This window comes from Chrysemys picta, chromosome 13 (genome assembly GCF_011386835.1).
Source record: "Chrysemys picta bellii isolate R12L10 chromosome 13, ASM1138683v2, whole genome shotgun sequence".
Lineage (NCBI taxonomy): Eukaryota > Metazoa > Chordata > Testudines > Emydidae > Chrysemys > Chrysemys picta.
The window spans coordinates 10085766-10157670 of NC_088803.1; the positions used below are offsets into that span (position 1 = coordinate 10085766).

Below are 71905 nucleotides of genomic sequence, written 5' to 3' on the forward strand. Positions count from 1 at the left end.
AAGGAAGCTTACAAGAAGTGGAAACTTGGACAGATGATTGGGGAGGAGTATAAAGATATTGCTCGAGCATGCAGGGATGTAATCGGGAAGGCCAAAGCAGAACTGGAGTTGTCTCTTGCAAGGGATGTGAAGGGTAACAAGAAGGGTTTCTACAGGCATGTTAGCAAGGAGAAGAAGGTCAGGAAAAGTGTGTGACCCTTACTGAATGGGGGAGGCAACCTAGTGACAGATGATTTAGAAATAGCTGAAGTACTCAATGCTTTTTTGCCTCGGTCTTCACAGACAAAGTCAGCCCCCAGACTGCTGCACTGGGTAGCACAGTATGGGGAGGAGGTGAGCAGCCCTCAGTGCTGAGAGAACAGGTTAAGGACTATTTAGAAAAGTTGAACAGGTACAAGTCCATGGGGCCAGATGCAATGCATCCGAGGGTGGTGAGGGAGTTGGCTGATGTGATTGCAGAGACATTGGCCATTATCTTTGAAACCTCGCGGCAATCGGTGGATGTCCTGGACGACTGGAAAAACGCAAATATAGTACCCATCTTTTAAAAAGGGAAGAAGGAGTGGTACCGGAAAGGTGCAGCCTTATCTCAGTGCCTGGAAAAATCATGACGCAGGTCTCAAGGAATCCATGTTGAAGCACTTGGAGGAGAGAAAGGTGATCAGGAACAGTCAACATGGATTTGCAAAGGCCAAGTCATGCCTGACCAACATGATTGCCTTCTATGATGAGACAACTTGCTTTGTGGATATTGAGAAAGCAGTGGACATGATATATCTTGACTTTAGCAAAGATTTTGATACAGTCTTCAACATTATTCTTGCAAGCAAGTTAAAGAAGGATGGATTGGATAAACGGACTATAAGGTGGCTAGATCATTGGGCTCAACAGGTAGTGATCAACAGCTCAGTCTCTAGTTGGCAGCCGGCATCAAGTGGAGTGTCCCAGGGCTTGGTCCTGGAGCTGGTTTCGTTCAACATCTTCATTAATGATCTGGAGGATGGCATGGATTGCACCCTCAGCAAGTTCGTGGAAGACACTAAACTTGGGGGAGAGGTACATATGCTGGAAGGTAGGGATAGGGTCCACAGTGACCTAGACAAATTGAAGGATTGGGCCAAAAGAAATCTGATGAGGTTCAACAAGGACAAGTGCAGAGTCCTGCACTTAGGATGGAAGAATCCCATTCACCGTTACAGGCTGGGGACCATCTGACTAAGCGGCAGTTGTGCAGAAAAGGACCTGGGGATTACTGTGGATGAAAAGCTGGATATGAGTCAACAGTGTGCCCTTGTTGCCAAGAAGGCTAATGGAATATTGGACTGCATTAGAAGGAGCATTGCCAGCAGATCGAGGGAAGTGATTATTCCCCTCTCTTTGGCATTAGTGAGGCCATATCTGGAATATTGTGTCCAGTTTTGTGCCGCACACTACAGAAAGGATGTGGACAAATTGGAGAGAGTCCAGCCGAGGGTAAAAAAATTATTAGGAGGCTGGGGCACTTATGAGGGGAGACTGATGGAACTGGGCTTATTGAGTCTGCAGAAGAGAAGAGTGAGGGTGGTTTTGATAGCAGCCTTCAACTCCCTGAAGGGGGATTCCAAAGAGGAAGGCGATTTGCTGTTCTCAGTGGCGGCAGATGCCAGAAGAAGAAGAAAGACTCTCAAATTGATGAGGGGGAAGTATAGGTTGGATATTAGGAAAAACTATTTCACTAGGAGGGTGGTGAAGCACTGCAATGCGTTACCTAGGAAGGTGGTGGAATCTCCATCCTTAGAGGTTTTTAAGGCCTGGCTTGACAAAGCCCTGGCTGGGATGATTTAGTTGGTGTTGATTCTTCTTTGAGCAGGGAGTTGGACAAGATGACCTCCTGAGGTCTCTTCCAACCCTAATCTTCTATGATTCTATGATTCTTCTGTGTCCAGTTCTGGGTGCCACGCTTTATGAGAGAGGCAGAAAAACTGGAGAGCGTCCTGAGGAAAGCCACAAAAATAGTCAAAGGTTTAGAAAACCTGATCTAGGAGGAAAGGTGAAAAAAACAGGGTATGGTTAGTCTAAAGAAGAGGAGGCTAAGGGGGAACCTGAGAACAGTCTTCCCGTATACTAAGAGCTGTTCTAAAAAGTATGAGGGTCAACTGTTCTCCATGTCCGCTGACGCTAGGACAACAAGTAATGGGCTTCATCTGCAGCAAGGGAGATTGTGGTTAGTCATAGGAAAAAACTTTCTAACCCTAAATGAAGTTAATCTCTGGAATAGGATCCCAAGGGAGGCTGTGGAATCCCGGTCACTGAAGGTTTTTAAACCCAGATAAGACAAAAACGTCAGAGCTTCATTTGTGCTCCCCAATGTCTGACTCTGAGAATTGTTTCCGTTCGTGACACGGCCGTGTGTGGGGATGCACTTTCACTGCCAGGGGGGATGGGGAGATGTCCCTGCTCAGATGTTCAGCTTGACAGTCAGGCCTCAGGGATGATAGCCTGCTACAGATGGGAGGGTTTTACCGTCCAGGCCCTGCACACTGGTGGTTCATCAACACCACAAAAAAAACCCCACTGCAGCCAGTTTCAGAGGCTGAGTCAATTGATCCCTGGGTGCGGTCCAGACTTGACACAGCCCCAGCTGTGCAGAGCCCAAGATGCTGAGTGTCTGCACATGTTGGGGGCCCATCCTTTCTCCCTGCCATGTGGCTGGGTGTACCTGCCCCAGGAAAGTCTAGCACCCACCTACGCACTGGGAACCTGACCCTGAGGTTTCCTGTCCCCACCCAGTTGGGGCTGTAGCCCCTGTGGGCCCAGGCAGAAGGGCTGCCCGCTCCTCAGACAGGCCATGAAGATGCCGCTCATGGGGGATGGGAAGACGTCAGCTGGGAATGAATACGGGGTTCTTATGCTCTGTGGGTGCTGTCTCAGTCGTATTAGGGCACCTTGAGGGAGTGGCACAGATGAGGAGAAGACCAGGGAGCTTTATGCATTTATGATTCATGTCTTCAAGCTCTTCTCCAGAACTTCATGGGCTGAAAACATCCAATTTACCACAAGAGAAGCCAAAATTTGCAGGTGATCCCATGACTCCTGATGCTGGGGCTTTACGCAATACACCAAGGCATTTCAGGAGAGTTCGGAGCTTAATGGAGAAATGAGACTGGGACCTCAGTGCAATTTTAAGCCACTTTCTGGGGCCCAGAATTTTGGGCGCATGAGATGTTCAAGTGGCTGGACAGCCAGGGTCACATTTCCAAGTGGTCACCCCTATTGTGTGGGGACGTTTGCTCTTTACTCAACCATGCCAGCCATGGGGCAGGCCCAGAGGAACACGGCTCCAGCACCGTCTGTTTAGGGCCTTCCCCATCACCCATCACCATGGTATCAGTGATCCCCCACGTCCAACGTGGTCTATGTGCTCCCCATCTTCTGGGAGAATTTCTGCCATGGGCTCTGTGGCTGTGCTACAGGAAGTCACAGCAGGGCCCCCATACCCTTCTTACTGCTCTGAGACGCACACTGGGGAGGAAGCAGGGAGCTGAGCCAAGCCAGCCGGTGACTCAGCGTCGGCCGCACTCCCCGCCAGATGAGCTGCTGCAGCAGAGGAGACAGGCAAGCTCCAGATGAGCCCGGTACCAGGTGTGCTGGGCTCCAGGCCGGCCCCAAGGGGCCCTGCTCCCAGATGATCTGGGGGGAGGGGAGGAGAGATGCCCTGTCCCAGAGGGACTTTCCCCTGAGCTCCTTCCTCCAGAGAGAGGTTGTTTTCCAGCAACCAGCTCCCTCCCTCGTGCCCCCCACGTGTCAGTGGAGTAATGCTGAGGTTTCTGAGGGCGCCTGTGTGGTCCCAGCTCCCCACGAGGGCAGAGCGAACGTGATCTGCGGTTTCCTGCTGACTCTATAAATCCCCCAGTACTGAGGCATGAGCACTGTCACTTTCCCCAGACGGTGACGATGCTGATCCTGATCCTGCTGCCCGTGGCCTTTCTCCTGCCCCGCGGGGCTGGGGCTGGTGAGTGTTGGGGGGTCAGGGATCCTGGGGAGTGGAGCCAGGAGCTCGCTGGGCTGTTTGTAAATCCTGGATCCTCCCCAGAGTCAGATGCGTTTCCCAGGGTGATTTCTGGCTCCCAGTACGCAGCTAGGGAAGAGTTTGGAGGTGGGGGTGAAGGAGTTGGGTGGTGGAGCTGGTGTTGAAATAAAGCCCCCGAGAGATACATAGAGAGCTTGAGAGCAGGAGAGAGACAGAGCGTATCTTAACTAGGAGCTAGAAGCCAAGACTCCTGGGTTCTATTCCCTGCTTGGGAGTGGTGTCTAGTGATTAGAGTGGAGCTCGGGGATGGTAGTCAGGACTCCTGCGTTCTAGCTACTTCTTCCTTTGTGTGTGATGTCATTTTAAATTGAAGCTCTTTAGGGAAGGGGCTGACTTTCCCTGAGGGTCTGTGCAGCACCCGGCACAACGGGGCTCTCATCTGAGTTGGTGGCACCATATGCAAATAACAGCACCAGACTGTTAAAAAAGCCTCGTTCATATGGATATCAAACTAACAGCCATGAGTCGTCTGTTAAAACATTCAGATGTGAGCTGCGCACAAACTTGTATTGGTTTAATTATCCTGATTTTAAACCACATCTGTAGTTCAACTGGTTCAGCTCTGCCTGTGGCTGCCCTGATATTGATTTAAACCTGGCCAAAGCCAGGGGCCAGTTAACTTCAGAGAACCAGCCTTCAACCCATACAAGTGCCTGAAATGTGCATTTGCACAGGCTTAAAACAAACCTGCAGTCTGGCAATTCCTAAGTCCTACATCTCTCTGATGGTTAGAGACCTTTTCACTTCCACCTCCATCTATCCCTGCCCAGTTTATCCTCATTTGTTCTTTTGCCTACATTGTCCTTCAGCTTCACCAGCTCTTCCCCATCCTGTCCCCTCCACCCTGATGTCTTTACACTGATTGTCTGGCTTTGACTTCATCCACCTGGGCTGAGACGTGTTCAGAGTTGGTTTGAAAAGTTTTTCCCTGGGAAATTTCGACTTTTCATTGAAAACCCTCAAAGTAATTTGTTTTTCTAATAACGTTTTATTAATTTTTAAAAGATACATAGAGAGTGAGAAAACAAACAGCAAAATATACATAAACGTCTCATAATGCATAAACACCTCATAAGATATTAAGTATTTGCGACCTCACCGTAGCTAGGCTTGAAACATTTAGTTATCTGTAGTGTGAATGGTTAGAATACCAATCCCGTATTGTATTCCACAATTTACAAACAAAATATGCTTTATAAAAATCCAGTTAGTTAAATAAAAATTATTAAAGTAAGATAAAGTCTAGAAGCAAAATTCAAATGAGAGGGATAGATACAGGGAGCGGAAGGAAGTGGCTAGGGAAGAGGGGGGTTAAGGTGGACTCATGCATTTGATAGGATCATCAGATACTTCCAGGAGAGCATCTCATATCTCTAACAACTTTTCTTGGGAAGCTCTTTCCTGGTAGCCAAGCTTGGGATGTCTATGCTCTAATCTTCGATTGTTGGTTGCTTTTTGGATTTCCGTTTTGGTGGTACTTGTCTTTCCACTGCTGTTAGTGCTCTGCTTAGCCAAAGTCTTTCTGATTTATTCTGCTTCCAGTTAACACCCACTAGGTTGAAAATTACATGGTTAATTTTATTTGATATTGGAAAAAAACCACTGTCCCCTTCAATTCCGCCCAAAGCCGACTGGTCTATGAGCATATGGGTTAAGTCAGCACATGCTAGTCACAGCTGACTTAGCAGCACCTGCATTGTACATTGTAGAGGGTCCAATGCATCTTCCATATGATTCCTGTGGAATTAATCTGAAATGTAGCTCCAAGGAGCAGTTCAGAGAACTGGCTACAATTTGCTTCCATTTGGTTAGCAGAAAATTATTGGCCTAGTTTCTCCTCCCAATGCTTTTTTAGGGCATCAGTGTTTAGTTCAAATTTGCTGGCCAGCTGTGCATAATGTTGCCATCGATCCTGGCAATCTGGGTAACATTTGCAGAAACAAAAGCAGTAATGAGTGAAGGGCAGCGAAGAAAATCTGATTTTCTGTACAAATACAGTTTGGAGGGGCAGCTTTGAAGCAGCCCTGGCTTGTCACTGGGGGTTGATGGAAAAGGTGAAACTTCAGCAGGGGACGTGTCAGTGGCGTTCTGGGTGAGACTGACCCCCAAAGTTTTTAACTCCAGGCAGTGCAGTTACTGACCTACTCGTGGTGCATTTGGCACCAATTCTCCACACAGCGAGGACAGAGCTTTAGATTTACCCTCCGGCCCCATGGGGTGTCCAGTCTGGGGGAGAGATGAGGAGGTGGCAGAGTTCCAGGAACAGGGATCCCCCACAGAGAGCATCAGAGTGGGTGGGATGAGGTTGTGAGGATTCCCCTTTGGGATGCGGAGCTCGGTCCCAGCCCGTCCCAGGGAGATGATGGGGCTCTTTCTGTGACTCTGGACTCTCCCCAGGTGAGATCATCGGGGGCTGGGAAGCCAAGCCCCACTCCAGACCCTACATGGCCTATCTGGAAATACAACGCGAAGGGGACACCTATATCTGCGGAGGGTTCCTGGTGTCAGAGAACTTCGTGCTGACGGCCGCTCACTGCAATGGAGAGTAAGCGCCTCTGTGCTGGGGATGTTGGGGCAGGTCGGGGTTATTGGGTGATGGGGGAGCCGGGAGCTCTGGTGCCGTCATAGGCTCCAGAGAAGGAGCTACAGGCTGAGAGAGCAGAGCCCAGGGATATGATCTGGTCGGGGGTGTCAGTGTGTCTTTAGGGGCCTCTGCAAACCATGGTCCAGATCAAGCGCTGGGTAAATCAATGGAGCTACAGCCATCAACACCAGCTGGGGTCTGGCCCTTTGACCTGATCGGGGCAGGGAGATAGTCACAGCCCCAGGACAGCTCTGCTGGGCTCTGGGCTGGGAGGAGCTGGCATAGACCCCTGTCTGGATCTAGCCAGGGGTGGGGAGGAGCTGAGACCCAGAGGGCAGGAGAACTGCGGGGCGTGAAGGAGCTCAGAGGAACAACACAAAGGGCTGGTAGAGACACAGGCTGGGACCCCAATGCCACTGGGCAAGTCTCTGTGCTGCAGCCAGTGCCTCCTAGAGGGGAAAAGTCCCCTGTGCTATTTCCCGGCCCAGAAGAGCCCTGTCCTCTCCATATCACTGCTCATAAGTCAAACCCCCATGTGCCCCTCCCCCATCTCACATATGCTCCTGCCCCTAATGCCCCATGTATTGCTCTTGGCTTTCACAGTGAGATATCTGTCCAGCTGGGAGCCCATAACATTAGAGAACGGGAACAGAGCCAACAGAAACTCTCCGTGCGCCACCGGATCCCCTACCCGCAGTACAACGAGACAACCATCAACAATGACATCATGCTGCTGCAGGTACCCTCCCATTCCATCACCCCACCCCCAGTGACTTCACACAGCTTCAAGTACCGCCCCTATCCCATCCTCCGATCCCCAGTGACCTCTCAGGCATGGGTTTGAGTGTTTCTGGGTATTGGGGTGTGTCTCTGTGTCCTTGAGTGCGACCCTCACATTGATCTTCATCGTTCTTGTGTCTCAGCTGGCAGAGAGAGCGAAGCTGAACAGATGGGTGGATACCATCGCCCTGCCCCGCGCCAGCGAGAGAGTAAAGCGAGGGACCGTGTGCAGTGTCGCCGGCTGGGGCGGCACTAGCACAGAGAATGAATCAAGCCCGGACACGCTCCAGGAGGTGGACGTGGTGGTGATGCCGCATGCCGCATGTCCGAGGAAGCCTAATGGGCCATACAGAGATTATAAATCGTGCACCATGATGTGTGTGGGGGATCCAAAGACGGGGAAAGACTCTTGGGAGGTGATTCTCCTTCTGGCTTCAAGCATCCTTGATAAATCGTTATTATTAATGAGGCTGTTGGTGTTGCAGTCCGGCATACGAGTGGTGGACAGCGATCTGGCCCCACTGTGCTTGGTGCTGTACAAATGAGTGGGAAAATATCTGGTTTTCTCCCAGGGGAGGCAGAGGCCAGCTCTAGGGGTAGGGGTGGGGGTGAGGGGACTGATACCAGCTGGGCCTCGGGAGGAGCGAAGCAGAGACCAGGTGGACATAGGGAGCTGTCACTGAGCTGTGCATCAGCGGGAATGACTCACTGAGCTGTTCTCCATCTGTGGCTTGTTTTATTTCACAGGGCGATTCTGGGGGCCCCCTAGTGTGCGGAAAAACAGCCCAGGGCATCGTCTCCTGGGGGCCACCAACCCCTCCCGGGGTGTACACGAAAGTCTCCACCTTCATCCCCTGGATACGGGCGACGATGAAGAGGCTGCAGCCCTGACCCAAGCCAGGAATAGCTGCAGGGTCCAGAGCTGCATCGCTTTTGTCCTTTGCTGATGCCCAGATGTAGGACCCGCTTTGCAGATTGGCTGAGCCCCCTCTCCTCAGGATATCCCCCGCCCATTGCTCCACTCAGGCAACACCCAACCAATGAGCATCAAGGCACTGGGCCTAGGGGAGTTAGGAACAAGGTTCAAAACCAGCTCCCATCGGCTCCCTTGTCAATCCCAACGCAGATTCTCAGGCTGCCTCTTAGCTAGGGAAACAGCTGGTTTATTTCCCCTGGGGTAACGGACATGAGCCAAACCTTGAGGCAGACCCGGCGGTTTGTAGCTCTCCCCCATGTCAGCTGGTCCAGTGACCATGTATTGGGGATCTTCATTGCTACCTGACCTGCTAACTCCTGTGAAAACTGCAGCCTGCCCTGTCCTCACTGGACCTATCCCATGGGGTAGTTCATTGGGCTGCCACCGCCATTCCAAACACACCTGTTCCCAATGACAGTGAGGCCAGTGGGAAGGGAATGCAGAGAAGGCTGCACTGAACTGATTGCAGATCAATCCCCGGTGCTGATCCCTCCTTCCCACCTCCCCTGCCCCACCCTGCCACGCGGCCTGCTGCATTTCGCTCACTGCTCCATTGCCAGCAATGAATAAAAATGAAGTTACAAAAAAAAAGTGTTTCAGGTACTGAGCGATCAACCCGAGCTGTGACATCCAGAGCAGCGGCTGCATCTGCCAGGGCCAGGAGGGAATTAACCCCTACAGGGGAAGGCTGGGCTTGTGGTCAATGCGCTAGGCCGGGGCCTAGGACACTTCACATTTTTGACACTGAGTGCACGTCCCCTCCCCATTTTGACTCCCTTGATCCTTCCTGACCAGCTGGTAACCAGGGATTTTAACCGTCCAGTCGTGGGAATCATCCCAGCAGGTTCCAGTCACACCTGCTACACCAAACTGATGCTCCTAGAGGAGCAATTACAATTCCTCGTGTTTGTTCCCCAGACTCCTCGCACTGGTGCAGGGGCAAGTCAAGAATTTCTTCTCTTCATTTAATTGGGGTTCCTGGATTAATTTTGTTCTTGATTTTTGCTGAGAGATCATTTCTTCTCCTTTTTACCCTTCCCTTTGCTTATTAGTTTATCCCTCCCTTGACTCCTCTAGCTGGCCGGTCCCCATGGAGATTGGTCCCCTTCTCCTGAGGTGGAGGCCATCCAAACTCTACAGCCCCCTCTCCCCACAATCTGTCCACCCTCCACCCCAGCAACATAGAGACTAATCAGACCCCTTCTCAGGCTGCTCTTTTAGGCTAATCCAGCCCAGCTCTTTCACTCTCCTCTCATTAGACCTGCTGGTCCCTTGAGCGCCCTCACAGCCCTTCTCTGCATCTGCTCTGGTCTCAATTCCTCTGTCCTGCACACAGGTGACCTGAATTGGTTCCAGATGGGAGGCTGGGTTCATGGCAGCTCCTGGCACACCCTGAACAGTGATGGGAGGTGTTTGCTGAGCTCACAGCACTGATCCAGGGCATCTGGAGTGCAGCATCCCATGACCCTGGGAAAGGTGCCCAGCGGCAGGCTTGGTCCCGGAGCCTGCCTTGGGAGCCCCAGAGCTAGGGGCAGTGGCTTGGCTTGGCCCAGATGTGTCTTGCTCAGAATCATGTGAGGCCCGGCTTTTGGGTCTGCTTGTCACAGATTAGCTCCTGCACAGTGGGGCTGAATCAGGTCCATCTGGGGTGATGCCTCCCCCTCTCTAGGCAGAAGCTTGAGCATTGGCCTGTTAAACCCAGGATTGTGAGTTCAATCCTTGAGTGGGCCATTTAGGGATCTGGGGCAAGAATCTGTCTTGGGATTGGTCCTGCTTTGAGTAGCAGGTTTGACTAGATGACCTCCTGAGGTCCTTTCCAACCCGGATATTCTATGATATGAGGTTGCACCCCTCAGAAAGCCCAGATGACATGCACAGGCCTGTGGGAGACAGATGTGGCTTCTGCATGAGATACTTAGAAACCTCAGGTTCACCATGGAAGCGCTGTGGCCCCTTATCTCTCAAGTTCAAGATGCCGGGATAAGGCCACTTGGTGAGGAATGGCCCAGATCCTGGAGTGCTGCACAGCTGGAGCCATGCACAGCTGGAGCCCAGCCTACATAGATCTGAGCCCAGGCAGCTCTGCAGCCCATGGGAGGTCCCTCCACCCCCACGCTGGTCTGTTGGTGAATGTGGCAAATGTTCTCCAGTTCATGTGACACATCAGCCCCCTCATTCACACGAGGGGGAGCGGACACAGCTCAGGATGGTGTTTCAGATGGGGACTTACAAAGAGCGACTTAGTGCAGGCCTGGGCCTATGGATTCCAGGCCCCAGGTGAGATGCAGTAGCATTCCCTGCCCCCCTGAGCCAGTCAGTCCCACAGACCTGGGTCCTCATCAGAACCGGTGTCCCCCAGAGGGGAAAGGAACCATCTCGCATTCCCCATCACCACTGACAGTAGAGGCAGATACAGCAGGAGTGGCTGAATTCTAGTGATAGAGGTATAAAAGAAAGAATCAAATTCACCATCTGCTGGTGTAATGGCCTTCTCTCACTGTGACTGTCTGAGGCCCTGTTTCGTCATATTGAAATAAGGCAATCTGGGGCTGTTAGGAAGGTGATCCAATCTATCATCTCCAGAGAAAGGAAAGAGCCCAGAACATGTAAAAGGAGATTTAGTTTGATAGTTTTCTGCCTGGTAAGAACTCACTTATCAATAGACACATCTGGAAAACCCTTATGTCTATATAGATGTGGTTGTGAAATCCTCACTTCTGTATAGTATTGTATGTTTATTTGCCTGGTCTCTGGCTGGTTCTTTGATTATTTCTGTCTGTTGTATAATTAATTTTGCTGGGTGTAAACTAATTAAGGTGGTGGGATATAATTGGTTAGCTAATCATGTTACAATATGTTAGGATCGGTTAGGTAAATGTTAGTAGAATGATTGGTTAAGGTATAGCTGTGAATATTATTATATTACTATATAAATTAGGGGCAAACAGGAAGTAAATTGGGATTCGAAAGTAAGGAAAAAGGAACTTGGATTTAAGCTTCCTGGAAGTTCACCCCAATAAACATCGAATTGTTTGCACCTTCAGACCCCCATCCCCCGCCACCCGTGAACCAGTGGGAGGGACAGAGGTGGGTGCTGTGACTTAGGGGTACCCTGGGAGGCATCCTGCACATGTTCTCAGTTGAGGACGGGATGTATCTGGTCGCCCCATGCTCCAGGGGGTGATCAATGGAAGTCCCATGAGGGATTTTTTGAAAGACACTGGAGCAGTCATCAGCTTAACGACATGGCGGCAGGGGAGGCGCTCAGAAATAACTGTGAGCTTCCCCCACAAAAACAGCATTCTATTCCTCGGTATGCATTGGCAGAGGTGGGGGTAACTATTGGGGAACTGTAACAGCGGGGACTGATTAGAGCGGTTGCCTCCCCTTGTAATGCTGCTATGTGGCCATTGAGAAAGCCAAATGCTACCTGGCGCCTCACTGTGGATTACAGGGCACTAAATGCTCTGGCCAATTCACCAGCGTCAGTAGTGGCAGCATACTCTGAAATGCTAACCCGTATTGGACCCCAATTCCGAATGTTCACTGTTTTGGACATAGCAAATGGGTTTTGGTCTCTGCCACTAGCTACCTCATGTCAGTATAAAACTGCATTCACATGGGAGAGCAGACAATTCTGCTAGACAGTCCTACTCCAGGGATATCGGGACTCCCCTGTAATTTTTCACAGATACATGAGACAGGCTCTGGAGGGGTGGATTCAGCAAGGTGTGTACAATATGTAGACGACCTGTTGCTAATGTCACAGACAGAGGAGGAAGACAGGGAACTAACTGAGCAGGTCCTGCAAGGTTTGGCAAGAGCAGGGTTGAAGGTCAGTGGGAAAAAGGCTCAGATGGGGCAGACAAGAATGACCTACTTAGGAGTGGAAGTGTCATAGATGGGAAGGGAAATCGATAGGGAATGGGTGCAACTGATCCAGTCCCTGCCACTGCCTACGGATGTTAAAAGCCTGCAAAGTTTTCTGGGTCTAACTGGATTTTGCAGGGATTTTGTGGCCAATTATGCAGAAATAGCCCAGCCTCTATTTGACCTAACCTGAGCCTCAACTTGGGAATGGTCAGAAGAGTGTACTGAGGCAGTGAGAGTACTAAAGGAAAACCTGGCCAGTGCTCCAGCGCTGGCCTCCCCGGATGGGGAGAAACTCTTCTATCTGTACCCTTTGGTATCTGACACCACCATAGGTGGTGCATTAACACAGGAGTATGAAGCAAAGGACTGACCTGTGGCCTTTGCCATTCGACTTTTGAGTGCTGTGGAACTGATGTCTGGATGGTGTGAAAAGGTGCTGTTGTGCACCTACTGGGGGTAGGGAAATTCAAATATCTCATGGGGATGCAGAAACTAATAGTCCAATCTCATCATGACCCCTTGTGGCTATTAAATATGAATATATGGAGATATACCTATCTCATAGAACTGGAAGGGACCCCAAAAGGTCATTGAGTCCAGCCCCTTGACTAGCAGGACTAAGTACTGATTTTGCCCCAGATTCCTAAGTGGCCTCCTCAAAGATGGAATTCACAACCCTGGCGTCAGCAAGCCAATGCTCAAACCACTGAGCTATCCCTCCTCCTTGTTAGTATAAACATACATTCTTACAGGGACAAGTGAGTGGGCAGCATATTGCCAAATGGATGCTGGCTATACAGGCAGAAAACATGAAAGCAGGAAGTGTTAAAGGAACCCATAGTCTGGGTAGCCGGATTACATCTGGCTGGCACCACATACCAATGTGAAGCCAGCCCAGGTAAAACCCAACATCAGGTCTTTCGGACGGCTAACACCAATCCGGTGAAGGAGGGGACGCTGGTATGGTTTTTGGATGGAAGTTGTAGGTATCGGGGGGACAGAAAACTGCAGGCTTAGCTGTTGTGGGAGTCAGAGGAAATGAGACAGTCTGCACCACTGGTTTCTCACTAGAAGCAAGGTCAGCTCCGGAGACAGAACTGGCAGCCTTAAATGAAGTGGATCCCAAATTTGAGCCAGAATGTTGTGTGGTGGTAGATTCAGATTATGTATTTCATGGGGCCACATTAATGCGGAGATGGGGGGCAGATAATCGTTTCAGGGCAACAGACGGCTTCACAATCAAGCGTGCTAACTGGTGGAAGCAAGTGGAGGAGCTCAGTCACCGGTTTACATGGATCAATGTGGTAAAGGTGAAGACACACAAGAAAACAGGACCCCTAAGGAAAGGGAATAATCTGGCCGATGCAGAGGCCAAGGGGGCTGCAACAGCCCTGGGAGCCAGAAGAGAGTGAGCCTGTAGCCGCGTGCCAAAGGATGCTGATCCCTGGTCTAGGTTGACATGTTCCTGCCTCGGAACAGGGGCCTGAAACAGGTGACCTCATGAGGTCCCTTCCAGCCTGATATTTCGATGATTCTACTCTATGAAATGTCTTCTGAGATTAAATCCTCTGAGCTTCCTTCCCCTCCCTTGCCTGTTATCTGGAGCCCCGCTGGGCGGGGGGGGGGGGGGGGGGGGCAGGCAGATATGAAATATCACACAGAGAAAACAAAGCTGGTCTTGAAAAGTTTCTGAGAACCAGGAGTAAAAGGAAATGATTCAGCAGATGAGGACTGGAGACATGACAAATTTGCACTCAAAGATGTAGACTTTTAATAGTCTTTCCAGTGTGGGCCAGAGGCAGTGGGGCAGTGACTCTCAATCCTGACCTGCAGCGCCCCCCTTCCCATTCCTGGACTCACAGCCTCAGACAACTCCGCTTGTTCTCCCCAATGTCTGGCTCTGAGAACTGTTTCCAGTCGTGAGACGGCCATGTGTGGGGATGCACCTTTCAGTGCCAGGGGGATGGGGAGATGTCCCTGCTCAGACGCTCAGCTTGTCAGTCAGGCCTCAGGGCTGACAGCCTGCTAGAGATGGGAGGGTTTTACCTTCCAGGCCATGGTCACTCGGGGGACTTAACACCACCAAAAAATCCCCATGGCAGCAAGTTTCAGAGGCTAAGTCAATTGATCCCAGGGCACAGCTCGGACACAGCCCCAACTGTGCAGGGCCCAAGATGCTGGGCAAGCCGAGATGTTTGGGGCCCGTCCATACCCACTGCCATGTGGCTGGGTGTACATGCCGCAGGTCTGCCTGGCACCCACCTACGCACTGGGACCCTGACCCTGAGGTTTCCTGTCCCCACCCAGCTGGGGCTGCAACCCCTCTAGGCCCAGGCAGAAGTGCTGCCCCCTCCTCAGATGAGCCATAAAGAAGCTGCTCGTGGGGGATTGGAGGACGTCCTCTGGGAGAGAAGAGAGGGTTCTCATGCTCTGTGGGTGCTGTCTCTGTTGTATTAGGGCATCCTGAGGGAGTGGAACGCATGAGAAGGCCAGGGGGCTTTATGCATTTAGGGTCCCATTTTACCTAAGCTGGTAGAAATAAGCGTAGCGGGTCTTTAATGCGGGTCCCCACATCTGTACCCCAGAGTTCAGAGTGGGGAGGGAACCCTGACAGATGTGATTCATTTAACTATTGGTTTCATTTCACAGGGGAATTCTGGGGGGCTCCTGGTGTGTGGGAGGGTGGCCCAGGATATTGTCTCCTTTGGTCCTATTGATTCTTCACCCCCTCAAATGTACACACAGATCTCTGAGCTCATCCCCTGGAAAAAGGCAACAATGTGAAATCTACAAGCCTTGGACCCGCTGGAATTCTCCTCATGTCCTGGAATCGCCCCTGTGACGCTGTACCCCATAATGCTTTATGGGAATATGACATAACTGGAATATGTTTTGTTCTGCCTGTGCCATGTAACATATCTCTGTAAAGGTTACGGTCTACTATGTCTAGTCATCCCATTTGTACACATATATCATTTTGTACTTGAGGTTAAGAATATTGCCTGTATACTTGCTTGATTTCTAAGTAAGCTTTGTGAGGCATTTGGTCAGCTTCTTTAGGAAGGAATTTGCAAGGTTAAATACCCGATCAGGAAGCACTTGGGGAACAATGCATCTTGGAATGCTCCAATCCATATAAGAAGTCTTCCTGGAAACATACAAGATACCATGTGGACAATGGCTTCTGCCTGTAAAGACTGTGAGTCATGCATGGATATGTGACTTGCCCAGATGACTCCAGAACTCCATCTTGGAGTTGGACTTTGCATAGGAGTGAGGAGCGGGGTCTCTACCCACAAGAGAAAGTCTATTTAAACCCGTGGGAGACCCCTCCATTTTGTCTTCAGCTGACGAAAGAGAGAGCCTCCCCACCACACAGGATACTTGGAAGAAACTAGAACAAGGGAGTGTGAATGATTGCTGGACCCAGGCTAAAAGGAGATTAGTCTGTAAAAGGGAGCATTCCGGAGCTGGTGAGGATCTTATCTATATTCAGTTTGATTAGACATAGATTTGCGTATTTTATTTTATTTTACTTGGTGACTTACTTTATTCTGTCTGTTACTACTTGGAACCACTTAAATCCTACTTTCTGTCTTTAATAAAATCACTTTTAACTTATTAATTAACTCAGAGTATGTATTAATACCTGGGGGAGCAAACAACTGTGCATATGTCTCTCTCAGTGTTATAGTGGGTGAACAATTTATGAGTTTACGCTGTATAAGCTTTATACAGGGTAAAACGGATTTATTTCGGTTTCGACCCCATTGGGAATTGGACATTCAGGTGTTAAAGACAAGCACACTTCTGGTAGCTGCTTTCAGGTAAACCTGCAGCTTTGGGGCAAGTAATTCAGACCCTGGGTCTTTGTTGGAGTAGACGGGAGTGTCTGGCTCAGCATACACAGGGTGCTGGGGTCCCGAGCTGGCAGGGAAAGCAGGGGGCAGAAGTAGTCTTGGCACATTGGGTGGAAGCTCCCAAGGGGGTTTCTGTGATCTAACATGTCATAGCCCCCTTCTTGACACTTGGAGTCCAACTCTTCTTCATCCTACACCTTTACATTAGAAACATGGAAATTCCCATAAGAAACTGAAGAAAACTTGCAATGAGAATTCAAAGTGGTACTTCATTTAGAAAGGAAATGACTTTTAAGTTAGAAAACACTCAACATTTCAATACAAAACTAAACAAATATTTCATACAATATAGAATCATACAACATCATCCAATCCAGGCCATGCAACCATGTATTATAATCCCCATCTTCAAACCAGCTAGGTTTCTTACCCCGTCACGTACTGTTTCAATTACAGTCCAAATGGGAATTTCATTGAGAAAGGAAACAATATTGCAATAAGAAATGAAATGAGAATTTGACCTAAATTACATTTTCAAATCCAAGTCTACCAAAATTTCAGTCAGATAGAACATGAACAATTACATTGGCTACAAATTGAAAATTTCAGTTTGAAATGAAAGAAAATAAAATTGAATTTCAAAGGAAAATTGGAATTCCAGAAGGAAAAGAAACAAAGCTTTCACTGTGAGACAAAAGGGGAGTTTTAATTAGAAGCGAAGTGAAAATCTCAAGTTGGTACAAAATGAAAACTTTAGGTCGAAACATAAACAAAAGCATCACCTCGATATGAAATGGCCAATTTAATTTGAAATGCAACAAAACAAAATTTTCAATTAGAAACTAAATGAAAATTTCATGTTGAAATCAAACACAAATTTTCACTTCCTTTCATTTTGCTAGATGTTTTCCAGCCCCATTTTTGATTCAGCCCTATTTTCGAAATGACAGCTTGTCAGAAAAGGACAAGCAGGCCTGCTCTGTACATAATCCACCCCTAGATAGGGACAGAGAGGCTCCCATAGCTGGTGTCCTGCCGAGCTGCCAGCTTGCTTGGGCACTGAGCTATTAACCAGCGAGGCACTGGAACCAAATGCTGGGCATTCAGATGCTCAGTCATTTCTCCTCCACCCCAATCCCCCTGCTCCAGCTCATTTATTTGGCTTTCTGCTGTCTAGACTTGCAATGAATAAAAAGGAAGTTACAAAACCAAAAACCAAAAGAGAATGTGTCGCTTTGGGGGAATGTAATGAACTCCCTGAGCCTCAAAATGTGGAGCAGTTGCTGCATCTAGTAGGCTGAGCAGGTTCAGGGTAGAGCATGGGACGGGAGGGGCTGATTAACCCTTTCAAGGTGTAACTATTGTCACCTGGATGAGGTGTAATTGCATGGAGACTGGCAATGGAAATAAGCAACTCTATGGCCTATGGAGCTCACCGTGACCCCAGCTGGGACTGGTGGTGCATGGAGATGGAGGGCGGGATAGAAGAAGGGTGTGTGTTTGTGGCTACAGGGGTGGGTATGTGGATGGAGGAATGGAGGGATAAAGGGGTGGGGATATAAGGGGTGTGTATGGGGATGGATTGTATGAAGGAGTTTGTATGGGGTTGGATGGAGGTCCAGATTGCTAGGATGGATGGACAGTTGGATGCATGGATGGTTGCATGGATATATTGCTAGAAGAATGTCTATGGAGGTGGATGAACGTACAGTTGGTGAGATGGCTGGATGCATACTTGGATGGATGCCTGGATATATGGTGTCACTCTGTCTGAAAAGGCTCCCGACCATGAGTGTTTACCTCAGGGCAGACTGTCAAAAGCAGGGCAGCCACCCCAGACTGGTGGTATGTTCTATAATTAGATTTCACCAACTCAGTAACAAATGTTAACTCCCAAAATACTGCAGTCGTCTTGTAACGGAGTCACAGGTAGTTCCTTTAGACGCTCCCGTCTATCTTGCCACCCAGAACAATACTAACACACAAGTGAGCTGGTCTGGCTTCCAGCTGTGAGTTTGTCAGTTCTCAGCTGACACCTAGGCATTGGCCAGAGCTGGCACTTGGCTTACCACCGTCCCTCTCCCAATGCAAAACTGGTGCAGGAAGGGCTGTTGTCAGTGCTCCGGAACATGCCTGAGGGTCACCCTGTTCTTGATAAGGCCCCAGTCACTACCTTTTCCTCCCCCTTGACATGAATTATTTCCATGTGAAATTCTTGTGGAGTAAGACCCCAAGACAATAATTTAAAACTTGTCCCCTTACCTCAGTGCAGCTGTCTAAGGGGAGAATGATCTGTCAAATACTGAATTGTTTTATTACACAGATAAGGTTTAAGTTGCTTTACAGCACAGATGGTGGCATAGAATTCACACTGGATGGCCGCTTGGTTCAGGTCAGTCGAGGTTCATTTTTATCATATCTGTTGCCATCTTCCTTTCATGGTAAGCTTTTAAACTATTGACATGCACTGTCTGCCCAGCTCCCCAGCCCTGGGGTTTTCCTTACATCATATGTGGCTTCATTCACTCTTTCTATCCCCTCAAAAGGACCTTCCCAATAATCCTGAATACTGTCTTTCCTCACTCGGATCAGCACTAACACCATATCACCAATATCAAATACTCTATGCCAGAAGCACCAACCCTTCAGGGTTTCTTGACGTCTTTTAAGGTTCTTTTGCACTAAATCCATCATACACTGTAAATCCTCCTTAAAATGAGTGGAGACAGACCTTGGAGGAGAATTCCGGGGAGTCCTGTATGCAGTGTACCCTGAGAAGAGAGAGGACCCTTGGACTACAGAACCCCCTCTCCAGACTGTGGTTGGAAATAGTCAAGGGAAGCCAGACTTTAGTCCGGTTTGGTTGCCAGAGAAGGGCTCAGCATGTTGTGGTTGGATTCCCCACAAATGCAGTGGTGAAACACTCTGCCATTGTTAGGGCCTTGGGCTAGAACCCAATGTAGACAGTTGGGCCCAAGTCCCCCTATCGGCAACCCCAACCTTGGGGTGGTGGCCTTTGCACCCCTAGGCCAGAAGGCCTGTGCTTGGCTTGTGGCTTCCCCCATCAGGAGACAGAGAGCCCTAGACTGAGTGTTTGCTGGCTGGCTTAGACTAAAGCCTGCTCCCTGCTCTGCCCTGCTCAAAGGGCCAGAGCCTTGGACTTAATTACTGCCAGCCCCAGGCAGGAGGCTGTGGGCAAAAGACTGGTCACTGCTCTGCCCTGCCTGAGGGGACTACAGCATCAGACTGTCACTGCTGGTTTGCATCTGCTAGGTGGCTACAGAACTATAGACTCCTCATGGCTTGGCCCCACCATTGGGACCCAAACCCCACTGCTATTGCCTGACACAGAGAGGCAGAGTGGCCTCCCTCAACACTTGAGAGTGAGGGACCACTACAGCTTTACTATAATTCACATAACTTTTAAAAGACTACAGCCATGAAATTTGCACTATGTTGCATCAAGATTTCTCCTACCTACTCTGCTGTAAACAGTGAATAAAGCTGTAGCCACTGTTCAGTATTAGATAATGCTGTGGCTTCAGGGTCCCTGTGGCAGAATCCAACACAACAAGAATGTCTCTTTCCCTTCCCGGAAGGTTTAGTGTGAGGTCCCAGAGTATCCACAGACACTCTGGCAAACACCTCTTTAATAATGGGGACAGGATGCAATGGTTCTTTACAGGGTCCCTTTAATCCTTACGCTTCTGACTTAAATCACAACTCTTACAGGAATCTGTTAGGTTTCAGAGTAGCACTGTGACGGGTTAGATCACAGAAACCCCCTTGGGAGCTGCCACCCAATGTGCAAAGACTACCCCTGCTTCTGTTTGCCCTGCCAGCTCAGGACTCCAGCACCCTGTCTTGCTGAGCCAGACACTCCCGTCTGGCTCCAGACACAGATCCAGGGTCTGAATCTCGTGTCCTACAGCTGCAAGTTACCTGAAAACAGCTTACAGAAGTGCGCTTGTCTTTAGCACTCAGATGCTCAACTCCCAATGGAGTCTAAACCCAAATAAATCCGTTTTACCCTGCATAAAGCTTATGCAGGGCAAACTCATAAATTGTTCGCCCTCTATAACACTGATAGAGAGATATGCACAGTTGTTTGCTCCCCCAGGAATTAATACATACTCTGAGTGAATTACTAAATAGAAAGTGATTTTATTAAATACAGACAGAAGGATTTAAGTGGTTCAAAATAGTAACAGACAGAACAAAGTAAGTCACCAAGCAAAATAAAATAAAATGCGCAAATCTATGCCTAATCAAACTGAATACAGATAATCTCACCCTCCGAGATGTTTCAGTAAGTTTTTTCTCAGACTGGACACCTTCCAGGCCTGGGCACAATTCTTTCCCCTGGTACAGCTCTTGTTGCAGCTCAGGTGATAGCTAGGGGATTCTTCATGATGGCTCCTCTCTCTCTCTGTTCTCTTCCCCCCTTTATATATCTTTTGCATAAGGCGGGAACTCTTTGTCTCTCTGGGTTTCCACCCCCCCTCACTGGAAAAGCACCAGGTTAAAGATGGATTCCAGTTCAGGTGACATGATCACATGTCACTGCAAGACTTCATTACTCACTTGCCAGCACACACATATACAGGAAGACTCACAGGTAAATACAGCCATCTGCAGACAATGGGAGTCATCAAGATTCCAAACCATCATTAATGGTCCACACTTTACACAATTACAATAGGCCCTCAGAGTTATATTTTATATTTCTAGTTTTAGATACAAGAGTGGTACATTTATACAAATCAGATGATCATACTCAGTAGATTATAAGCTTTGTAATGAAACCTTACAAGAGACCTTTTGCATGAAGCATATCCCAGTTACGTTACATTCACTTATTACCGTATTTTCTCTAAAACTATCTCAGTTACATTATATTGACTTATTATCAAGTTTTTATAAAACCATATAGACTGCACAACGTCACACCCTCCTCCTGAACTTACTGCCAGAGACTTGGACACTGAGCATGGCGGAGGCAGTATACCTAAAATTCGTTTTTGGGCTCCCTGGGCTGTAGTCCACGAAAGCTTATGCTCTAATAAATTTGTTAGTCTCTAAGGTGCCACAAGTACTCCTGTTCTTCTTTTTGAGGAATCTGTTACTGCATCGAACATGTGAGGCCAATAGAAAATCCGATGCCTGTCACAGGGTCTTTCCGCTCAAAAAACTCCTGTGAATGGACAATCATGAGTTATTTGGAGCAATTCTCTCCTGTATTTCTCAGCCACCTGCTTGCAAACCTCGCCTCCCCAAAGTTTTATTAACTAGGAAAAAGAAATGACAGTTAATTACAGGTTGAAGCAAGCAAACCTATACACACCAGTGAGTTACCATTGCCCCTCCTGGGTTTGAAATCTATGGGTCTGGGAATCTAGGTGCAGAATAGTCCAGGGGGGTCCTTTCACTGGTAGCTGGAGGGGGAGCAGTGTTAGCCACATCCTCAGCCAGGGGTATGGGGGGGCATCATTAGCCACTGCCCCCAACCAGTTTATTTAGGCAACGGAGCAGAGAGGAAACCCTCCGCCCACATTGTGGGTGTGGCTGTGACCTCAAAATTTCCCAATGGGTGTCTCTGCTCCTGGCTCAACTGGGATGGGAGTTTCCAGGCAGCAGGCTATGTGCCCCTGTAGTTGGCAAGACTTCCCTCCCTTCCCCCAGCCTGGTCCATATAACCCCAGGGCTGATGGAGAGTCTCCGTTCATATCCCTGGATGGTTCAGACAATGCAGCTCTTGATCCTGGTCCTGCTTCCCACGGCCTTTCTCCTGTCCCCCGGCTGCCCATAGTGAAAAGAGAGTTGTTTAGAGCAGGGAGCCTTAGGAGCAAACCGTGCCTCTTGGATCAACCACTCATAGAATCCTAGAATATCAGGGTTGGAAGAGACCTCAGGAGGTATCTAGTCCAACCCCCTGCTCAAAGCAGGACCAACCCCAACTAAATCATCCCAGCCAGGGCTTTGTCAAGCCTGACCTTTGAAAACCTCCAAGGAAGGAGATTCCTCCACCTCCGTAGGCAACCCATTCCAGTGCTTCACCACGCTCCCAGTGAAAAAGTTTTCCCTAATATCCAACCTAAACCTTCCCCACTGCAACTTGAGACCATTACTCCTTGTTCTGTCATCTGGTACCACTGAGAACAGTCTAGATCCATCCTCTTTGGAACCCCCTTTCAGGTAGTTGAAAGCAGCTATCAAATCCCCCCTCATTCTTCTCTTCTGCAGACTAAATAATTCCAGTTCCCTCAGCCTTTCCTTGTAAATCATATGCCCCAGCCCCCTAATCATTTTTTTTGCCCTCCGCTGGACTCTTTCCATTTTTTCCACATCCTTCTTGTAGTGTGGTGCCCAAGACCGGACACAATACTCCAGATGAGGCCTCACCAATGTTGAATAGAGGGGAATGATCACGCCCCTCGATCTGCTGGCAATGCTCCTACTTATACAGACCAAAATGCTGTTAGTCTTCTTGGCAACAAGGGCACACTGTTGACACATATCCAGCTTTTCATCCACTGTGACCCCTATGTCCTTTTCTGCAGAACTGCTGCCTAGCCACTCGGTCCCTAATTGGTAGCAGTGCATGGGATTCTTCCATCCTCAGTGCAGGACTCTGCCTTTGTCCTTATTGAACTTCATCAGATTCATTTTGGCCCAATCCTGTAATTTGTCTAGGTCCTTATGTGCCCTATCCCTACCCTGCAGCATATCTAGCACTCCTCCCAGTTTAGTGTCATCTGCAAACTTGCTTAGGGAGCAATCCACGACATCCTCCAGATCATTAATGAAGATATTGAACAAAACAGGCCCCAGGACCAACCCTTGTGGCACTCCGCTTAATACCGGCTGCCAACTAGCTGCCAATCACAAGCTGTTCTACAGCTACATCATAGCATGAATTCTTCCTGAACCAATCATATCCTAACAAGATTTTAAAACAAGAGCTCTCCCCCTCCCTCCATCCATCCATCCTCCCCCGGCTGTTAAACTTTATAAAGGGAGGATGTCATATCCAAGAAGATTTCAAAAGAAATGTGTAACTGCGTAAAGGAGTACGCTAAGTACCTCCACAGTCTCCCTTGATATTTGAAGCTGTTAACTACATGAAGCTCGGAGATAGTCTATCTGAAGCACCCCAGGCCCCTTCCTCCATTTAACACTTTTGTGAAGTCCAGGAATTCTTTTCCTGTTTAACTTCCCTCAAGAAATACACCAACTTCTTTTAGATTTATACAAAACAGTGAAAGGTTTCAGAGTAGCAGCCGTGTTAGTCTGTATCCGCAAAAAGAAGAACAGGAGGACTTGTGGCACCTTAGAGACTAACAAATTTATTAGAGCATAAGCTTTCGTGGACTACAGCCCACTTCTTCGGATGCATATAGAATGGAAAATATATTGAGGAGATATATATACACACATACAGAGAGCATAAACAGGTGGGAGTTGTCTTACCACCTCTGAGAGGCCAATTAATTAAGAGAAAAAAAAAACTTTTGAAGTGATAATCAAGCTAGCCTAGTACAGACAGACAGTTAGATAACAAGTGTGAGAATACTAACAAGGGGAGACAGATTCAATGTCTGTAATGGCTCAGCCATTCCCAGTCCTTATTCAAACCGGAGTTGATTGTGTCTAGTTTGCATATCAATTCTAGCTCAGCAGTTTCTCGTTGGAGTCTGTTTTTGAAGTTTTTCTGTTGTAATATAGCCACCCGCAGGTCTGTCACTGAATGACCAGACAGGTTAAAGTGTTCTCCCACTGGTTTTTGAGTATTTTGATTCCTGATGTCAGATTTGTGTCCATTAATTCTTTTGCGTAGAGACTGTCCGGTTTGGCCAATGTACATGGCAGAGGGGCATTGCTGGCACATGATGGCATATATCACATTGGTAGATGTGCAGGTGAACGAGCCCCTGATGGTATGGCTGATGTGATTAGGTCCTATGATGATGTCACTGGAATAGATATGTGGACAGAGTTGACATCGGGGTTTGTTACAAGGATAGGTTCCTGGGTTAGTGGTTTTGTTCAGTGATGTGTGGTTGCTGGTGAGTATTTGCTTTAGGTTGGGGGGTTGTCTGTAAGCGAGGACAGGTCTGTCTCCCAAGATCTGTGAGAGTAAAGGATCATCTTTCAGGATAGGTTGTAGATCTCTGATGATGCGCTGGAGAGGTTTTAGTTGGGGGCTGAAGGTGACAGCTAGTGGTGTTCTGTTATTTTCTTTGTTGGGCCTGTCTTGTAGGAGGTGACTTCTGGGTACTCGTCTGGCTCTGTCAATCTGTTTTTTCACTTCAGCAGGTGGGTATTGTAGTTTTAAGAATGCTTGATAGAGATCTTGTAGGTGCTTGTCTCTATCCGAGGGATTGGAGCAAATGCGGTTATATCTTAGAGCTTGGCTGTAGACAATGGATCGTGTGGTGTGTCCTGGATGGAAGCTGGAGGCATGTAGGTAAGTGTAGCGGTCAGTAGGTTTCCGGTATAGGGTGGTATTTATGTGACCATCGCTTATTAGCACAGTAGTGTCCAGGAAATGGACCGCTTGTGTGGATTGATCTAGGCTGAGGTTGATGGTGGGATGGAAATTATTGAAATCATGGTGAAATTCCTCAAGGGCTTCTTTTCCATGGGTCCAGATGATGAAGATGTCATCAATGTAGCGCAAGTAGAGTAGGGGCGTTAGGGGACGAGAGCTAAGGAAGCGTTGTTCTAAGTCAGCCATAAAAATGTTGGCATATTGTGGGGCCATGCGGGTACCCATAGCAGTGCCGCTGACTTGAAGGTATATATTGTCCCCAAATGTGAAATAGTTGTGGGTGAGGACAAAATCACAAAGTTCAGCCACCAGGTTAGCTGTGACATTATCAGGGATACTGTTCCTGATAGCTTGTAGTCCATCTTTGTGTGGAATATTGGTGTAGAGGGCTTCTACGTCCATAGTGGCCAGGATGGTGTTTTCTGGAAGATCACCGATGGATTGTAGTTTCCTCAGGAAGTCAGTGGTGTCTCGAAGATAGCTGGGAGTGCTGGTAGTGTAGGGTCTGAGGAGAGAGTCTACATAACCAGACAAGCCTGATGTTAGGGTGCCAATGCCTGAGATGATGGGGCGTCCAGGATATCCAGGTTTATGGATCTTGGGTAGCAAATAGAATACCCCTGGTCGGGGTTCTAGGCATGTGTCTGTACGGATTTGTTCCTGTGCTTTGTCAGGGAGTTTTTTTAGCAGATGGTGTAGTTTCTTTAGGTAATCCTCAGTGGGATCAGAGGATAATGGCCTGTAGAATGTGGTGTTAGAGAGCTGTCTAGCAGCCTCTTGGTCATATTCCAATTTATTCATGATGACGACAGCACCTCCTTTGTCAGCCTTTTTGATTATGATGTCAGGGTTGTTTCTGAGGCTGTAGATGGCGTTGTGTTCTGCATGGCTGAGGTTATGTGGCAAGTGATGTTGCTTTTCCACAATTTCAGCCTTTGCACGTCGACGGAAGCACTCTATGTAGAAATCCATTTTTCCATTCTATATGCATCCGAAGAAGTGGGCTGTAGTCCACGAAAGCTTATGCTCTAATAAATTTGTTAGTCTCTAAGGTGCCACAAGTCCTCCTGTTCTTCTTTTTACAAAACAGTGAATGTCCTATCCCCAGCACTGACAATAACGCTGAAAAGAGAGAAATTATGTAGCATCTGGTCTCCCCTCCTTTATTTCCCTAGAAGACAACAGTTAGGAGAAAGTAGATAAAACTCCCTTCGAACGAAGATAAGCTCATATCTTAATTATTTGGCTAACACTGAATACAAAGATACAGCTTTTAACAAAACATGTTCTCCTTCTCTCAAAAAAATACTGGCTTGCTTTTTAAACTTTTTCCCAAAGGAAAAGTTCTCTAAAGAAATTATACAACTTTTACAACCAGAGGCCCCTCATCTAACATAAAGACAATGACCGACAACTCCAGGGTTAAAAACACCAACCCTCAGAAAGACCCCAAGCCATAAAATGACTTTAGCTGTAAACTTTGTAAAGTCTGAAAGTCCTATTCCCAGCATGGACAATAAAAGTTCAAATGAACCTATATTAGCAGGTTCTTACAGTGGATGACACTAAGAAAGCAGCTTATACAAAAATCAGTTCCTTTTTTCAAATAAAAAAGGAAAACCTTATATTTTACAACAAATAACGCTGGTTACCTGAAGAAACACAAGCCCTCAGTAAACCATAAAACCCAGCATTGAATGAGCTCTAACATAACAAGGTCTTTTTTAGGAATATTTTGTACAAGTTCAGTGATACAAAAAAGTTTAAGCTACACTAGCCTATCCTTTGAAAAATAGCGTTTTTAAAGTACCAAAACAACAACTGAATAGAATATAAGAACTGTCACAATTAAGGGGAGTTTACATAGGTGTTTCAATAAAAAAAGAAGTTAGCATGCAGTGAGGACATTTTGAAGTGGCAAATATTTTTAAAAGCTCTTAACTTTTGCAGCAAAAACACTGGCTTAAAATTAAATAACATAAGCCTAAAAAGATGCTAAATTTACTCAATTTCCATAACTAAATAATGATCATCTCTGCAACACAAAGATCTTAGTCCAACTGACTTACCTGGTAAGGTAAACCTCCTTCTCTTTCTCTCTTCCCCCCCCCCCCCCCCCCCCGGCCTGGTAAAATTAGGTCATACTGGAATGTAAATTGTGAAAAAATAAGTTCCTGGGGGACAGGAATATTATATAAAACCCTCATGTAAAGAAAGGTTTTACAATAATAAAATAAAATCTAAAGATATGTTATAGCTTTCTACATGGTTAGGCAGGGTCTTTAAAATATAATTTTAGATTTTTTAAAAAACTTTTGTGTAAACAAATTGCCTAGAATACAAAAAGCGCTCTACTTGTAAATTGTAAAGAGAGCTTTAAAAGTCAAGGGCGTGGTTAAGAATCTCCTCCCGTCTATCCCTAGGGTGACCAGATGTCCTGATTTTATAGGGACAGTCCCGATTTTTGGGTCTTTTTCTTCCATAGGCCCCTATTAACCCCACCCCCATCCCGATTTTTCACATTTGCGGTCTGGTCACCCTACCTATCCCCCAACACCACACACACACACACACACAGAGGCAAATGAAGGGTTTACGATAAAACAATTAAAAAGGCAAAAGCCACAGCCATAGAGAACAGGGCATGGGGATAAGAGAGCTGTCCTGAGGTTTTAGGAGAATATTGATAACTCACAAAAATCTCTTTTAATGACACAGTTTTGTAGGCAGCCATTCTTGGTGAGTTGTTATGCTTGTGCACAGGCGAGCATTTGTCATTCAGAATCCCTTCCCCACTCTACGAGGTATTATCTCCCCCGTCCAACAGCCGATCATAAATAATATTAACAAAAACACAGAGGAATTACATACTTGAAGATACATTGTAGCGGTGCCTGAAAAGCAACAATTACAATTTTGATTATTATTTTCTTGTCTCGACACCTTAGAGATTTTTTGTTGTGTTTTTATAAAACACTTTTATGCAAACTGTATCCCTAGATGCTGTACAGCATTAAATAATATGCACCAGTAGATGAAAGATCTGAGACATTGCTGAAAACAGAGGTGTCATGATCACCAAACTCCTAATGCAGAGGGCCTGCAAGAAAATTAAAAGGCACAGTTGAAGCAGAAGATGATATGGTTTAAGAGGGTTTCTGCAGCTACTTTCCAATGGCCCAGATGCCCCAACAGCCTATCCTTCATGCACAAGTAGCCCGGGGCCCTTGTTAGAGGAACAGGCCGTCCATATATTTCTTGTTGTTGAAAAACTATAACCTAACTACAAGTATACCACGGGTTCAACCTACTTCTCTTTTGACAACCACCACCACCCTTGAGCTCCATAAAAACACTCTTCACATTGACATTTTCAACTGACATTTTATTTACAACAAGCATCTTCAGGGGGGTTGACTAGATTACCTCCTGAGGTCCCTTCCAATCCTGATATTCTATGATTCTATGATTCATTTTATTTGTACAATATGCCCTGTTTTGTTCCCAGACCACGCTCTAACTTATCTAACATGTATCTGTCAGTTTGACGATTTCATCTAACGCTCTATCTGGTTCCTCCGCCTCTGTCACGTTTTCCACCAACGCTGCTACGAAACCTAAATGTTCCTGGGTTAAACTGGGTCACTGCAGCTCATATCCCAATGTAATTATGGCCTTTAAAAAACGATTCATACACAAATTACCACTAAAATTACCACTAATTTCTCATTTTACAATTCACATCTAGAGACCAGTTCACACAGACCAGACCTGGGGCGGGATCGGAGCTGGTGCCCCTCAGAGAGGAAAGGTCCCATCTCACATTTCCCATCACCACTGACAGCAGAAGGAAATGCATAGAGAGTGACTGGACCCTAGTGATTTGTTTAACTAACTGCTCTGGTCGGACAGACAGCTCAGACTGCCAGTGACTGGGGCTCCCCTGCCCTGAGTGACAGAGATCCGGGAGAGAAGGAAACACTCCAGGGACAGGATTCCATAAAACTCTGTGTTGATTCCAGAGGACACAAGCCAGCCTGTGAAATTAACTAGTAAAGAGGGCAGATGGGGGGGGGGGGGGGGGAAGGAGACCTTAACTACCCAGAGATTTGCTGGAAAAGTAATACAACAAGACACAAGATTTCCCATAAGTGCCTGGAAAGTCTTGGGGACAACTTTTTGTTTCAGAAGGTGGCGGAAAAACCGAGAGGGAGGGGCAATTTAGACTTGAATCTGACAAGCAGGGAGGAATTGGTTGTGAATCTGAAGGTGCAAGGCAATTTAGGATAAAGTGACCCTCAAGTGATAAAATACCTGATCCTAAGGAAAGGAAGGAGTGAGAGCAGCAGAATCAGAACAATGGAGTTCAAGAAACAGACTAACCAGTTCAGAAAAGGATAGGTTAGGTCCCATGTGAAGAAAATCTAAGGGCTAAAGTAGTTCAGGAGAGCTGGCAGTTTGTGAAAGGGGCAATATTAAAGGCACAACTAGAAACTATCCCTATTGAAAGCAAAGATGGGAAGAATAGTAAGAGGTCAATATGGCTCCAACAGAAATTCTTTAATGTCGTGAAAATCCATAAATGGGACATTTGAAAAATTACTTAGGGGGAGTCCAAAAGACTAGGACTAGCATGTAGGTACAAAATTGGAAAGGCTAGGGCACAAAATGAGTTTCATCTCTCAAGGGACCTAGCAAGGGACAGGTGAGAGGTCCCAGAGGGCTGGAGAAGGGAAAATATACCACACCTCTACCCTGATATAATGCGACCCAATATAACATGAATTTGGATATAACGCAGTAAAGCAGCGCTCTGGGGGGGCGGGGCTGCACACTCCGGGAGATCAAAGCAAGTTTGATATAACGCGGTTTCACCTATAACGCGGTTAGATTTTTTGGCTCCCGAGGACAGCGTTATATTGGGGTAGAGTTGTACTTATCTTTCAAAAGAGGAACAAAGAGAATGCAGGGAATTGTAAACCAGTCAGCCTAACTTTGATACCTGGAAAGATACTGGATCAAATTATTAAACAATCATTTAGGAAGCCCCTAGAGGATAATAGGGTTACAAGGAATAGCCAATATGGATTTGACAAGAGCAAATCATGCCAAATCAACCTAATCCCCTTCTTTATGGCCTGGTCTACACTACGAGTTTAGGTCGAATTTAGCAGCATTAAATCGAATTAAGCCTCGACACGTCCACACGACGAAGCCCTTTTTTTCGAGTTAAAGGGCCATTTAAACTGGTTTCTTTACCCCACGAGGGGATTAGCGCTGAAATCGGCCTTTGCGAGTCAGATTTGGGGTAGTGTGGATGGAATTCGATGTTATTGGCCTCCGGTAGCTATCCCACAGTGCTTCATTGTGACCGCTCTGGACAGCACTCTCAACTCAGATGCACTGACCAGGTAGACAGGAAAAGCCCTGCAAACTTTTGAATTTCATTTCCTGTTTACCCAGCGTGGAGAGCACAAGTGACCACACAGAGCTCATCAGCACAGGTAACCATGATACAGTCCTGGGATTGCTAAAGAGCTCCCGCAAGGACCGAACGTGGGATCTGCTCGCCATATGGGGAGACAAATCAGTGCAAGCTAAACTCCGTAGCAGTAAACAAAATGGCAAAATATTATAAAAAGTCTCAAAGGCCAAGAAGGACAGAGGCCATAACAGGGACGCACAGCAGTGCCGCGTGAAAATTAAGGATCTAAGGCAAGCCTACCACAAAGCCAGAGAAGAAAACGGAAGGTCTGGGGCAGAGCCGCAAACATGCCGCTTCAACGCGGAGCTTCATGCCATGCTAGGGGGTGCAGCCACCACTACCCCAACCGTGTGCTTTGACCCCATCAATGGAGAATCATGCAGCAGGGAAGCGGGTTCGGGGTACGGGGAAGATGATGTAAATGTCACACATGGTTTAAAAGCAAACGAGTTTAATGATTAATGATTAATTTGCCCGGGCAATCGCAGCTAGTAGAGCTACTGGAAAAGTCTGTTAACGTGTATGGGGATGGAACGGAAATCCTCCAGGGACATCTCCAGAAAGCTCTCCTTCATGTACTCCCAAAGCCTTTGCAAAAGGTTTCTGGGGAGGGCTGCCTTATCCCGTCTGCCATGGTAGGACACTTTACCACGCCAGGCCAGTAGCACGTAGTCTGGAATCATTGCATAACAAAGCATGGCAGCGTATGGTCCCAGTGTTTGCTGGCATGCAGACAACATCCATTCCTTATCTCTCTTTGTTATCCTCAGGAGAGTGATATCATTCACGGTCACCTGGTTGAAATGGGGTGATTTTATTAAGGGGGCATTCAGAGGTGCCCGTTCCTGCTCGGCTGAACAGAAATGTTCTCCGCTGTTAGCCACGCAGTGGGGAGGAGGGGTGAAGTGATCATCCCAGAGAATTGTGTGTGTTTGTGTGGGAGGGGGTAGTTGGGTTTGTGCTGCATGTTAACCCGGAAACTGCAGCCCCTCCTTTTACACTGCTAACCCATTTTAAATTGCCAACCTAACGGGTGCTTGGTACGGGAAATAAGGGCGCTGCTGTTTGAAACCATTCCCACATGTTATGAAGGTTAAAAAAGCCAAAAGACTGTGGCTTATCATGGCTGCCTGCAAGCCAAATTCTGTTGCCTGGCACTGCGTGAGTGATCTCTCACACCAAACCGGCAGGGCCTCAATATAAGAGGAAAAATGTGACCTTGTAACAAAAGCAGATGTGCTGTGTAATGTGAAAAGCAAAATTTAATGTGAAAGAGTGTACCCATTGTTCTCTAAAATGTGTCTTTTTTAACCACCCCACCCTTCTCCTCCACCAGCTGCAAACGTTTCTCCTTCACAGAGGCTAGTGAAGATTAGAAGGAGAAAACAGAATTGGGATGATATGTTCTTGGAGCTCCAGATGTCTTCAAATGCTGACAGAGCACAGCAGAATGCGTGGAGGCAATCAATGTCAGAGTGCAAAAAAGCACAATATGAATGACAGGAGAGGTGGCGGGCTGAATCGCTGGCTGAAGACCCTCCTCCCCAAGTTCCATAGCCTCCTCACCCAGACGCCCAAGAACACGGTGGGGGGGCTTCTGGCCACCCAGCCACTCTACCCCAGATGATTGCCCAATCATCAGAAGGCCGGCCTTCAATAAGTGTTAAAGTTTTAAAGTTTTAAACTGCAGTGTGTCCTTTTCATTCCCTCCTCCCACACCCCTCCTGGGCTACCTTGGCAGTTATCCCCCTAGTTGTGTGATGAATTAATAAAGAATATATGAATGTGAAGTAACAATGACTTTATTGACTCTGCAAGTGGTGCTTGAAGGGGGGAGGGGAGGGTTGTTAGTTTACAGGAAAGTAGAGTGAATCGGGGGCAGGGGGCGTTCATCAAGGAGAAACAAACAGAAGTTTCACACCGTAGCCTGGCCAGTCACAAAACTCGTTTTCAAAGCTTCTCTGATGCGCACCATGCCCTGCTGTACTCTTCTAACCACCCTGGTGTCTGGCTGCGCGTAATCAGCAGCCAGGCGATTTGCCTCAACTTCCCACCCCGCCTTAAATGTATCTCCCTTACTCTCACAGATATTGTGGAGCGCACAGCAAGCAGCAATAACAATTGGAATATTGGTTTTGCTGAGGTCTATCCGAGTCAGTAAACTGCGCCAGCGCTCCTTTAAATGTCCAATTGCACATTCCACCACCATTCGGCACTTGCTCAGCCTATAGTTGAACAGGTCCTGACTACTGTCCAGGCTGCCTGTGTACGGCTTCATGAGCCATGGCATTAAGGGGTAGGCTGGGTCCCCAAGGATAACTATAGGCATTTCAACATCCCCAACGGTTATTTTCTGGTCCAGGAAGGAAGTCCCTTCCTCCAGCTTTTGAAACAGACCAGAGTTCCTGAAGACGCGAGCATCATGTACCTTTCAAAGCCATCCCACGTTGATGTTAGTGAAATGTCCCTTGTGATCCACCAGGGCTTGCAGCAGCATTGAAAAGTATCCCTTGCGGTTTATGTACTCGGTGGCTTGGTGCTCCAGTAACAAGATAGGGATATGGGTTCCGTCTATCGCCCTACCACAGTTTGGGAATCCCATTGCAGCAAAGCCATCCACTATGACCTGCACGTTTCCCAGAGTCACTACCCTTGATATCAGCAGGTCTTTGATTGCGTTGGCTACTTGGATCACAGCAGCCCCCACAGTAGATTTACCCGCTCTAAATTGATTCCCGACCGACTGGTAGCTGTCTGGCGTTGCAAGCTTCCACAGGGCTATTGCCACTCGCTTCTCAACTGTGAGGACTGCTCTCATCCTGGTATTCTGGCATTTCAGGGCAGGGGAAAGCAAGTCACAAAGTTCCATGAAAGTGCCCTTATGCATGCGAAAGTTTTGCAGCCACTGGGTATCGTCCCACACCTGCAACACAATGCGGTCCCACCAGTCTGTGCTTGTTTCCCGGGCCCAGAATCGGCGTTCCACGGCATGAACCTCCCCCAGTAACACTATGATTTGCACATTGCTGGGGCCTGTACTTTGTGAGAGGTCTATGTCCATGTCAATTTCCTCATCACTCTCGTAGCCACGCTGCAATCGCTGCAATCGCCTCCTCACCTGGTTTTACTTTGCCATGTTCTGGCTCTCTTCAGGACCATGCCTGTGGTGTTCATAGTGCTCATAATTGCCGCAGTGATCTGAGTGGGCTCCATGATCCCAGTGCTATGGCGTCTGGGCTGAAAAAAGGCGCGAAACTATTGTCTGACGGAGGGAGGGAGGGGCGAGTGACGACATGGCTTACAGGGAATTAAAATCAACAAATGTGGCTGTGCATCAGGGAGAAACAAAAACATCTGTCACACAGAATGGCCCCCCCAAAGATTGAACTCAAAACCCTGGGTTTAGCAGGCCGTTGATTTCACGGAGGGGGGGGGAAGCAAATGAATACAGAACAAATCTGGTCCATCTATCTTTTACATCTTAGGCTGGCAGCAGACGGTGCAGCATGACTGATAGCCATAGGCATCTTCTGGGTGGTTGGCAGAAGATGCTGCATTACGATTGCTAGCCATCATTGTCAAGACGGGGTAATAGGACTGCTGGCAGGACTGAGTCTCCAGGAGACAAAACATGTCTGCCCAGGTGCCTCTGACCGAACTCACTAAGGAGTACGACGATGATGGATACCAATTGTAATACACCATTTATTTCTAAAAGGCAAGGAGCTGCTGCTGTATAGCAATGCAGCCCCACGTCTGCCAGCACCCAGATCACCGATGACGGCTACCAGTCATACTGCACCGTCTACTGCCAAAAGGCAATTAGCTGCTGCTGTGTAGCAATGCAGTACCACGTCTGCCGGCACCCAGATCGCCGATGATGGCTACCAGTCATACTGCACCGTCTACTGCCAAAAGGCAATTAGGTGCTGCTGTGTAGCAATGCAGTACCACGTTTGCCGGCACCCAGATGACATATGGTGGCGGTGAGCTGAGCTGAGCGGGCTCCATGCTTGCCGTGGCATGTTGTCTGCACAGGTAACCCAGGTAAAAAGGAGCGAATCGATTCTCTGCTATTGCTCTGACGGAGGGGGAGGGGCCTGACAACATGTACCCAGAACCCCCTGCGACACTGTTTTTGCATCATCAGGCATTGGGATCTCAACCCAGAATTCCACTGGCCGGCAGATACTGCGGGAACTGTGGGATAGCTACCCATAGTGCAACGCTCCGGAAGTCGACGCTAGCCTCGGTACTGTGGACGCGGTCCACCGACTTAATCCACTTAGAGCATTTTATGTGGGGACACACACAATCGATTTTATAAAACCGATTTCTATAAAACCGGCTTCTATAAATTCAACCTAATTTGATAGTGTAGACATACCCTAACACGGTTACTGGCATGGTGGATGGGGTGACACAGTAGACATGATGTATCTTGATTTTAGTCAGGCTTTTCACACAGAAATGGTCAAAAGACTACTCAAAAACTATCAATGGTTGTGTGTCAAACTGGGAGAACGATTCTAGTGGGGTCCAGCAGGGGTGAGTCCTGAGTCACGTACTATGCAATATTTTCATTAATGGCTTAGCTTATGGAGTGGAGAATATAAATATAATATTTACAGATGACATCAGGTTGAGAGGAACTACAAATACTTTCGAGTACAGGACTAGATATTGAAACAAAGTTGACAAATTAGCAAATCGATCTGGAATCAATAAGATGAAATTCAATAAGGACAAATGCAAAGTGCTACACTTAGGAAGGAAAAATCAAATGCAGAGCTACAAAATGGGGAATCTCTGGCTAGGTGCTAGTAGTGCTGAAAAGGATCCGGAGACTATAGTGGATCACACATTGAATATGAGTCAGCAGTGTGATGCGGTTGGGGAAAAGGTTAGTATCATTCTGGGGGGTATTAATAGGAGTATCCTATGTAAGACATGGAGGTAATTGTCCCACTCTACCTGGCACTGGTGAGTACATCCCGATGTGTAGAAAGAGTAGCAAATGTGGCAGGCGACCAGCTTGGCTTAACGGAGAAATCTTTGGTTAGTTTAAACACCAAAAGGAAGCTTACAAGAAGTGGAAACTTGGACAGATGACTGGGGAGGAGTATAAAGATATTGCTCGAGCATGCAGGGGTGTAATCAGGAAGGCCAAAGCAGAACTGGAGTTGCCTCTTGCAAGGGATGTGAAGGGTAACAAGAAGGGTTTCTACAGGCATGTTAGCAAGGAGAAGAAGGTCAGGAAAACTGTGTGACCGTTACTGAATGGGGGAGGCAACCTAGTGACAGATGATTTAGAAATAGCTGAAGTACTCAATGCTTTTTTGCCTCGGTCTTCACAGACAAAGTCAGCCCCCAGACTGCTGCACTGGGTAGCACAGTATGGGGAGGAGGTGAGCAGCCCTCAGTGGTGAGAGAACAGGTTAAGGCCTATTTAGAAAAGCTGAACAGGTACAAGTCCATGGGGCCGGATGCAATGCATCCGAGGGAGTTGGCTGATGTGATTGCAGAGACATTGGCCATTATCTTTGAAACCTCGCGGCAATCGGTGGATGTCCTGGACGACTGGAAAAACGCAAATATGGTACCCATCTTTTAAAAAGGGAAGAAGGAGTGGTACCGGAAAGGTACAGCCTTATCTCAGTGCCTGGAAAAATCATGACGCAGGTCCTCAAGGAATCCATTTTGAAGCACTTGGAGGAGAGGAAGGTGATCAGGAACAGTCAACATGGATTTACAAAGGCCAAGTCATGCCTGACCAACATGATTGCCTTCTATGATGAGACAACTTGTTTTGTGAATATTGGGAAAGCAGTGGACATGATATATCTTGACTTTAGCAAAGATTTTGATACAGTTTTCAACATTATTCTTGCACGCAAGCTAAAGAAGGATGGACTGGATAAACGGACTATAAGGTGGCTAGATCATTGGGTTCAACAGGTAGTGATCAACGGCTCAGTCTCTAGTTGGCAGCCGGCATCAAGTGGAGTGTCCCAGGGGTTGGTCCTGGAGCTGGTTTTTTTTCAACATTAATGATATGGAGGATGGCATGGATTGCACCCTCAGCAAGTTCACGGATGACACTAAGCTTGGGGGAGAGGTACATATGCTGGAAGATAGGGATAGGGTCCACAGTGACCTAGACAAATTGAAGGATTGGGCCAAAAGAAATCTGATGAGGTTCGACAAGGAGAAGTGCAGAGTCCTGCACTTATGATGGAAGAATCCCATTCACCGTTACAGGCTGGGGACCATCTGACTAAGTGGCAGTTGTGCAGAAAAGGACCTGGGGATTACTGTGGATAAAAAGCTGGATATGAGTCAACAGTGTGCCCTTGTTGCCAAGAAGGCTAATGGAATATTGAACTGCATTAGAAGGAGCATTGCCAGCAGATCGAGGGAAGTGATTATTCCCCTCTCTTTGGCATTGGTGAGGCCACATCTGGAATATTGTGTCCAGTTTTGTGCCGCACACTACAGAAAGGATGTGGACAAATTGGAGAGAGTCCAGCGGAGGGTAAAAAAATTATTAGGAGGCTGGGGCACTTATGAGAGGAGACTGATGGAACTGGGCTTATTTAGTCTGCAGAAGAGAAGAGTGAGAGGGGATTTGATAGCAGCCTTCAACTCCCTGAAGGGGGTTCCAAAGAGGAAGGAGACCGGCTGTTCTCAGTGGTGGCAGATGCCAGAACAAGAAGAAAGACTCTCAAATTGATGTGGGGGAAGTATAGGTTGGATATTAGGGAAAACTATTTCACTAGGAGGGTGGTGAAGCACTGGAATGGGTTCCCTAGGGAGGTGGTGGAATCTCCTTCTTTAGAGGTTTTTAAGGCCTGGCTGGACAAAGCCCTGGCTGGGATGATTTAGTTGGTGTTGATTCTTCTTTGAGCAGGGAGTTGGACTAGATGACCTCCTGAGGTCTCTTCCAACCTTAATCTTCTATGATTCTATGATTCTATGTATCCAATTCTGGGTGCCACGCTTTATGAGAGAGGCAGAAAAACTGGAGAGCGTCCTGAGGAAAGCCACAAAAATAGTCAAAGGTTTAGAAAACCTGATCTAGGAGGAAAGGTGAAAAAAACAGGGTATGTTTAGTCTAAAGAAGAGGAGGCTAAGGGGGGACAGTCTTCCCGTATATTAAGAGCTGTTCTAAAAAGTATGAGGGTCAACTGTTCTCCATGTCCGCTGACGCTAGGACAACAAATAATGGGCTTCATCTGCAGCAAGGGAGATTGTGGTTAGTCATAGGAAAAAACTTTCTACCCCTAAATGAAGTTAATCTCTGGAATAGGATCCCAAGGGAGGCTGTGGAATCCCGGTCACTGAAGGTTTTTAAAGCCAGATAAGACAAAAATGTCAGAGCTTCATTTGTGCTCCCCAATGTCTGACTCTAAGAATTGTTTCCGTTCGTGACACGGCCGTGTGTGGGGATGCACTTTCACTGCCAGGGGGGATGGGGAGATGTCCCTGCTCAGATGTTCAGCTTGACAGTCAGGCCTCAGGGATGATAGCCTGCTACAGATGGGAGGGTTTTACCGTCCAGGCCCTGCACACTGGTGGTTCATCAACAGCACAAAAAAACCCACTGCAGCCAGTTTTAGAGGCCGAGTCAATTGATCCCTGGGTGCGGACCAGACTGGACACAGCCCCAGCTGTGCAGAGCCCAAGATGCTGAGTGTCTGCACATGTTGGGGGCCCATCCTTTCTCCCTGCCATGTGGCTGGGTGTACCTGCCCCAGGAAAGTCTAGCACCCACCTACGCACTGGGAACCTGACCCTGAGGTTTCCTATTCGCACCTAGTTGGGGCTGTAGCCCCTGTGGGCCCAGGCAGAAGGGCTGCCGCCTCCTCAGACAGGCCATGAAGATGCCGCTCATGGGGGATGGGAAGATGTCATCTGGGAATGAATATGGGGGTCTCAGGCTCTGTGAGTGCTGTCTCAGTTGTATTAGGGCACCCTGAGGGAGTGGCACAGATGAGGAGAAGACCAGGGAGCTTTATGCATTTATGGTTCATGTCTTCAAGCGCTTCTCCAGAACTTCATGGGCTGAAAACATCCCATTTACCACAAGAGAAGCCAATATTTGTAGGTGATCCCATGACTCCTGATGCTGGGGCTTTACGAAATACACCAAGGCATTTCAGGAGAGTTCGGAGCTTGATGGAGGAATGAGGCCGGGGCCTCAGTGCAATTTTAAGCCACTTTCTGGGGCCCAGAATTTTGGGCGCGTGAGATGTTCAAGTGGCTGGACAGCCAGGGTCACATTTCCAAGTGGTCACACCTATTGTGTGGGGACGTTTGCTCTTTACTCAACCATGCCAGCCATGGGGCAGGCCCAGAGGAACACGGCTCCAGCACCGTCTGTTTAGGGCCTTCCCCATCACCCATCACCATGGTATCAGTGCTCCTCCATGTCCAACATGGTCTACGTGCTCCCCATCTTCTGGGAGAATTTCTGCCATGGGCTCTGTGGCTGTGCTGCAGGAAGTCACAGCAGGGCCCCCATCCCCTTCTCACTGCTCTGAGACGCACACTGGGGAGGAAGCAGGGAGCTGAGCCAAGCCAGCGGGTGACTCAGCGTTGGCCGCACTCCCCGCCAGATGAGCTGCTGGAGCAGAGGAGACGGGTGAGCTCCAGATGAGCCCGGTACCAGGTGTGCTGGGCTCCAGGCAGGCCCCAAGGGGCCCTGCTCCCAGATGATCTGGGGGGAGGGGAGGAGAGATGCCCTGTCCCAGAGGGACTTTCCCCTGGGCTCCTTCCTCCAGAGAGAGGTTGTTTTCCAGCCACCAGCTTCCTCCCTCGTGCCCCCCACGTGTCAGTGGAATAATGCTGAGGTTTCTGAGGGCGACTGTGTGGTCCCAGCTCTCCACGAGGGGAGAGCGAACGTGATCTGCGGTTTCCTGCTGACTCTATAAATCCCCCAGTACTGAGTCACAAGCACTGTCACTTTCCCCAGATGGTGACGATGCTGATCCTGATCCTGCTGCCCGTGGCCTTTCTCCTGCCCCCCGGGGCTGGGGCTGGTGAGTGTTGGGGTTCAGGGATCCTGGGGAGTGGAGCCAGGAGTTCGCTGGGCTGTTTTCAAATCCTTAGATCTTCCCCAGAGTCAGATGCATCTGCCAGGGTGATTTCTGGCTCCCAGGACCCAGCTAGGGAAGAGTTTGGAGGTGGGGGTGAAGGAGTTGGGTGGTGGAGCTGGTGTTGAGGTAAAGCCCCCGAGAGATACATAGAGAGTTTGAGAGCAGGAGAGAGACAGAGAGTATCTTAACTAGGAGCTAAGAGCCAAAACTCCTGGGTTCTATCCCCTGCTTCGGAGTGGTGTCTAGTGATTAGAGTGGAGCTCGGGGATGGTAGTCAGGACTCCTGGGTTCTAGCCACTCCTTCCTTTGTGTGTGATGTCATTTTAAATTGAAGCTCTTTAGGGAAGGGACGGACTTTCCCTGAGGGTCTGTGCAGCACCCAGCACAACGGGGCTCTCATCTGGGTTGGTGGCACCATATGCAAATAACAGCACCAGACTGTTAAAAAAGCCTCGTTCATATGGACGTCAAACTAACAGCCAGGAGTTGTCTGTTAAAGCATTCAGATGTGAACTGTGCACAAACTTGTATTGCTTTAATTATCCTGATTTTAAACCACATCTGTAGTTCAACTGGTTTTGCTCTGCCTGTGGCTGCCCTAATATTGATTTAAACCTGGCCAAAGCCAGGGGCCAGTTAACTTCAGAGAACCAGCCTTCATCCCATACAAGTGCCTGAAACATGCATTTGCACAGGCTTAAAACAAACCATGCAGTCTAGCAATTCCTAAGTCCTACATCTCTCTGATGGTTAGAGACCTTCTCACTTCCACCGCCATCTATCCCTGCCCAGTTTATCCCCATTTGTTCTTTTGCCTACATTGTCCTTCAGCTTCACCAGCTCTTCTCCCTCCTGTCCCCTCCACCCTGATGTCTTTACACTGATTGTCTGGCTTTGACTTCATCCACCTGCGCTGAGACATGTTCAGAGTTGGTTTGAAAAGTTTTTCCCTGGGAAATTTCGACTTTTCATTGAAAACCCCCAAAGTAATTTGTTTTTCTAATAACTTTTTATTAATTTTTAAAAGATACATAGAGAGTGAGAAAACAAACAGCAAAATATACATAAACTACTCATAATGCATAAACACCTCATAAGATATTAAGTATTTGCTACCTCACCTTAGCTAGGCTTGAAACATTTAGTTATCTGTAGCGTGAATGGTTAGAATATCAATCCCTTATTGTATTCCACAATTTACAAACAAAATATGCTTTATAAAAATCCAGCTAGTTAAATAAAAATTATTAAGGTTAGATAAAGTCTAGAAGCAAAATTCAAATGAGAGGAATAGATACAGGGAGCGGAAGGAAGTGGCTAGGGAAGAGGGGGGTTAAGGTGGACTCATACATTTGATAGGATCATCAGATACTTCCAGGAGAGCATCTCATATCTCTAACAACTTTTCTTGGGAAGCTCTTTCCTGGTAGCCAAGCTTGGGATGTCTATGCTCTAATCTTCGACTGTTGGTTGCTTTTTGGATTTCCATTTTGGTGGTACTTGTCTTTCCACTGCTGTTAGTGCTCTGCTTAGCCAAAGTATTTCTGATTTATTCTGCTTCCAGTTAACACCCACTAGGTTGAAAATTACATGGTTAATTTTATTTGATAGGGGAAAAAAAACACTGTCCCCTTCAATTCCGCCCAAAGCCGACTGGTCTATGAGCATATGGGTTAAGTCAGCACATGCTAGTCACAGCTGACTTAGCAGCACCTGCATTGTACATTGAAGAGGGGTCCAATGCATCCTCCATATGATTCCTGTGGAATTAATCTTAAATGTAGCTCCAAGGAGCAGTTCAGAGAACTGGCTACAATTTGCTTCCATCTGGTTAGCAGAAAATTATTGGCCTAGTTTCTCCTCCCAATGCTTTTTTAGGGGATCAGTGTTTAGTTCAAATTTGCTGGCCAGCTGTGCATAATGTTGCCATCGATCCTGGCAATCTGGGTAACATTTGCAGAAACAAAAGCAGTAATGAGTGAAGGGCAGCGAAGGCAGCAGTGCTAAACAGATGGGGGGCGGCATGTTTCCCTTGCATACCTCGCCACTCCATCTTAGTCTGTACTGTGACCAAAATTAAAATTGTTTTGGTGACTAAAAACTTACACATTTTCAGCTGAAAAGTGCTGAAAACTGGGGGGGGGGAAATAATCAGTTTTCCAAGAAAAATGCCAAAATGTTTGAGGTGAGGCGACGCTTTTTGGGAAACTTTTCCTTGTCTAGAAAATCTGATTTTCTGTACAAAAACAGTTTGGAGGGGCAGCTTTGAAGCAGCCCTGGCTTGTCACTGGGGGTTGATGGAAAAGGTGAAACTTCAGCAGGGGACGTGTCTGTGGTGTTCTGGGTGAGACTGACCACCAAAGCTGTTAACTCCAGGCAGTGCAGTTACTGACCTACTCCTGGTGCATTTGGCCCCGATTCTCCACACAGCAAGGACAGAGCTTTAGATTTACCCTCCGACCCCATGGGGTGTCCAGTCTGGGGGAGAGGTGAGGAGGTGGCAGAGTTCCAGGAACAGGGATCCCCCACAGAGAGCATCAGAGGGGGTGGGATGAGGTTGTGAGGATTCCCCTTTGGGATGGGGAGCTCGGTCCCAGTCCGACCCAGGGAGATGATGGGGCTCTTTCTGTGACCCTGGTCTCTCCCCAGGTGAGATCATCGGGGGCTGGGAAGCCAAGCCCCACTCCAGACCCTACATGGCCTATCTGGAAATACAACACGAAGGGAAGACCATTATCTGCGGAGGGTTCCTGGTGGCAAAGAACTTCGTGCTGACGGCCGCTCACTGCAATGGAGAGTAAGCGCCTCTGTGCTGGGGATGTTGGGGAAGGTCGGGGATAGTGGGTGATGGGGGAGCCGGGAGCCCTGGTGCCGTCATAGGCTCCAGAGAAGGAGCTACAGGCTGAGAGAGCACAGCCCAGGGATATGATCTGGTCGGGGGTGTCAGTGTGTCTTTAGGGGCCTCTGCAAACCATGGTCCAGATCAAGCGCTGGGTAAATCAATGGAGCTACAGCCATCAACACCAGCTGGGGTCTGGCCCTTTGACCTGATCGGGGCAGGGAGATAGTCACAGCCCCAGGACAGCTCTGCTGGGCTCTGGGCTGGGAGGAGCTGGCATAGACCCCTGTCTGGATCTAGCCGGGGGTGGGGAGGAGCTGAGACCCAGAGGGCAGGAGAACTGCGGGGCGTGAAGGAGCTCAGAGGAACAACACAAAGGGCTGGTAGAGACACAGGCTGGGACCCCAATGCCACTGGGCAAGTCTCTGTGCTGCAGCCAATGCCTCCTAGAGGGGAAAAGTCCCCTGTGCTATTTCCTGGCCCAGAAGAGCCCTGTCCTCCCCATATCACTGCTCATAAGTCAAACCCCCATGTGCCCCTCCCCTATCTCACATATGCTCCTGCCCCTAATGCCCCATGTATTGCTCTTGGCTTTCACAGTGAGATATCTGTCAAGCTGGGAGCCCATAACATTAGAGAACAGGAAGAGAGCCAACAGAAACTCTCCGTGCGCCACCGGATCCCCCACCCGCAGTACAACGATGCAACCACCAACAATGACATCATGCTGCTGCAGGTACCCTCCCATTCCATCACCCCACCCCCAGTGACTTCACACAGCTTCAAGTACCGCCCCTATCCCATCCTCCGATCCCCAGTGACCTCTCAGGCATGGGTTTGAGTGTTTCTGGGTATTGGGGTGTGTCTCTGTGTCCTTGAGTGCGACCCTCACATTGATCTTCATCGTTCTTGTGTCTCAGCTGGCAGAGAGAGCGAAGCTGAACAGATGGGTGGATACCATCGCCCTGCCCAGTGCCAGCGAGAGAGTAAAGCCAGGGACCGTGTGCAGTGTCGCCGGCTGGGGCGGCACTAGCACAGAGAGTGAATCAAGCCCGGACACGCTCCAGGAGGTGGACGTGGTGGTGATGCCGGATGCCACATGTTCGAGGAAGCCTAATGGGCCATACAGAGGCTATAAATCGTCCACCATGATGTGTGTGGGGGATCCAAAGACGGGGAAAGACTCTTGGAAGGTGATTCTCCTCCTGGCTTCAAGCATCTTTGATAAATCGTTATTATTAATGAGGCTGTTGGTTTTGCAGTCCGGCATACGAGTGGTGGACAGCGATCTGGCCCCACTGTGCTTGGTGCTGTACAAATGAATGGGAAAATATCTGGTTTTCTCCCAGGGGAGGCAGAGGCCAGCTCTAGGGGTACGGGTGGGGATGAGGGGACTGATACCTGCTGGGCCTTGGGGGAGCCAATCAAAGACCAGGTGGACATGGGGAGCTGTCACTGAGCTGTGCATCAGCGGGAATGACTCACTGAGCTGTTCTCCATCTGTGGCTTGTTTTATTTCACAGGGCGATTCTGGGGGCCCCCTAGTGTGCGGAAAAACAGCCCAGGGCATCGTCTCCTGGGGGTATTGCACCCCTCCCGGGGTGTACACGAAAGTCTCCACCTTCATCCCCTGGATACGGGCGACGATGAAGAGGCTGCAGCGCTGAGTCAAACTGGGAATTGCTGCAGGGGCCGGAGCTGCATCGCTTTTGTCCTTTGCTGATGCCCAGATGTAGGACCCACTTTGCAGATTGGCTGAGCCTCCCCTCTCCACAGGATAGCCCCCCTCCATTGCTCCACTCAGGCAACGCCCAACCAATGAGCATCAAGGCACTGGGCCTAGGGGAGTTAAGAACGAGGTTCAAGACCAGCTCCCATCAGCTCCCTTGTCAACGCAGATCCTCAGGCTGCCTCTTAGCTAGGGAAACAGCTGGTTTATTTCCCCGGGGGTAACGGACATGAGCCAAACCTTGGGGAAGACCTGGTGGTTTGTAGCTCTCCCCCATGTCAACTGATCAAGTGATCATTTATTGGGGATCTTCATTGTTACCTGACCTGCTAACTCCCGTGAAAACTGCAGCCTGCCCTGTCCTCACTGGACCTATCCCATGGGGTAGTTCATTGGGCTGTCACCGCCCGTTCCAAACACACCTGTTCCCAATGACAGTGAGGCCAGTGGGAAGGGAACGCAGTGAAGGCTGCACTGAACTGATTGCAGATCAATCCCCGGTGCTGATCCCTCCTTCCCACCTTCCCTGCCCCACCCTGCCACGCGGCCTGCTGCATTTCGCTCACTGCTCCATTGCCAGCAATGAATAAAAATGAAGTTACAAAAAAAAGTGTTTCAGGTACTGAGCGATCAACCCGAGCTGTGACATCCAGAGCAGCTGCTGCATCTACCAGGGCCAGGAGGGAATTAACCCCTACAGGGGAAGGTTGGGCTTGTGGTCAATGCGCTAGGCTGGGGCCTAGGACACATCACATTTTTGACACTGAGTGCACGTCTCCTCCCCATTTTGACTCCCTTGATCCTTCCTGACCAGCTGGTAACCAGGGATTTTAACCGTCCAGTCGTGGGAATCATCCCAGCAGGTTCCAGTCACACCTGCTACACCAAACTGATGCTCCCAGAGGAGCAATTCCAATTCCTCGTGTTTGTTCCCCAGACTCCTCGCACTGGTGCAGAGGCAAGTCAAGAATTTCTTCTCTTCATTTAATTGGGATTCCTGGATTAATTTTGTTCTTGATTTTTGCTGAGAGCTCATTTCTTCTCCCTTTTTACCCTTCCCTTTGCTTATTAGTGTATCCCTCCCTTGACTCCTCTAGCCGGCCGGTCCCCATGGACATTAGTCCCCTTCTCCTGAGGTGGAGGCCATCCAAGCTCTACAGCCCCCTCTCCGCACAGTCTGTCCACCCTCCACCCCAGCAACATAGAGAGTAATCAGACCCCGTCTCAGGCTGCTCTTTTAGGCTAATCCAGCCCAGCTCTTTCACTCTCCTCTCTTCAGACCTGCTGGTCCCTTGAGCGCCCTCACAGCCCTTCTCTGCATCTGCTCTGGTCTCAATTCCTCTGTCCTGCACACAGGTTACCTGAATTGGTTCCAGATGGGAACCCGGGTTCATGGCAGTTCCTGGCTCACCCTGAACAGTGATGGGAGGTGTTTGCTGAGGTCGCAGCACTGATCCAGGGCATCTGGAGTGCAGCATCCCATGACCCCGGGAAAGGTGCCCAGCAGCAGGCCTGGCCCCGGAAGCCTGCCTTGGGAGCCTCAGAGCTAGGGGACGTGGCTTGGCCCTCAGAGCGAGGGGACGTGGCTTGGCCCAGATGTGTCTTGCTCAGAACCATGTGAGGCCCAGCATTTGGGTCTGCTTGCCACAGATTAGCTCCTGCACGGTGGGGCTGAATCAGGTCCATCTGGGGTGATGCCTCCCCCTCTCTAGGCAGAAGCTTGAGCATTGGCATGCTAAACCCTGGGTTCTGAGTTCAATCCTTGAGTGGGCCATTTAGGGATCTGGGGCAAGAATCTGTCTTGGGATTGGTCCTGCTTTGAGCAGCTGGTTTGACTAGATGACCTCCCGAGTGATCATTTATCCAACCCGGATATTCTGTTATATGAGGTTGCACCCCTCAGAAAGCCCAGATGACATGCACAGGCCTGTGGGAGACAGATGTGGCTTCTGCATAAGATACTTAGAAACCTCAGGTTCACCATGGAAGCGCTGTGGCCCCTTATCTCTCAAATTCAAGATGCCGGGATAAGGCCACTTGGTGAGGAATGGCCCAGATCCTGGAGTTCTGCACAGCTGGATCCATGCACAGCTGGAGCCCGGCCTACATAGATCTGAGCCCAGGCAGCTCTGCAGCCCATGGGAGGTCCCTCCACCCCCACGCTGGTCTGTTGGTCAATGTGGCAAATGTTCTCCAGTTCATGTGACACATCAGCCTCCTCATTCACATGAGGGGGAGCGGACATAGCTCCGGATGGTGTTGCAGATGGGGATTTACAAAGAGCAAGTTAGTGCAGGCCTGGGTCTATGGATTCCAGGCCCCAGGTGAGATGCAGTAGCATTCCCTGCCCCCCTGAGCCAGTCAGTCCCCCAGAACTGGGTCCTCATCAGAACCGGTTTCCCCCAGATGGGAAAGGAACCATCTCGCATTCCCCATCACCACTGACAGCAGAGGCAGATACAGCAAGAGTGGCTGAATTCTAGTGATAGAGGTATAAAAGAAAGAATCAAATTCACTGACTGTTGGTGTAATGGTCTTCTCTCACTGTGACTGTCTGAGGCCCTGTTTCGTCATATTGAAATAAGGCAATCTGGGGCTGTTAGGAAGGTGATCCAATCTATCATCTCCAGAGAAAGGAAAGAGCCCAGAACACGTAAAAGGAAATTTAGTTTGATAGTTTTCTGCCTGGTAAGAACTCACTTATCAATAGACACATCTGGAAAACCCTTATGTCTGCATAGATGTTGTGAAATCCTCACTTCTGTATTGTTTTGTATGTTTATTTGCCTGGTTTCTGGCTGGTTCTTTGATTGTTTCTGTCTGCTGTATAATTAATTTTGCTGGGTGTAAACTAATTAAGGTGGTGGGATATAATTGGTTAGCTAATCATGTTACAATATGTTAGGATCGGTTAGGTAAATGTTAGTAGAATGATTGGTTAAGGTATAGCTGTGAATATTATTATATTACTATATAAATTAGGGGCAAACAGGAAGTAAATTGGGATTCGAAAGTAAGGAAAAAGGAACTTGGATTTAAGCTTCCTGGAAGTTCACCCCAATAAACATCGAATTGTTTGCACCTTCAGACCCCCATCCCCCGCCCCCCGTGAACCAGTGGGAGGGACAGAGGTGGGTGCTGTGACTTAGGGGTACCCTGGGAGGCGTCCTATCCATGTTCTCAGTTAAGGACGGGATGTATCTGGTCGCCCCATGCTCCAGGGGGTGATTGAAAGGAGTCCCATGAGGGATTTTTTGATAGACACTGGAGCAGCCATCAGCTTAATGACATGGGGGCAGGGGAGGCCCTCAGAAATAACTGTGACAATTGTAGGGGCAACGGGAGGGGAGACACAGTTAACCCTGAGGCGGGGACAGAGCAAAGGAATGTGGGGGGAAGGGAAGATTATGTGGGGTTGTAATGATATGCTTAATCTATTGGAGGCAGGAAATTTACACAACCTGGGATTTGTACTGGATTTAGCCAATTAGGTGTGTTTATTGGGCCAGACACAGGACGATCAGGGATATACCATTCCTATGGGGATAGCCACCATGACCATTAAAGCAGCACATGCCCTCCCACCACCCCCGGCTGGGTTGGAACACATCCCTGTGTGGGCTACGGATAACCTGGATTGTGGTAGGGGCAGCATGGAGGTACTGCTAGAGGGCGGGGACCTTCCCCCACAAAAACAGCATTCTATTCCTCGGGATGCATTGGCAGAGGTGGGGGCAACTATTGGGGAACTGGAACAGAGGGGACTGATTAGAGCGGTTGCCTCCCCTTGTAATGCAGCTATGTGGCCATTGAGAAAGCCAAATGCTACCTGGCGCGTCACTGTGGATTACAGGGCACTAAACGCTCATGCCAATTCACCAGCGTCAGTAGTGGCAGCATACTCTGAAATGCTAGCCCGTATTGGACCCCAATTCCGAATGTTCACTGTTTTGGACATAGCGAATGGATTTTGGTCTCTGCCACTAGCTACCTCATGTCAGTATAAAACTGCATTCACATGGGAGAGCAGACAATTCTGCTGGACAGTCCTACTCCAGGGATATCGGGACTCCCCTGTAATTTTTCACAGATACATGAGACAGGCTCTGGAGGGGTGGATTCAGCAAGGTGTGTACAATATGTAGACGACCTGTTGCTAATGTCACAGACAGAGGAGGAAGACAGGGAACTAACTGAGCAGGTCCTGCAAGGTTTGGCAAGAGCAGGGTTGAAGGTGAATGGGAAAAAGGCTCAGATGGGGCAGACAAGAATGACCTACTTAGGAGTGGAAGTGTCATAGATGGGAAGGGAAATCGATAGGGAATGGGTGCAACTGATCCAGTCCCTGCCACTGCCTACGGATGTTTAAAGCTTGCAAAGTTTTCTGGGTCTAACTGGATTTTGCAGGGATTTTGTGGCCAATTATGCAGAAATAGCCCAACCTCTATTTGACCTAACCTGAGCCTCAACTTGGGAATGGTCAGAAGAGTGTACTGAGGCAGTGAGAGTACTAAAGGAAAACCTGGCCAGTGCTCCAGCGCTGGCCTCCCCGGATGGGGAGAAACTCTTTTATCTGTACCCTTTGGTATCTGACACCACCATGGGTGGTGCATTAACACAGGAGTATGAAGCAAAGGACTGACCTGTGGCCTTTGCCATTCGACTTTTGAGTGCTGTGGAACTGATGTCTGGATGGTGTGAAAAGGTGCTGCTGTGCACCTACTGGGGGGTAGGGAAATTCAAATACCTCATGGGGATGCAGAAACGAATAGTCCAATCTCATCATGACCCCTTGTGGCTATTAAATATGAATATATGGAGATATACCTATCTCATAGAACTGGAAGGGACCCCAAAAGGTCATTGAGTCCAGCCCCTTGACTAGCAGGACTAAGTACTGATTTTGCCCCAGATTCCTAAGTGGCCTCCTCAAAGATGGAACTCAAAACCCTGGTGTCAGCAAGCCAATGCTCAAACAACTGAGCTATCCCTCCTCCTTGTTAGGATATACATACATTCTTACAGGGACAAGTGAGTGGGCAGCATATTGCCAAATGGATGCTGGCTCTACAGGCAGAAAACATGAAAGCAGAAGTGTTAAGGGAACCCATAGTCTGGGTAGCCGGATTACATCTGGCTGGCACCACATACCAATGTGAAGCCAGCCCAGGTAAAACCCAACATCAGGTCTTTCGGGCGGCTAACCCCAATCCGGTGAAGGAGGGGACACTGGTATGGATTTTGGATGGAAGTTGTAGGTATCGGGGGGACAGAAAACTGCAGGCTTAGCTGTTGTGGGAGTCAGAGGAAATGAGACAGTCCGCACCATTGGTTTCTCACTAGAAGCAAGGTCAGCTCCGGAGACAGAACTGGCAGCCTTAAATGAAGTGGATCCCAAATTTGAGCCAGAATGTTGTGTGGTGGTAGATTCAGATTATGTATTTCATGGGGCCACATTAATGCGGAGATGGGGGGCAGATAATCGTTTCAGGGCAACAGACAGCTTCACAATCAAGCGTGCTAACTGGTGGAAGCGAGTGGAGGAGCTCAGTCACCGGTTTACACGGATCAATGTGGTAAAGGTGAAGACACACAAGAAAACAGGACCCCTAAGGAAAGGGAATAATCTGGCCGATGCAGAGGCCAAGGGGGCTGCAACAGCCCTGGGAGCCAGAAGAGAGTGAGCCTGTAGCCGCGTGCCAAAAGTTGCCGATCCCTAGTCTAGGTTGACATGTTCCTGCCTCGGAACAGGGGCCTGAACCAGGTGACCTCATGAGGTCCCTTCCAGCCTGATATTTCGATGATTCTACTCTATGAAATGTCTTCTGAGATTAAATCCTCTGAGCTTCCTTCCCCTCCCTTGCCTGTTATCTGGAGCCCCGCTGGGCAGGGGGGGCAGGCAGATATGAAATATCACACAGAGAAAACAAAGCTGGTCTTGAAAAGTTTCTGAGAACCAGGAGTAAAAGGAAATGATTCAGCAGATGAGGACTGGAGACATGACAAATTTGCACTCAAAGATGTAGATTTTAATAGTCGTTCCGGTGTGGGCCAGAGGCAGTGGGGCAGTGACTCTCAATCCTGACCTGCAGCGCCCCCCTTCCCATTCCTGGACTCACAGCCTCAGACAACTCCGCTTGTTCTCCCCAATGTCTGGCTCTGAGAACTGTTTCCAGTCGTGAGACGGCCATGCGTGGGGATGCACCTTTCAGTGCCAGGGGGATGGGGAGATGTCCCTGCTCAGACGCTCAGCTTGTCAGTCAGGTCTCAGGGCTGACAGCCTGCTACAGATGGCAAGGTTTTACCTTCCAGGCCATGGTCACTCGGGGGACTTAACACCACCAAAAAATCCCCATGGCAGCAAGTTTCAGAGGCTAAGTCAATTGATCCCAGGGCACAGATCGGACACAGCCCCAACTGTGCAGGGCCCAAGGTGCTGGGCCAGCCGAGATGTTTGGGGCCCGTCCATTCCCCCTGCCATGTGGCTGGGTGTATATGCCGCAGGTCTGCCTGGCACCCACCTACGCACTGGGACCCTGACCCTGAGGTTTCCTGTCCCCACCCAGCTGGGGCTGCAACCTCTCTAGGCCCAGGCAGAAGTGCTGCCCCCTCCTCAGATGAGCCATAAAGAAGCTGCTCGTGGGAGATTGGAGGACGTCCTCTGGGAGAGAAAAGAGGGTCCTCATGCTCTGTGGGTGCTGTCTCTGTTGTATTAGGGCATCCTGAGGGAGTGGAACGCATGAGAAGGTCAGGGGGCTTTATGCATTTAGGGTCCCATTTTACCTAAGCTGGTAGAAATAAGCGTAGCGGGTCTTTAATGTGGGTCCCCACATCTGTACCCCAGAGTTCAGAGTAGGGAGGGAACCCAGACAGATGTGATTCATTTAACTTCTGGTTTCATTTCACAGGGGAATTCTGGGGGTCTCCTAGTGTGTGGGAGGGTGGCCCAGGATATTGTTTCCTTTGGTCCTATTGATGCTTCACCCCCTCAAATGTACACACAGACCTCTGAGCTCATCCCCTGGAAAAAGGCAACAATGTGAATTCTACAAGCCTTGGACCCGCTGGAATTCTCCTCATGTCCTGGAATCGCCCCTGTGATGCTGTACCCCATAATGCTTTATGGGAATATGACATAACTGGAATATGTTTTGTGCTGCCTGTGCCATATAACATATCTCTGTAAAGGTTACGGTCTACTATGTCTAGTCATCCCATTTGTACACATATATCATTTTGTACTTGAGGTTAAGAATATTGCCTGTATACTTGCTTGATTTCTAAGTAAGCTTTGTGAGGCATTTGGTCAGCTTCTTTAGGATGGAATTTGCAAGGTTAAATACCCGATCAGGAAGCACTTGGGGAACAATGCATCTTGGAATGCTCCAATCCACATAAGAAGTCTTCCTGGAAACATACAAGATACCATGTGGACAATGGCTTCTGCCTGTAAAGACTGTGAGTCATGCATGGACATGGGACTTGTCCAGATGACTCCAGAACTCCATCTTGGAGTTGGACTTTGCATAGGAGTGAGGAGGGGGGTCTCCACCCACAAGAGAAAGTCTATTTAAACCCGTGGGATACCCCTCCATTTTGTCTTCAGCTGACGAAAGAGAGAGCCTCCCCACCACACAGGATACTTGGAAGAAACTAGAACAAGGGAGTGTGAATGATTGCTGGACCCAGGCTAAAAGGAGATTAGTCTGTAAAAGGAACATTCCAGAACTGGTGAGGATCTTATATATATTCAGTTTGATTAGACATAAATTTGCGCATTTTATTTTATTTTGCTTGGTGACGTACTTTGTTCTGTCTGTTACTACTTGGAACCACTTAAATCCTACTGTCTGTCTTTAATAAAATCACTTTTTACTTATTAATTAACTCAGAGTATGTATTAATACCTGGGGGAGCAAACAACTGTGCATATCTCTCTATCAGTGTTATAGAGGGTGAACAATTGATGAGTTTACCTGATCTAAGCTTTATACAGGGTAAAATGGATTTATTTGGGTTTAGACCGCACTGGGAGTTGGGCATCCGGGTGTTAAAGACAAGCACACTTCTGGTAGCTGCTTTCAGGTAAACCTGCAGCTTTGGGGCAAGTAATTCAGACCCTGGGTCTTTGCTGGAGCAGACGGGAGTGTCTGGCTCGGCACAGACAGGGTGCTGGGATGCCAAGCTGGCAGGGAAAGCTGTGGGCAGAAGTAGTCTTGGCACATTGGGTGGCAGCTCCCAAGGGGATTTCTGTGATCCAACCCGTCATAGCCCCATTCTTGACACTTGGAGCCCAACTCTTCATCATCCTAGATATCTACATTAGAAACATGGAAATTCCCATAAGAAACTGAAGAAAACTTCCAATGAGAATTCAAAGTGGTACTTCATTTAGAAAGGAAATGACATTTAAGTTAGAAAACACACAAAATTTCAGTACGAAACTAAACAAATATTTCATACAACAAAGGATCATACAACATCATCCAATCCAGGCCAAGCAATCATGTATTATAATCCCCATCTTCAAACCAGCTAGGTTTCTTACCCCCTCATGTACTGTTTCAATTACAGTCCAAATGCTAATTTCATTTAGAAAGGAAACAATATTGCAATAAGAAATGAAATGAGAATTTGACCTAAATTACATTTTCAAATCCAAGTCTACCAAAATTTCAATCAGATAGAAAATGAACAATTACATTAGCTAAAAATTGAAAATTTCAGTTTGAAATGAAACAAAATAAAATTGAATTTCAAAGGAAAATTGGAAATCCAAAATGAAAAGAAACAAAGCTTTCACTGTGAGACAAAAGGGGAGTTTTAATAAGAAGCGAAGTGAAAATCTCAAGTTGGTACAAAATGAAAATTTCAGGTCGAACCATAAACAAAAGCATCACCTCGATATGAAATGGCCAATTTAATTTGAAATACAACAAAACAAAATTTTCAATTAGAAACTAAACGAAAATTTCATGTTGAAATCAAACACAAATTTTCACTTCCTTCCATTTTGCTAGATGTTTTCCAGCCCCATTTTTGATTCAGCCCTATTTTCGAAATGACAGCTTGTCAGAAAAGGACAAGCAGGCCTGCTCTGTACATAATCCACCCCTAGATAGGGACAGAGAGGCTCCCAGAGCTGGTGTCCTGCCGAGCTGCCAGCTTGCTTGTGCACTGAGCTATTAACCAGCGAGGCACTGGAACCAAATGCTGGGCATTCAGATGCTCAATCATTTCTCCTCCACCCCAATCCCCCGGCTCCAGCTCATTTATTTGGCTTTCTGCTGTCTAGACTTGCAATGAATAAAAAAGAAGTTACAAAGACAAAAACCAAAAGAGAATGTGTCGCTTTGGGGGGATGTAATGAACTCCCTGAGCCTCAAAATGTGGAGCAGTTGCTGCATCTAGTAGGCTGAGCAGGTTCAGGGTAGAGCATGGGACGGGAGGGGCTGATTAACCCTTTCAAGGTGTAACTATTGTCACCTGGATGATGTGTAATTGCATGGAGACTGGCAATGGAAATAAGCAACTCTCTGGCCTATGGAGCTCACCGTGACCCCAGCTGGGACTGGTGGTGCATGGAGATGGAGGGCGGGATAGAAGAAGGGTGTGTGTTTGTGGCTACAGGGGTGGGTATGTGGATGGAGGAATGGAGGGATAAAGGGGTGGGGATATAAGGGGTGTGTATGGGGATGGATTGTATGGAGGAGTTTGTATGGGGTTGGATGGAGTTACAGATAGCTAGGATGGATGGACAGTTGGATGCATGGATGGTTGCATGGATATATGTCTAGAAGAATGTCTATGGAGGTGGATGAACGTACAGTTGGCTGGGCTGGATGGATGCATACTTGGATGGATGCCTGGATATATGGTGTCACTCTGTCTGGAGAAGCTCCCGACCATGAGTGTCTACCTCAGGGCAGACTGTCAAAAGCAGGGCAGCCACCCCAGACTGGTGGTATGTTCGATAATTAGATTTCACCAACTCAGTAACAAATGTGAACTCCCAAAATACTGCAGTCGTCTTGTAACGGAGTCACAGGCAGTTCCTTTAGACGCTCCCGTTTATCTTGCCACCCAGAACAATACTAACACACAAGTGAGCTGGTCTGGCTTCCAGCTGTGAGTTTGTCAGTTCTCAGCTGACACCTAGGCCTTGGCCAGAGCTGGCACTTGGCTTACCACCGTCCCACCCCCAACGCAAAACTGGTGCAGGAAGGGCTGTTGTCAGTGCTCCGGAACATGCCTCAGGGTCACCCTGTTCTTGATAAGGCCCCAGTCACTACCTTTTCCTCCCCCTTGACATGAATTATTTCCATGTGAAATTCTTGTGGAATAAGATCCCAAGACAATAATTTAGAATTTGTCCCCTTAGCTCAGTGCAGCTGTCTAAGGGGAGAATGATCTGTCAAAAACTGAATTGTTTTATTACACAAATAAGGTTTACAGCTCAGATGGTGGCATATAATTCCCACTGGATGACCGCTTGGTTCAGTTCAGTAGGGGTTCATTTTTACTCAGGAAGACAATGGGATCCCTTTTGTTTCCTTTGCCATCCTACTTTAACACTGCACCTAACCCAATATTAGAAATCCCATCACCTTCTTTTATATTCTGAAAGCCTTTTTCACAGATCTCTGTCGATATCACCTGGCCTGGCTTCCCTTTTTTGTAAGATCTGTTGTGGGGGCCACAATGTTGCTAACCCCTTCACAAACCTCCAGTGGTACTTGGCAAGATCAATAAAGGATTGGACCTCCTTCTTTGTTCAACTCCTAATAGGTTCTACCTTGAAGAATTGGGGCAAAGAAACCTAGTGCCCTCCCTGTGCCCTATATAAGATACCTCTGCAGCTTCTATTCTGCAGTTGGAGACCTTGACAGTGAGGTTGGCTTTTTTAAGTCTTTATAACACAATTTTCACATGACTCAAGTGGCCCAAATCGTCTAGCTAGGCCCTGGCAAAGGTTTGTAACCCCTGCAGCACCTCATTGACAAGCCTCTGAAAGGTAACTCTTGCGTTGATTAATTCAAAAGGCAGAACCTTAAATTCATATAAGCCGATTCCACTACAAAAGAAGATTTTTCTTTGGCATCAGTATCAAAGGAAATTTCCAGTACCCACGAGTCAAATCCATTGGGCTTATGAATTTTGCACCCCCTCCAATAGATCCAGCAGGTCATTTATTCAGAGCGTGGGGTATGGGTGAAGTTGGGTGTTAGCATTTAGTTCCCTAAAGTTCCCATAAACTTGATGGTTTTATCCTTTTTAGGTACCATCACAATAGGAGATGCCCAGGGGCTTTCTGATTTAATAATGACCCCATCTCCAGCGTGCTATCTACCGCCACCTGGATCTGCTTCTGGATTTCCACTTTAGCCCAATGTGTCTTCCTAGGAGCAGGGCAGGGCCCTGTAGTTTCAATGGAATGTCAGTTTAACTGGGTCGGTTGGAAAATACTTGTTTGTGGTGCTTGAAAAGGGCCAGCATTTCCTGCTTTGGGGTTGGATCCAAACCCTCCCCAAACTCAATGCTCTCCAGAGGAGTTTTGTCCTTGCTCTCCCTGACCAAATCAAACAAAGGAACATTAAACATTCCTTCCTCAGCACAACAAAACATATCTGCTGCCATCTCCCTTTCATGGTAAGCTTTTAACCTATTGACATGCACTGCCTGCACAGCTCCCCTGCCCTGGGGTTTTCCTTACATCATATGTGGCTTCATTCACTCTTTCTATCCCCTCAGAACGACCTTCCCAATAATCCTGAATTCTCTCTTTCCTCATTGGGATTAGCACTAATACCAAATCACCAATATCAAATACTTTGTGCCAACTGCACCAACCCTTCTGGGTTTCTTGACTTCTTTTAAGGTTCTTTTGCACTAAATCCATCATACACTGTAACTTCTCCTTAAAATGAGTAACATACTCCTCTACCGGCTGACCTGTCTCCTTGGTACTGCCCTCCCAAGAGCCTCAAAGCAAATCTGGGGGTGCCCTCACCTGCCTCCCCTACAGGTCATCAAAGGGGGAAAGCCAATAGTTCCCTGGGGAACACTTCTGTAGGCATATAGAAGATAAGGAAGACAAACATCCCAGTCATTCTCATGCCTGGAGATATACATTCTTAGCATAGCTTTTAAAGTTCCATTAAATCTTTCTACAAGCCTATTAGCTTCTGTATGAGAGGGAGCAGCCTCCCTTCGGACTTGAGAATGAGGGACCACTACCCTCCCCTGGTGGGCAGAGCCAGAGCTGCCACATCCCCCTCACCAGAAATATTGGGGTGGGACAGGAAGTGTAAAGGGAGGTCCCTGCGTCTTAGTTCACTGAGAGCCATGGAAGAAGACAGATCTCTCCAATCTGCTGATGACCACCGCAGCCGAGTCCACGCTGCCCAGTGCCCGGTCTCTGTTGGAGACAGACCCTGGAGGGGAGTTGCTGGGAGTGCCGTATACAGTGTACCCTGAGAAGAGAGAGGACCCTTGGACTATGGAACCCCCTCTCCAGACTGTGGTTGGAAATAGTCAAGGGAAGCCAGACTTTAGTCCGGTTTGGTTGCCAGAGAAGGGCTCAGCATGTTGTGGTTGGATTCCCCACAAATGCAGTGGTGAAACACTCTGCCATTGTTAGGGCCCTGGGCTGGGACCCAGTGTAGATGGCTGAGCCCTGGTCCCCCTACCCGCAACCCCAACCTTGGGGTGGTGGCCTTTGCACCCCTAGGCCAGAAGCCCTGTGCTTGGCTTGTGGCTTCCCCCATCAGGAGACAGAGAGCCCTAGACTGAGTGTTTGCTGGCTGCCTTAGCCGGGAGGCTTAGACTAAAACCTGCTCCCTGCTCTGCCCTGCTCAACGGGCCAGAGCCTTGGACTTAATTACTGCCAGCCCCAGGCAGGAGGCTGTGGGCAAAAGACTGGTCACTGCTCTGTCCTGCCTGAGGGGGCTAGAGCATCAGACTGTCACTGCTGGTTTGCATCTGCTAGGTGGCTACAGAACTATAGACTCCTCATGGCTTGGCCCCACCAGTGGGACCCAAACCCCACTGCTGTTGCCTGACAGAGCGAGGCAGAGTGGCCTCCCTCAACACTTGAGAGTGAGGGACCACTACAGCTTTACTATAATTCCCACAACTTTTTAAAGACTACAGCCATGAAATTTGCACTATGTTGCATCATGATTTCTCCTACCTATTCTGCTGTAAACGGTGAATAAAGCTGTAGCCACTGTTCAGAATTAGACAAGGATGTGGTTTCAGGGTCCCTGTGGCAGAATCCAACACAACAAGAATGTCTCTCTTTCCCTTCTCTGAAGGTTTAGTGCGAGGTCCCACTGTATTCACAGACATTCTGGCAAACACCTCTTTAATAATGGGCATAGGCTGCAATGGTGCTTTACAGGGTCCCTTTAATCCTTACGCTTCTGACTTAAGTCACAACTCTTACCGGAATCTTTCACTGTATCGCACATGTGAGGCCAATTGAAAATCTGTTGCAGCCTGTCACAGGGTCTTTCCACTCAAAAAACTCCTGTGAATGGACAATCATGAGTTACTTGGAGCAATTCTCTCCTGTATTTCTCAGCCACCTGTTTGCAAACCTCACCTCCCCAAAGTTTTATTAACTAGGAAAAAGAAATGACAGTTATTTACAGGTTGAAGCGAGCAAACATATACACACCAGTGAGTTACCATCTAACTCCAAATAGTGACAGAGCTGTAGTGATCTGTCCATTCAACGTATCTTTCAGGGCAGCCCCAGGACGTAGCTCCTGGGGATCTCTGGCTTCAGTTGAGCATCTCTGGACCTTAAGAATTCAAGCATCCAAAGAGATGGAAAAATTTCCTGTGACCTTGTTTAATTTCCGTCATTCAGCTTCCAAGCCCACAGCACATGCTTCCTTGCTCGTAGCATTTCCCAGGTGCAATAGGGCCATTAACCTGATTTGTATTCAGATGATTTTTAATGGCCCATCTGATTTTGATATTCTTTCTGAATGGGTGAGGCGAGGGACGATTCCCAGTTCTGAGTTCATAAGTTTTAGGCAACACTTTCAAAGTTACAAAACTAGACTTACATTGTTCTTATAGCCTGGAATACCAACATTGCACATGAGACTTCCAAGCATTTCAGAGAGTCAAAGCACTAAACACATTCTTATAAAATTCATATGTATTTTGAACAAAACTACCATATAGATGAGCTGGTCTGGTCTTCAGCTACTAGGGAGTCAGTTCTTAGCTAATGCCTGCACCCTGGGTAAGAGGTAGCATCTGGCCCGCCAACGTCACATGACTAACGCTTCCTCCTGCCTATTACCAGTGTCAGAAATGCCCTTGGGTTTTCTGCTCATAGATTACCAGACCCATACATTTCAAAGTCAGGAGACACCATGGTGACCTTCCAACCTGAATCCCTGGGCACCCCAGAGCCAGAACCCACCCAGCAACTCCTGCCACCAATGTGGCCCCAGGTCAGTTGTTCCTCTGGCTCTGTGTCCTATGTTTGTACTTTTGGCCCTGCCAGGTCTTTGCTGACTCCCAGCTCCCGGCCGTCACATCTTGTCCTGCCTTGTCCAGAGAGGTTGAAGAGCCCCCTGCTCTAGAAACCCCCTCCCCATGGAGGTTCCTACAGACAGGGACTGAGTCCCCTCTTTGCCTCCAATAGTCTTAGGGGATCGCTCTCCTTGGAGCTCTCCCTGCCAGGCAGGGTCTCCAGATGTCAGGTCTCTAGAGATCTACCCTAGCTCTGCCTGAAGTACTGGGCTAGAGGGCAGAGATGCTGAGTGGGTTCTGGCTACGGGGTGTCTAGGTGGCTAAGTCAGGAAGGTCAGCATTGCCTCTCCTGGCTTTGAAATCTATGGGTTTGGGAATCTAGGTGCAGAATAGTCCAGGGGTTTCCTTGCATTGGTAGCTGGAGGGGGAGCAACGCTAACCACATCCTCAGCCAGGGGTACGGGGGGGAAGGAGGGGCATCATTAGCCAGTGCCCCCAGCCAGTTTATTTAGGCAACAGAGCAGAGAGGAAACCCTCCCCCCTCATTGTAGGTGTGGCTGTGACCTGACAATTTCCCAATGGGTGTCTCTGCTCCTGGCTCAACTGGGATGGGAGTTTCCAGGCAGCAGGGTATGTGCCCCTGTAGTTGGCAGGTCCTTCCCTCCCTTCCCCCAGCTTGGTCCATATAACCCCAGGGCTGAGGTAGCGTCTCCGTTCATATCCCTGGATGGTTCAGACGATGCAGCTCTTGATCCTGGTCCTGCTTCCCACGGCCTTTCTCCTGTCCCCCGGCTGCCCATAGTGAAATGAGAGTTGTTTAGGGCAGGGAGCCTTAGGAGCAAACCATGCCTCTTGGATCAATCACTCATAGAATCATAGAATCATAGAATATCAGGGTTGTAAGAGACTTCAGGAGGTATCTAGTCCAACACCCTGCTCAAAGCAGGACCAACCCCAACTAAATCATCCCAGCCAGGGCTTTGTCAAGCCTGACCTTAAAAACCTCCAAGGAAGGAGATTCCACCACCTCCCTAGGTAAACCATTCCAGTGTTTCACTACCCCCATAGTGTAAACGTTTTTCCTAACATCCAACCTAAACCTCCCCCACTGCAACTTGAGACCATTACTCCTTGTTCTGTCATCTGCTACCACTGAGAACAGTCTAGATCCATCCTCTTTGGAACCCCCTTTCAGGTAGTTGAAAGCAGCTATCAAATCCCCCCTCATTCTTCTCTTCTGCAGACTAAATAATCACAGTTCCCTCAGCCTCTCCTTGTAAATCATATGCCCCAGCCCCCTAATCATTTTTTTTTGCCCTCCGCTGGACTCTCTCCAATTTTTCCACATCCTTCTTGTAGTGTGGGGCCCAAGACCGGACAAGTACTCAAGATGAGGCCTCACCAATGTCGAATAGAGGGGAATGATCACGCCCCTCAATCTGCTGGCAATGCTCCTACTTATACAGACCAAAATGCTGTTAGTCTTCTTGGCAACAAGGGCAAACTGTTGACTCATATCCAGCTTTTCATCCACTGTAACCCCTATGTCCTTTTCTGCAGAGCTGCTACCTAGCCACTCGGTCCCTAGTCTGTAGCAGTGCATGGGATTCTTCCATCCTCAGTACAGGACTCTACTTTTGTCCTTGTTGAACCTCATCAGATTTCTTTTGGCCCAATCCTGTAATTTGTCTAGGTCCTTATGTGCCCTATCCCTACCTTGCAGCGTATCTAGCACTCCTCCCAGTTTAGTGTCATCTGCAACCTTGCTTAGGGAGCAATCCACGCCATCCTCCAGATCATTAATGAAGATATTGAACAGAACAGGCCCCAGGACCAACCCTTGTGGCACTCCGCTTAATACCGGCTGCCAACTAGCTGCCAATCCAAGCTGTTCTACAGCTACATCATAGCATGAATTCTTCCTGAACCAATCATATCCTAACAAGATTTTAAACAAGAGTTCTCCCCCTCCCTCCATCCATCCATCCTCCCCCGGCTGTTAAACTTTATAAAGGGAGGATGTCATATCCAAGAAAATTTCAAAAGAAATGTGTAACTGCGTGAAGGAGTACGCTAAGTACCCCCACATTCCCCCTTGATATTTGAAGCTGTTAACTACATTAAGCTCAGAGATTGTCTATCTGAAGCACCCCAGGCCCCTTCCTCCATTTAACACTTTTGTGAAGTCCAGGAATTCTTTTCCTATAATGACTTAATTTAACTGCACGACAGAAATATTACCTGGTTTTATACTGGATGATGCTAAGAAAACAGCTGAAGCAAAAATTAGCTACTTTTTTCAAATTCGAAAGGAAAAAGTTGTATTTTCTCCTCCCTCCCTCCCCTTTCTAACTGTTTTGAAGATAAGCGCTTTTCTTTGGCTAACAGTGAAAATAAAGTTACTCCTTTTAACAAAAGATGTTTAACTTCCCTCAAAAAGTACACCAACTTGCTTTAGATTTATACAAAACAGTGAATGTCCTATCCCCAGCACTGACAATAAAAGTTGAAAGGAGAGAAATTATGTAGCATCTGGTCCTCCCTCCTTTTTCCCCCTAGAAGACAACAGTGAGGAGAATGTAGATAAAACTCCTTCTATCTGTTTTGAAGATAAGCTCATTTCTTAATTCTTTGGCTAACACTGAATACAAAGATACATCTTTTAACAAAACATGTTCCTTATATTTTACAACAAATAACGCTGGTTATCTGAAGAAACACAAGCCCTCAGTAAACCATAAACCCAGCATTGAATGAGCTGTAACATAACAAGGTCTTTTTTAGGAATATTTTATACAAGTTCAGTGACACAAAAATGTGTACGGTACACTAGCCTATCCTTTCAAAAATAGTGTTTTTAAAGTACCAAAACAACTGAATAGAATATAAAAACTGTCACAATTGAGGGCAGTTTACATATGTGTTTCAATAAAAAAAGAAGTTAGCATGCAGTGAGGACAATTTGAAGTATCAAATATTTTTAAAAGCTCTTAACTTTTGCAGCAAAAACACTGGCTTAAAATTAAATAACATAAACCTAAAAAGATGCTAAGTTTACTCAATTTCCATAAAACTAAATAATGATCTTCTCTGCAACACAAAGATCTTAGGCCTGGTCTACACTATGAGTTTAGGTCGAATTTAGCAGCATTAATTCGAATTAAGCCTGGACACGTTCACACAACGAAGCCCTTTTTTTTTACTTAAAGGGACCTTTAAACTGGTTTCTTTACTCCACCTCCGACGAGGGGAGTAGTGCTAAAATCGGCCTTTGCGGGTCGGAATTGGGGTAGTGTGGACGGAATTCGACGTTATTGGCCTCCGGGAGCTATCCCACAGTGCTTCATTGTGACTGCTCTGGACAGCGCTCTCAACTCACATGCACTGACCAGGTAGACAGGAAAAACCCTGCGAACTTTTGAATTTCATTTCCTGTTTGCCCAGCGAGGAGAGCACAGGTGACCATGCAGAGCTCATCAGCACAGGTAACCATGATGGAGTCCCAGGATCGCAAAAGTGCTCCAGCATGGACCGAACGGGAGGTACGGGATCTGCTGGCCATATGGGGAGATGAATCAGTGCCAGCTGAACTCCATAGCAGTAAAGGAAATGGCAAAATACTAGAAAAGGTCTCCAAGGCCATGAAGGACAGAGGCCATAACAGGGACGCACAGCAGTGCCGCGTGAAAATTAAGGAGCTAAGGCAAGCCTACCACAAAGCCAGAGAGGCAAACGGAAGGTCCGGGGCAGAGCTGCAAACATGCCGCTTCTACGCGGAGCTGCATGCGATCCTAGGGGGTGCAGCCACCACTACCCCAACCGTGTGCTATGACTCCATCAATGGAGAAACACGCAACAGGGAAGCGGGTTCGGGGTATGAGGAAGATGAGGATGAAGATAATGTAGATAGCTCACAGCAGCAAGGAAGCGGAGAAACCGGTTTCCCCAACAGCCAGGATATGTTTATCACCCTGGACCTGGAACCAGTAACCCCCGAACTCACTCAAGGCGTGCTCCAAAACCCTGAGGGCACACAGGGGACCTCTGGTTAATGTACCTTTGTAAATATTACACATGGTTTAAAAGCAAGCGTGTTTAATGATTAATGATTAATTTGCCCTGGCAATCGCGGCCAGTAGAGCTACTGGAAAAGTCTGTTAACGTGTATGGGGATGGAGTGGAAATCCTCCAGGGACATCTCCAGAAAGCTCTCCTTCATGTACTCCCAAAGCCTTTGCAAAAGGTTTCTGGGGAGGGCTGCCTTATCCTGTCTGCCATGGTAGGACACTTTACCACGCCAGGCCAGTAGCACGTAGTCTGGAATCATTGCATAACAAAGCATGGCAGTGTATGGTCCCGGTGTTTGCTGGCATGCAGACAACATCTATTCCTTATCACTCTTTGTTATCCTCAGGAGAGTGATATCATTCACGGTCACCTGGTTGAAATGGGGTGATTTTATTAAGGGGACATTCAGAGGTGCCCGTTTCTGCCAGCACCCAGATCGCCGATGAAGGCTACCAGTCATACTGCACCGTCTACTGCCAAAAGGCAATTAGCTGCTGCTGTGTAGCAATGCAGTACCACGTCTGCTGGCAGCCAGATGACATATGGTGATGGTGAGCTGAGCTGAGCTGAGCTGAGCTGAGCGGGCTCCATGCTTGCCGTGGGATGTTGTCTGCACAGGTAACCCAGGTAAAAAGGCACGAATCGATTGTCTGCCATTGCTCTGATGGAGGGGGAGGGGCCTGACAACATGTACCCAGAACCTCCCGCGACACTGTTTTTCATCATTCAGGCATTGGGATCTCAACCCAGAATTCCAATGGCCGGCGGAGACTGCGGGAACTGTGGGATAGCTACCCACAGTGCAACGCTCCAGAAGTCGATGCTAGCCTCGGTACTGTGGACGCGGGCCGCTGACTTAATGCACTTAGAGCATTTTATGTGGGGACACACACAATCGACTGTATAAAACCGATTTCTATAAAACCAGCTTCTATAAATTCTATAAATTCGACCTAATTTCGTAGTGTAGACATACCCTTAGTCTAACTGACTTACCTGGTAAGGTAAACGTCCTTCTCCTTCTCCCCTCCCCGCCCCTCCTCCCCCCGGCCTGGTAAAATTAGGTTATACGGAAATGTAAATTGTGAAAAAATAAGTTCCTGGGGGACAGGAATATTATACAAAACCCTCATGTAAAGAAAGGTTTTACAATAATAAAATAAAATGTAAAGATATGTTATAGCTTTCTTCATGGTTAGGCAGGGTCTTTAAAATATAGTTTTAGGTTTTTTTAAAAACTTTTGTGTAAACAAATTGCCTAGAATACAGAAAGCGCTCTACTTGTAAATTGTAAAGAGAGCTTTAAAAGTCAAGGGTGTGGTTAAGAATCTCCTCCCGCCTATCCTTAGGGTGACCAGATGTCCGGATTTTATAGGGACAGTCCCGATTTTTGGGTCTTTTTCTTCCATAGGCTCCTATTACCTCCCACCCCCATCCCGATTTTTCACATTTTCTGTCTGGTCACCCTACCTATCCCCCAACACCACACACACACACACACACACACACACACACACACACAGAGGCAAATGAAGGGTTTACGATAAAACAATTAAAAAGGCAAAAGCCACAGCAATAGAGAACAGGGCATGGGGATAAGAGAGCTGTCCTGAGGTTTTAGGAGAATATTGATAACTCACAAAAATCTCTTTTAATGACACAGTTTTGTAGGCAGCCATTCTTGGTGACTTGTTATGCTTGTGCACAGGTGAGCATTTGTCATTCAGAATCCCTTCCCCACTCTACGAGGTATTATCTCCCCCGTCCAATGGCCTACCATAAATAATATTAACAAAAACACAGAGGAATTACATACTTGAAGATACGTTGTAGTGGTGCCTGCAAAGCAACAATTACAATTTTGTTTATTATTATCTTGTCTCGACACCTTAGAGAATTTTTTGTTGTGTTTTTGTCAAACGCTTTTATGCAAACTGTAACCCTAGATGCTGTACAGCATTAAATAATATGCACCAATAGATGAAAGCCCTGAGACATTGCTGAAAACAGAGGTGTCATGATCACTACAGTCCTAATGCAGAGGGTCTGCAGGAAAATTAAAAGGCACAGCCGAAGCAGAAGATGGTATGATTTACGAGGTTTCTGGAGCTACTTTGCAATGGCTCAGATGCCCCAACAGCCTATCCCTCATGCACAAGTAGCCAGGGGCCCTTGTTAGAGGAACAGGCCGTCCATATATTTCTTGTCGTTGAAAAACTATAACCTAACTACAAGTATACCCGGGGTTCAACCTACTTCTCTTTTGACAACCACCCCCACCCTTGAGCTCCATAAAAACACTCTTCACATTGACATTTTCAACTGACATTTTATTTACAACAAGCATCTTCAGGGCGGTTGACTAGATTACCTCCTGAGGTCCCTTCCAATCCTGATATTCTATGATTCTATGATTCATTTTATTTGTACAATATGCCCTGTTTTGTTCCCAGACCACGCTCTAACTTATCTAACATGTATCTGTCAGTTTGACAATTTCATCTAATGCTCTATCTGGTTCCTCCACCTCTGTCACGTTGTCCACCAACGCTGCTACGAAACCGAAATGTTCCTGGGTTAAACTGGGTCACTGCAGCTCATATCCCAATGTAATGATGGTATTTAAAAAACGATTCATACACAGATTACCACTAAAAAATTACAACTAATTTCTTTAATTTTACAATTCACATCATCTACAGACCAGTTCACACAGTCCAGACCTGGGGCGGGATCGGAGCTGGTGCCCCTCAGACAGGAAAGGTCCCATCTCACATTTCCCATCACCACTGACAGCAGAAGGAAATGCATAGAGAGTGACTGGATCCTAGTGATTTGTTTAACTAACTGCTCTGGTCGGACAGACAGCTCAGACTGCCAGTGACTGGGGCTCCCCTGCCCTGGGTGACAGAGACCCGGGAGAGAAGGAAACACTCCCAGGGACAGGATTCCATAAAACTCTGTGTTGATTCCAGAGGACACAAGCCAGCCTGTGAAATTAACAAGTAAAGAGGGCAGATGGCGGGGAGGGAAGGGGACTTTAACTACCCAGACAGCTGCTGGAAAAGTAATACAACAAGACACAAGATTTCCCAAAAGTGCCTGGAATGTCTTGGGGACAACTTTTTGTTTCAGAAGGTGGTGGAAAAACCAAGAGGGAGGAGCATTTTAGACTTGAATCTGACAAGCAGGGAGGAATTGGTTGTGAATCTGAAGGTGCAAGGCACTTTAGGCTAAAGTGACCCTCAAATGATAGAATTCCTGATTCTAACGAAAGGAAGGAGTGAGAGCAACAGAATCAGAACAATGGACTTCAAAAAAAAGACTAACCAGTTCAGAAGAGTATAGGTGACGTCCCAGGTGAAGAAAATCTAAGGGCTAAAGTAGTTCAGGAGAGCTGGCAGTTTCTGAAAGGGGCAATATTAAAGGCACAACTACAAACTATCCCTATGCAAATCAAAGATGAGAAGAATAGTAAGAGGTCAATATGGCTCCAACAGAAATTCTTTAAAGTTGTGAAAATCCATAAAGGGGAAATTTGAAAAATGACTAAGGGGGAGCACAAAAGACTAGGACTAGCATGTAGGAACAAAATCAGAAAGGCTAGGGCCCAAAATGAGTTTCACCTTGCAAGGGACCTAGTAAGAGACAGGTGAGAGGTCCCAGAGGACTGGAGAAGGGAAAATGTAGTACTTATCTTTCAAAAGAGGAACAAAGAGAATGCAGGGAATTGTAGACCAATCAGCCTAACTTTGATACCTGGAAAAACACTGGATCAAATTATTAAACAATCATTTAGGAAGCCCCTGGAGGATAATAGGGTTACAAGGAATAGCCAACATGGATTTGTCAAGAGCAAATCATGCCAAATCAACCTAATGCCCTTTTTTAACATGGTTACTGGCATGGTGGATGGGGGGGACACAGTAGATATGATATATCTTGATTTTAGTGCCACCAAACATTCTCATGAATAAACTAGGGGAATTACTATAAGGTGCTAGGAAAAACGGTCAAAAGACTGAACTCAAAAGCTATCAATGTTTTTGTGTCAAACTGGGGGAACAATTCTAGTGGGGTGCAGCAGGGGTCAGTCCTGAGTTAGGTACTATGCAATAGTTTCATTAATGGTTTTGATCAGGAGTCGGCAACCTTTCAGAAGTGCCGTGCCGAGTCTTCATTTATTCACTCTAATTTAAGGTTTCACGTGCCAGTCATACATTTTAACGTTTTTAGAAGGTTTCTTTCTATAAGTCTATAATATATAACTAAACTATTGTTGTATGCAAAGTAAATAAGGCTTTTAAAATGTTTAAGAAGCTTCATTTAAAATTAAATTAAAAGGCAGAGCCCCCTGGACTGATGGCCAGGACCTGGGCAGTGCGAGTGCCACTGAAAATCAGCTCACGTGCTGCCTTCGGCACAAGTGCCATAGGTTGCCTACCCCTGACTTAGATCTTACCCAAAAATCATGCTGATGCCAATCCTTTAGTATCTAAAATCTAAAGGTTTATTCATAAAAAGGAAGGAAGGAAGGAAGGTGAAAGCTACAATTGGTTAAAGGAAACAATTACAACCAGTAACGGGAAAGTTCTTGGTTCAGGCTTGAAGCAGTGTTGGAATAAACTGCAGGTTCAAATCAAGTCTCTGGAGTACATCCCCAGCTGGGATGGGTCATTCAGTCCTTTGTTCAGAGCTTCAGTTTGTAGCAAGGTTCCTCCAGAGGTAAGAAGCAGGATTGAAGACAAAATGGAGAAGATGCATCTACTTTTATAATCTTTTACCTTGGGGTCAATGCTCCCTTAAGCTTAGAAGCCTTAGCGTTCTCTCCATGGACATGTCCCTGCAGGCCTTGCTGAGTCACAAGGTGTATCTATCTTCTCTCAATGGCTCAATTGTACAGCTCATGGTCCTTAATGGGCCATCAAGCAGGCTAGGCAGAGCTGATGCCAAACTGTCTGGGGTGTCACCCAGAAGCATAGCACAAGTTTGAAATACAGACAGACATACAGATCTATAACTCATAGTACAAAGGTGATACAAACATATAAACAAGATGATCATAACATTTTTGCAGATATCTTACATGGCATATCCAGCTGTGACTGGTGTCCCAGTGGGGGCTAGCTATGGTCACTCAATTAGGGTGAACTGTAAAGTATGGACCAGATAATCCCCATAAAACTGGGGGATAGTCCAATACTTATAACTTCACATACAAAAATGACACACACATACAGATTGCATAATCGTAACCAGCAAATCATAACCTTTTCATAGACACCTCATGCAACAACCTTTGTACAAGATTTGCTGCAACTATAGAACAGTGGCTGCAACAATGATCTATATGGTCATATTCTAATCAGCTAAAATCACACGGGTAGCTCAGGGTTCAGGGAGGGGTAACTAGGTGCTGTGTGTGGACAGGGGGGTAGCTCAGGGTGCAGAGAGGAGTATCTAGGGGCTGTCTGCGAGTATGGGGTAGCTCAGGGTGCAGGGAGGCTGTAGCTTGGGGCTGTGTGTGGGCAGGGGGGTAGCTCAGGGTGAAGAGAGGGGGGTAACTCAGGGTGAAGAGAGGGGTATCTAGGGGCTCTGTGTGGGCAGGGGGGTAACTCAGGGTGCAGAGAGGCGGTAGCTCGGGGCTGTGTGCCAGGAGGGCTCCTCTGCAGTCCCTGTTCCCCGAGGGCTCTGCCAGCCAGGGAGTCGGGTCCCCCACCCAGGTGGCTCTTACGGGCCATGGGAGCAAAGGGGGCTGGGAGCTGAGGAGCAGCTTCAAAGCCCTGAAGCAGTGGGAGCCGAGGGCCAGCCGAGGGCCCGCACTGCCCAGCTCCGGCTTCCGGCCTCCCACCAGGCCAGGGAGCAGGAAGAGAAGGAGGTGGACCAGGGGCGTGGAGCTGCCCTGGGACTTCCCTGCTCTTGCACTGTAGCCTGGGGGGGGGGGGCAACACCCCTGTGTCTCCCCAACTCTGCCCATGGGTTCAGGGCTTCTGCCCCGTGGGGCTCGGGGCTCCGGAATTCAGCCCAGCTGCTCCCACCTGCTCCTGGCTCCAGCCCTGCGGGAGGTGCTGGGCTCGGACTCTGGGTTTTAGCCGCAGGGCCCTGTGGACCCCTGTTGAGAACCGCTGCCTTATAGGGGGCTCTCTCCCCTTCCCCACGTCTCACCCCCCCCCGTTCCATTTTCAGGGTTCGTTCCCCCAAGGGGCCGGATGAGGAGCTCGATGGGGTGGATGAGAAATTCTTCCAGGTGTTGGAACAGCTCAACTCCCAGAAGTAGGGTCCTGGGTGTGGGGGGAGGGGGGCACGGGGGCTGGGGGTAGATGGGGAGAAAAGGGTGCGGAGGGGAGAGGGAGGAGGGTCTGGGAGTAAATGCAGAAGAGGGGCTGGGGAATGGGGGGCTGGGGGTAGATGGGGAGAAAAGGGTGCAGAGGGGAGAGGGAAGAGGGTCTGGGAGTAAATGCAGAAGAGGGGCTGGGGAATGGGGCCTGGGGTATTGGGGAAGAGCATGGGGGAAGAAAGAGGGAGGGGTCCCAGGAAGCAGGAGGGATGTAAGTGAAGGTGCCATGGGGGGCAGGACACAGGGGGTGAGGAATCAGGGCAGGGGAAAGGCAGAGGGGGAAGGGTGCAGGGGGGGAGGCAAGAGAGAAGCAGTGAGGAAGAGGAGGGTTGCCTACCCTGGCTTAGATTATGGATTGCAGAATATAATTATAATATTTGCAGATGACATCAGGTTGAGAGGGACTCCAAATACTTTCGAGTACAGGACTAGATATTGAAACAAAGTTGACGAATTAGCAAATTGATCTGGAATCAATAAGATGAAATTCAATAAGGACAAATGCAAAGTGCTACACTTAGGAAGGGAAAATCAAATGCAGAGCTACAAAATGGGGAATCTCTGGCTAGGTGCTAGTACTGCTGAAAAGGATCCGGAGGCTATAGTGGATCACACATTGAATATGAGTCGGCAGTGTGATGCGGTTGGGGAAAAGGTTAGTATCATTCTGAGGGGTATTAATAGGAGTGTCCTATGTAAGACACGGAGGTAATTGTCCCACTCTCCTCAGCATTGGTGAGTACATCCCGATGTGCAGAACGAGTAGCAAATATGGCAGGTGACCAGCTTGGCTTAACCAGGGCCGCCCAGCGGGGGGCAAGTGGGGCAATTTGCCCCAGGCCCCGGGCCCTGCAGGGGCCCCACAAGAATGTTAGAGGCTCCCCCCCCCCCCCCGCCTCCACCTTTGCCTTCCCCCATCCCCCGGTGCCTCAGCGCGCCATGTCCAAGAGCGACCCTGGACAGCGCTGCAGTGGCGTGGCTCGGGTGGGGCCTGAGGTTCTCTGCTCGGAGCCGCGTGAGAAGGGGGCGGGGCCTGAGGTCCTCCCGCTCGGAGCCGCGTGGTAAGGGGGCGGGGCCTGAGGTTCTCTGCTCGGAACCGCGTGATAAGGGGGCAGGGCCTGAGGTTCTCTGCTCGGAGCCGCGTGGTAAGGGGGCGGGGCTACGAGCTCCGGGCTGAGCTGAAGGAGCTCCTGGATGCGGCTCACTGAGGCTCTGGGAGAGGGGGTGAGAAAGCATGGTAAGCTCCTCTGAGCCAGGCACCCCCCGACCCCATCCCCCCCCAGCCCTGACCCCCAGCTCTGAGCCCAGCCCCTCTGAACCGGATACCCCCCTGACCCCATCCCCCCACAGCCCTGACCCCCAGCTCCAAGCCCAGCCCCTATGAACTGGACACCCCCTGACCCCATCCCCAGCCGCCCTGACCCCCCAGCTCTGAGCCCAGGCCCTCTGAACCCGACACCCCTGACCCCATCCCCCCACAGCCATGACGCCCAGCTCTGAGCCCAGCCCCTCTGAGCCAGGCCCCCCCCGAACCCATCCCCCGCCACCCTGACACCCAGTTCTGAGCCCAGCCCCTCTGAGCTGGGCACCCCCTGACCCAGAGCCCAGCTCCCCACCCAGCCCTGGGCAACAGCAGCACCACCCCCAGGCAGCGACAGCCCATTGGCACAAACCATCACCCAGCGACAGCTGGGTATTTTCAAATTATTAAAAATTAATTTTTGAATGTATTTCACTGGTTATTTTTTACATTTCCAAATACATGTTACTAGAGTATTGCAACTTTTTTTTATGGAAGGGGCCCCCAAAATTGCTTTGCCCCAGTCCCCCTGAATCCTCTGGGCAGCCCTGGCCTTAACAGAGAAATCTTCGGTGAGTTTAAACACCAAAAGGAAGATTACAAGAAGTGGAAACTTGGACACATGACTAGGGCGGGGTATAAAAATATTACTCGAGCATGCAGGGGTGTAATCAGGAAGGCCAAAACTCAACTGGAGTTGCATCTTGCAAGGGATGTGAAGGGCAACAAGAAGGGTTTCTACAGGTATGTTAGCAACAAGAAATAGGTCAGGGAAAATGTGGGATCCTTACTGAATGGGGGAGGCAGCTTAGTCACTGATGATGTGGAAAAAGCTGAAGTGCTCAATGTTTTTTTTTGCCTCAGTCTTCACAGACAAGGTCAGTTCAAAGACTGCTTCACTGGGCAGCACAGTATGGGGAGGAGGTGAGCAGCCCTCAGTGGTGAAAGAACATGCTAAGGATTATTTAGAAAAGCTGGACATGCACAAGTCCATTGCGCAGGATGAAATGCATCCGAGGGTGCTGAGGGAGTTGGCTGATTTGATTGCAGAGCCATTGGCCATTATCTTTGAAAACTCGGGGCAATTGCTGGATGTCCTGGACAATTGGAAAAAGGCAATGTAATGTCCATCTCTTAAAAAGAGAAGAAGGAGAATCTGGAAAACTACAGCTTCCCCTCAGTCCCTGGAAAAATCATGAAGCAGGTCCCCAAAGAATCCATTTTGAAGCCTTTGGAGGAGAAGAAGGTAATCAGAAACAGTCAACATGGATTAATCATGGAATATCAGGGTTGGAAGGGACCTCAGGAGGTCATTCAGTCCAACCTTCTGCTCTAAGAAGAACCAATTACCAGACAGATTTTTACCCCAGTTCCCTAAATGGGTTGAACTGACAACCCTGGGTTTAGCAGGCCAATGCTTAAATCACTGAGCAATCACTCCCCACCACACCCAAAAGGAAATCCTGTTGGAGAATGCGGGCATCAATCCCGCTACTTCTCACATGCTAAGCAAGCAGGCTACCGTTTGAGCTAATTCCCCACATACACCAAAGTAAAGTCATGCCTTACCAACTAGATTGCCTTCTATGATAAGATAACTGGCTCTATAGATATGGGGAAAGAAGTGGATGTGATATATTTTGACTTCAGCAAAACTTTTGATACAGTCTCCAACATTATTTGCCAGCAAATTAAAGAAGTATGGATTGGATAAATGGCCTATAAGGTGGCTAGATTGTCAGGCTCAACTGGTAGTGATCAACAGCTCAATGTCTAGTTGGCAGCTGGCATCAAGTGGAGAGCCCCAGGGGTTGGTCCCGGGGCTGGTTTTGTTCAACATCTTCATTAATGATCTGGAGG

General features: G+C 48.1%; 1 protein-coding gene and 1 pseudogene across 1 annotated transcript; both read left to right on the top strand.

Annotated features, from left to right (window-relative positions):
- The first annotated feature begins 3794 nt into the window (after nucleotides 1-3794).
- On the top strand, nucleotides 3795-9382 carry LOC101946102 (mast cell protease 1A-like; annotated as a pseudogene).
- Nucleotides 9383-39092: 29710 nt separating this feature from the next.
- LOC101931737 (granzyme H-like) lies at nucleotides 39093-44454 on the top strand. The gene is made up of 5 exons (XM_065565409.1): nucleotides 39093-39219; nucleotides 41926-42073; nucleotides 42716-42851; nucleotides 43036-43308; nucleotides 43639-44454. The coding sequence occupies exons 1-5, from the start codon at nucleotides 39153-39155 to the stop codon at nucleotides 43780-43782; spliced, it is 768 nt and encodes a 255-aa protein (XP_065421481.1). The 5' UTR covers nucleotides 39093-39152; the 3' UTR covers nucleotides 43783-44454.
- The last annotated feature ends 27451 nt before the right edge of the window (nucleotides 44455-71905 follow it).

Bases quoted from the DNA above. Each gene is read 5' to 3' on its own strand.
- LOC101931737 (XM_065565409.1), top strand. From the start codon at position 39,153: ATGGTGACGATGCTGATCCTGATCCTGCTGCCCGTGGCCTTTCTCCTG. The intron at 42,074-42,715 runs GTAAGCGCCTCT...TGGCTTTCACAG, and splicing joins GCCGCTCACTGCAATGGAGA to TGAGATATCTGTCAAGCTGG. The intron at 43,309-43,638 runs GTGATTCTCCTC...TTTATTTCACAG, and splicing joins CGGGGAAAGACTCTTGGAAG to GGCGATTCTGGGGGCCCCCT.